Here is a 72,089-nt window from a genome sequence, read left to right as displayed (position 1 = left end):
ATCGATTACTTGTGCTACCAATTTGTCTAACAACAAAATCAAAAGAAATTATTTTTCAAGAACTTACGTATAATTTCGATGATAATTAACTATGTTAAATGTTCTTACCGGAGATCAGTCATGGGACGATCTGCTAGGCAAGATTGGTGAGCTGCCGGGTACGCTTGTTGTTTCAGAGTGGGGGTAGTACCTGCAAAAGAGACTCCGATGTTAAAGTTAGTATTTGTGGGTGTATGGGTCTCGTATAAGTAATGCACATACCTTTGTGTAAATTAGGGTTTTACTGGGTCTTGGGCCTGAGATCAGTTATAATCTGTTTAGATAGTGGGCCTTGTCCTGGCCGATGTTGCACAGCACGTGTCCGATGTCAATCTGCGCTGTGATGCCGAGCTTGAACTCGGCTTAGCGGTACGGATAGTACATTAAACAAAAGGAAATTTTTCAACAGGGAAAATGTTTTGCTACTTTCCTTTTTTTACAGAACTTTACCAATATATATATATATATATATATATATATATATATATATATTTATTTATTTATTTATTTATTTATGTATGTGAGGAGAGATCCACTTACTTCAATAGTAAATCTACTTAAACTTACTCTACTCAATAACTTATGTTCTAACAAAAATATTAACAGTCCAATCATTAAATTAAAAATTATTAATGCATGAATCAATTTTGTAAATTTTTAATTAGAAATTTAAAAATTATTTGATACTCAATTTCCTTAATTCAAATAAATGTATAAAATAGTTTTATGATTATTCATCAATTTGAATTGGTATAACAAAATATCAAATTTTTAAAAATTTTATAGACTTAATCTAAACATTAAAAGTTTTTAATTCAATGGTTGAATCCATCATCACTCTCTCTCTCTATATATATATATAATACAATTTCTATTATACTTCACTTCGTTATCAATAACATATAAGGTTTTTCGAAAATCTCAAATGAAACTTCATCAATATAAAGAGTTCAAGATATTGGATTGACTATCATATCAAAATAATGTTAGAATAATTTAATACATAAAAACTATTTTGATAATCTCATCAAATTTCTTCAAGCCTTAAATGGCTTCTAAGTATGCAATGCTAAATTGCAATAAAATCTATTTAATAAAAAGTCATTTATCTTTTAAATATGAACTTAATTTGACACACCAATTGCTAGTTAATATCAAATTGTTAAGAGTCCATATATAGAGGAATTGAAAGCATCAAGGTAAATCAAATAGAAATTAATAATTTGTCAAACTATACAAGCTTTTGAGGCAGGTGGTAATGCATGTAACTTTGACATAGCACGCCTTGCTTTCTTTGGCTTCAATGACTTCGCCATCTGAATTGTTATTGTCTTCAAGACCTTTGCATTCTTTATAATATACTTTATAAATTCCAACTCAATTTTGGAGCCACTATATTCTCCGAATTTAAACTTAGTAAGATGTGAGTACCAGTGTTGTTGGCTTTGTCCATTTTCTTTCACTTTCCTCACAAACCTGTTGTAGAATGTCACATTTATTACTTTTAAAAAAAATGTTTTAATAGGAGAAAGATTAAAAAAAGAGCTAATCACCAATACATTGCCAGTGTAAAGTTTTTTTTTATACTGACAATCAATCAGATTTTTTAAATTATTTTATTTTATTTTATTTTATTTTATTTTTATTTTATTAAATAAGCAACTGACATGACACTATTAAAAGATCTAATTGGTTGCTAATGTAAAAAAAATTTACACTGATAGTGTATAGGTGATTAACTCTTAAAAAAAAGAGTAGTTTACGTTTTTGATTCCCTTGTCACTTTTTTGTTTTAAAAATTGTGTTTGTAACAATTTTACACTATACATTAAGCCAGTGGTGTGACACCCTTACTACCCCAATACATATATAAATAAATCTTGTAATTAACTAAAGAATAAAATATTCAACAATGGTAAAAAGGGTTCACATAAAACCTTCATAAATAACCAAAATAATTAAAAATGAAATTTAGAAAGTAAAACTTGAGAGTTTACAAATTGTTTTCAAAATAGAAGGTATAACTCTAAATACATATAAAAATTTATCCTAGAATCCTCTGCCCCGATGTCACAATATCATAGCACACCCATAACTCAATGGTTGGCATTCTAGATGCCACTCAAAGCCGGATCTTCCTCACCTAAAACATCCACAAATTATACGGTGAGAAAAGAAAACATCTATATGGAAAGCACACAAGGAAAAACACAACATAATCCATCATAACTTCTTACTGAACGAAATATTCACAAGCATTTATATATATCATAATTTAACAATCATTCATCATCTTCACATCTCAATTACATCAATCCATCACAATCCACACAAATCTTACAATTAACACTATGCCAAGGCCATGCCACATCTGACACAAGTGATACGGGTTAATTGTCTCACTCATCCCACACCATGCCAGGGGCACGCTCGTCCTTGTAGCATCACTTACTCAAGGTTCGTCTCATCCCTGGTCATTAGTGTGAGGAACCACAATCACATTACAATCCACACAATCTCTTGCAATTAACCCTATGTCAAGGCTGCCATATGTGACATAAGTGATGCGTGTTAATTGACTCATTCATCCCACACCATGCCAGGGGCACGCTCGTCCTTGAAGCATCACTACTCAAGGTTCGTCTCATCCCTGGTCATTAGTGTGAGGTACCATAATCACAATCATAATCATATCCACACAACATTTCATCTCATATCTCAATTCCATATTACATGCACAACAGATAAGTCGAACAAAATAAGGGTTTACACACCCCTCAAGCAATTCACATCTAGATCATCAATTCTTATCAATTAATATAACAATAACATTCATAAATTAATAAAATAATCAATAGAATTATCAATTTAATATAATTTTAACATAAACGGTAAAACCCCCGATTATTCCAAAACCTAGCTCATAGGAACTTTTCTACAATTTCGTTCTCTCTCCTAGATCATCATTCTTACAAATTAAATATATATTTCTAATCCGCAACACATACAGAATCTAATGGGATCATCAATTTCTCAAACAGAAATAATCCAATTTTTCCAAAACCTAACTTATAGGCACTTTTCTATAATTTCGTTCTCTCTCCCAGAGCATCATTTTTACAAATAAAATATATATTCATAATCCTAAATTCATACAGAATCACATAAAACCAATAATTCTCCAAACAAAAATAATTATAAAATTACTCATAATCTTAAGGGCTCTTCCTCTACCCAATTCCTTCATGTAACTCTACATATAAATAATTCCCTTTTCCCCCGTACCTGGATAAACAGCAATTGAAACCAAAACAGAGATCTCTTGCTCTCCTCCTCTAAGTGCCCCTCAATCTGGATAAACAGCAGTTGAAACCAAAACAGAGATCTCTTGGTCTCCTCCTCTAAGTGCCCCTCAATCTTCAGAGAGTGTAGAAGGGAAAGAAGAGAATGTAGAAGAAAGAAGTCAGAACTGAAAGAAGTCAGAACTGAAAAAATATGATTTTAGGAGTGCCAGAGCACTCAATTTATAGGCATCAGGATTCGCGGAACGACCTGTTTCAAATCCGGAACGACCCGTTCTGAAATCTCAAGTCATGTGTAAAATTCACATCCAGAACGACTCGTTCTCAAACTAGAACGGCTCGTTCTGGGGTTTGCATTAAAACTCTCAACGGTCATATTTTAGAACGGCCCGTTCTGAAACCGGAACGACCCATTCTCAAATAAGTTTCAAAGGCCATTTCTGAAATCCGGAACGGTCCATTCCAGCTGGGAACGGCCCGTTCCCAACTAAGAATCATAGACAAATTTTTTATGGTTTGGAACGGCTCGTTCCGGGCTCCTAAAAGTAGGTCTATTTAGTAATTTGGAACGGCTAGTTCCAATTTTGGAACGGCCCGTTCCGGGCTACTAAACAACCTTAATTGGGCTCTTGGCCTAGTGAAAATTGGGCTGTTACAATTCTCCCCTCCTTTTAGAAATTTTGTCCCTGAAATTCACCTGAAAACAGAAATAGGTAGGCTCCTTGCATTTTGTTTCCTAATTCCCAAGCAACCTCCCTACCTTATTGATATGCAACTCTATCAATTTTTCCAAGGAATATCTATTATCAACAAGGATAAGGCAAGTATTTTGATGAGTCTATCCGCTATAACTCAAAAAGAATCAATTCTTTAAGCACCTCAGACAAACCTATAACTAAGGCCTATCCACACATTGTCTCGTTTCCAAAATGAGACGTCTAAAGGCTACAAAATTTCTAAAGACTTCGAGCATACTAAACACAAATACACAAATTACTCTATTACTCTCTTTTTCTAAGGCCACTACACTTCCGCTGCACTACTCTGATACATCCTCCTAAGGTCCTGATACATCTTAGTAGCTCCTAAATGAATGTTAAGAGTACTCTCATGTCTTTCCTCTAAGATCATCTTCCTAGATTCAGGATTACTAAGCACCCAAGTTTTATTCTTGAATTTCAAAACAACATCAACTCCTACTCGAAAAGGGTTATCCATACTCCTAGTAAACTTCTCCACTTGGTTCACCAAGAAAGGATCTAACTCCTGGTCTTCTTTAATCTCATATATTAAACTATTAGTCCTTTCCAACATACTCAATCCAATGCTCTTAAGGCTAATTTTACGCACCAAGCTTAAGTCTCTAAAACTCTTCAATCAAATCCAACCTTAAAATCATCAAAGACGATAAGGAATGGTCATCCTACTCAAGATATCTGCTACAATATCAGACCCTCTCCGAAGATCAAGCACCTAAGCGTAAGTTCACTAGGTATACATACCAGATCTCTAATTTCACCACTCCATCTACACCCAAGTCAAACTCTTATCCATCACCTTATCCTATCCTATAGCCTCATATCTTGTCACCAAAATGAATCAATTAATTATACGTCTCCAATTTCCTTCAACAATTCACTCGTTACTCAAGTTATACCTAGTTTCATACTACTCGGAGTAATCTCATAAGTCAAACTTAAATCTTTAATTTCAGCCAAAAAGATCCATCTCTCTAATCATAAGGAAAAAATAATGTAGAGGGTTCCTACTCAAAGCATCAACCATCACATTGACTTTATGCAAATAACAACTAAGATTGAAATCCTAGTCCACAAAAATTCCAACTATCTCTTTTGTCTCATATTCAAGTCCTTCGGGTCAAACAAAATTTGAGGCTCTAATGATCACTAAATACCTCCAGCTTAGAATCATATAGGTAGTGTCTCCTAATCTTAGTGTAAATATCATGATTGCTCACTCAATGTCATGGGTAAGGTAATTCCTCTCATGAATTTTCAATTGCTTAGAAACATAAGCTATTACCCTTCGTTCTTGTATCTACACTACCTCCAAATTCATCTTAGAAGCATCACTATATACCACATAAGACTTACTAAAATCTGGTAACATTATCCAATCTTTCCTTAAGAGTTTGAAACCTACTCTCACATTTATTATCCCATACAAAGGCAACTCTTTCCTAGTCAATCTAGTCAAATAGTAAGCAACCTAGAGAAGTAAGCGACGAAATGCTTTAGGGAGTTGAAAATAAGCATAGGTCCGGGGATCCTCGATATAGGTTAACCTTTCGAACTACTGTTGAATTCATGGGTAGGCAAAAGACAACTTAGTAAACTGAAACATCTTAGTAGCTAGAGGAAAAGAAAGCAAAAGCAATTCCTGTAGTAGAGGCGAGTGAAATGAGAGCAGCCTAAACCTCGAACTGCTATCTTAGAAATTTACTCAGTAAATCTCCTATAAATTATCCTAAGAAAACTCTTAACCTCACTAATTGACTTTTAGTAACTCCCACTTAAGCACAACTTCTACCTTAGGTAGATCTACGTTATACCTCCGCTAGAAATTACAGGGCCAAGAACACTCACCTCATACAATCAAAAATCACACTTAGATAACTAGCATAAAATTGTCTAGCATCCTCAACTCTAATTTGATGATATCACATCCTAAGGTCAATCTTACTAAACACACAAACACCCACTAATTGATATATAAGATCATCTATCCTCATATCAATATACATGCATATCAAATCATATTAAAACACCTAATTCAAACATTCATGTATATACTATACCTAATCAAGTACGAATCCATCATCGTTTACTCCATACAGCATGTACATGAACCAACTTTACCACATAGCATCATACAACCTTAAACTACCTCTCAATCTACATGAAAATACCTCAAAACATCATAACCAAATCAGTTTTTTTTTATCCTTGCATTGCCTAACGACTCAAAACATCATGACACCGTACATATCCCTTCAACAACTGGCAAGAAATGATACCTAGAGAGTTACACTCGTCCAATGATCTCAATCCTATCTCAAAAGAAAGATAAAAGAATAAGTTATAACTCTTATGAAGACATGAGATTCTGAATAGATCCTCTTCTCAGCTAACGATTCAAAAATCAGAACAGATATATTTAACGCTTACAACTAGCCTCTGATTACCAAAACAACTATAACTGGAGTTCTAAACCTTCATTTTACTTGATTTCAGTGCCATTGAAAAGATCACATCCAAGACTACAACTTTCATGAAGACCACAAAATCTAAATCTATCAATACAGTACTCCTACTGGCATAACAAAACTACAGCGAAAACATCTCCTACACTAGACAACAATAGTGCACTAACATCCAACAAAATACCTCAACCCTTCCAAACTTACTTCTTTCTACCTTAAACTCATAGCTTCCTAAACGAAAATAACTCACCTATTCCACAAAAGACTTAGAGCTAAAATAAAACCCTCATGCAACCTAACCCTTAACAAGATTAATATGCAAGCATCAAAACTTAAGGAAATCACCAACACTTTGATCTTTCATCAAGAACACTCAAAGCTCTAATGCTCGACACATAACCTCTTGGATTCAATCACTACAACTATATCTTTCAGAAACGCCACCAATCGTAAACTCTTAATATATTCGATAAGTCAATTTCTCACCCACATCCAAGGTTCCACTAGTTCTAGTTAGTTAGCAAGATACCTTGTCTTCTACCACCTATGCTCGCAACACGAGCGATGCCACCTAACCACTACTTCTTACATAAGCAAGAAGTACAAAAACAATTAAGAAATCATGAGAATAACAAAGAGCAATCAAAAATAGCATCATCAAGTTATATCATGTCTATCAGACAAATCCTGAGAACACAATGCACACAAATAAACAAACAACAACATAATCAATCATCACATTAGCACATCAATAAGTTCAACAATCAATTCATCACATTATTAATCTACCAAACAAGCATAGTATACTCATAACTCACGGCCGATTGTATCGACCTGCTCTGATACCACTAAATGTGACACCCTTACTACTCCAACACATATATAAATAAATCTTGTAATTAACTAAAGAATAAAATATTCAACAATGGTAAAAAAGGTTCACATAAAACCTTCATAAATAACCAAAATAATTAAAAATGAAATTTAGAAAGTAAAACTTGAGAGTTTACAAATTGTTTTCAAAATAGAAGGTATAACTCTAAATACATATAAAAATTTATCCTAGAATCCTCTGCCCCAATGTCACAATATCATAGCACACCCATAACTCAATGGTTGGCATTCTAGATGCCACTCAAAGCCGGATCTTCCTCACCTAAAACATCCACAAATTATACAGTGAGAAAAGAAAACATCTATATGGAAAGCACACAAGGAAAAACACAACATAATCCATCATAACTTCTTACTGAATAAAATATTCACAAGCATTTATATATATCATAATTTAACAATTATTCATCATCTTCACATCTCAATTACATCAATCCATCACAATCCACACAAATCTTACAACTAACACTATGCCAAGGCCACGCCACATCTGACACAAGTGATACGGGTTAATTGCCTCACTCATCCCACACCATGTCAGGGGCACGCTCGTCCTTTTAGCATCACTTACTCAAGGTTCGTCTCATCCTTGGTCATTAGTGTGAGGAACCACAATCACATTACAATCCACACAATCTCTTGCAATTAACCCTATGTCAGGGCTGCCATATGTGACATAAGTGATGCGTGTTAATTGACTCACTCATCCCACACCATGTTAGGGGCACGCTCGTCCTTGAAGCATCACTACTCAAGGTTCGTCTCATCCCTGGTCATTAGTGTGAGGTACCACAATCACAATCATAATCATATCCACACAACATCTCATCTCATATCTCAATTCCATATTACATGCACAACAGATAAGTCGAACAAAATAAGGGTTTACACACCCCTCAAGCAATTCACATCTAGATCATCAATTCTTATCAATTAATATAACAATAACATTCATAAATTAATAAAATAATTAATAGAATTATCAATTTAATATAATTTTAACATAAACGGTAAAACCCCCGATTATTCCAAAACCTAGCTCACAGGAACTTTTCTACAATTTCGTTCTCTCTCCCAGATCATCATTCTTACAAATTAAATATATATTTCTAATCCTCAACACATAGAATCTAATGGGATCATCAATTTCTCAAACAGAAATAATCCAATTTTTCCAAAACCTAACTTATAGGCACTTTTCTATAATTTCGTTCTCTCTCCCAGAGCATCATTTTTACAAATAAAATATATATTCATAATAAATTCATACAGAATCACATAAAACCAATAATTCTCCAACAGAAATAATTATAAAATTACTCATAATCTTAAGGGCTCTTCCTCTACCCAATTCCCTAATGTAACTCTACATATAAATAATTCCCTTTTCCCCCGTACCTGGATAAACAGCAATTGAAACCAAAACAGAGATCTCTTGCTCTCCTCCTCTAAGTGCCCTTCAATCTGGATAAACAACAGTTGAAACCAAAACAGAGATCTCTTGGCCTCCTCCTCTAAGTGCCCCTCAATCTTCAGAGAGTGTAAAAGGGAAAGAAGAGAATGTAGAAGAAAGAAGTCAGAACTGAAAAAATATGATTTTAGGAGTGCTAGAGCACTCAATTTATAGGCATCAGGATTCGCGGAACGGCCCGTTTCAAATCCGGAACGGCCCGTTCTGAAATCTCACATCATATTCACATCCAGAACGGCCCGTTCTCAAACTAGAATGGCCCATTCTGGGGTTTGCATTAAAACTCTCAATGGTCATATTTAGGAACGACCCGTTCCGAAACCGGAACGACCCGTTCTCAAATAAGGTTCAAAAGCCATTTCTGAAATTCGGAACGGCCTGTTCCAGCTGGGAACGGCCCGTTCCCAACTAAGAATCATAGAAAAATTTTATGGTTTGGAACGGCCTGTTCCAAATCCGGAACGGCCCGTTCCGGGCTCCCAAAAGTAGGTCTATTTAGTAATTTGGAACGGCTCGTTCCGTGCTACTAAACCACCTTAATTGGGCTATTGACTCAGTAAAAATTGGGCTGTTACAAGTGGCGTACCTTTTAAGGGATATATATATATATATATATATATATATATATATATATATATATATATATATATATATATATTCATTTTATGATTATTTTATAAAATAATTAGTGAATGATAATTTTTTTTTTGAATTTTATTATCATGCATGTTTATTTTGAATAGAGAAAATAATTTTTTTTTAATTTTTTAATTAATAAAAAATTTAATTTATATATAAAAAAATTAATTTGGTATCCCAAATTTTTTATTGATGTTCCGCCACTGCATTAAGCAATCAATTTCTAATTCAAAATAGAAAATATTTAGTGAGAGATATTCATAAAAAGTGTTGTAAAATAAATTATTTTTTCAAGTGTGTATTCAATTGATCTAGGAATACACCTTTTGAAATTAGAAGTATGCTCATGAACATAAATTTTCAAATGTTCCCAAAGAACGAATATTTTTAGGTGTGCTTAAAAGGCAACCAATTTTTAGAGAAAAAAAACTAATTTTAAAAAATAGAATACAAACACGACACTAGGCATGGCAATCTAACCCGCCCCCGTGGGTACCCGCCCCAATTTGGATGGGGAAAACCCGTGTTTATCGGGTTCAGGTTCAGGTTCGGGTTTTCCCTAATTGATAAAATCGGGGGCGAGGGCAAGGGCGGGGATGTTAATACCCACCCCGCCCCCGCCCCGCCCCGCTTAATAATATAATTAAAAAATTATTTATATATATATAAACCAAAAATATAAATATTTTTATGTAAAAATATTATTTTACTTTTCTTTTATTTTTTTTAAATTGTTCATATTTATTTAAAAGAAAAAAAGAAGAAAAAAAAAGGAGCGGGGGTGGGGCAGGGAAACTCGAACCCCGCTAGGGGCGGGAATGGGGACCCAGATTTTATTCTTGGCGAGTATTGGGGGCGGGGGAAGGGGCAGTTTAAATTTGCGGGGGCGGAGGCGGGAACGTAAAACCCACCTACGCCCCGCCCTGTTGTCATGCCTACACGACACCTAAATATCTAGAAAACAACAAATTTCAACCTCTAAAGTCAACAAACCTTGTGAATTTCAAGAAATTCAAGCTTGGGACATCTTGCAAGCGAAAATTGTGGTATAACAAAATAATAGTCAATTGCACTTAAAGAAAGCTTCAGATGAACCAAAGTGTGAAATTCAGGAAATCTAAAGCAAGCATCAACAAGAACCTACAAGTGGATGAGAATAACAAAAAAAATTGAATAATAGATCCCATTTTCTTTTTAAAGAATAACATATATAACAATGAAAATCTAAAAAAACAAATGTATTAATTGTAAGTGTGCTTGTGTGATGGGAGAAAAAGATTTGTAAAAATTAAGAACCTTACCTCTATTGAATAAGTAGACAAGCACAAAAATTTGGTTTGATGAATACCATTCAAAAACTTGGGCACATTCTTTTTCATGCCCATCAAAATATATGTCAACATGTGCTTGTTGTAGGTTAGGCAAGTTGTCAACCAAAGAGTCGCAAAGTTTAGTTTCTTGCACTTGAAGGTACTCAAGAGAAGGTGTAACTATCTGAACTCTTTTATCATGAGACTTAACATGTAACTTTTTCAATGATGGCACATAAATTTTAAAGGAGGTTGAATTATTAGACTTCACTTCCTCATAATAAAGTTCTTCAAGAATGGGACACCCAGACAAAAGTCTCATCATGGGTTCATCATCTATAAGGTAAAGTAGAGAGAGATGCAAAACCTTGAGTGAAGGAAGATGAAAAGATGAAACTTGGCTTAGATTAATTGTCAAGCCCAAAGATAACTTTAGAATAGAGATGGTTTTACAAGTGAAAAGTGTGTTGGGTAATGTAGCCTTTAAATAGTAGTAGCAAGAAAGATCCATCTCTTCAAGGTTTTAGGCAACGGCAGTTGAAACCATTGTGCTAATTAAGTCTAAGTTGGAGTGTTTGTTATACTTTGAGAGACAAAGCCTTTTGATGCATTTTCCTTTACGTTGAGCCAATATGCTTTCAAGAACAAAAGTAAAGGATATATTGAAGAAGCATGACCAATTGTCCTCAAAATCAAGAGTAGGGACAAATGTCCAAATTAATCTCCACCTGGTGGACAAAATACTAGTAGTAATAGCCTTTCTCATTTTGAGAAATGAAAGGATATGGCAAATGACATCATCAGGTAGATTGTTGATCCTATCAACTTGTTCTTTTGGCTTTGATTTTGTTGAAGTAGTCTTGCTTTTTGCCATTGCTTCTACACTGCCTCGCCATTTGGGACATAAAGAAATAAGGAGGTTTTTTAGAAATCCTTTGGCCATTTCTTCTGCATCCAATTTCCAACATCCAAATTCATTAAACATGATAATAAATATAACATTAAGAAAACATTATTTCCTATTAATAATTTAACGCTTAAATATGTCAAACATTTGTGTTGTGGGGTAATGTCAACAACATCAAAATGTCCAGTTACAATTTTACATATACAAGACATGTTCTTCTCATATCAAATTGAAAATATAACAATATCTTGGTTTATTTGGAAATTTTTTTCCAAAAAACACTTCTAAGAGAAGAAAATAAGAAGAAAAAATAACTTATGTTTATCCAAAAGCTTAATTCAACTTATACATAAACTAATTTGTAGAAATTCTCTCATTTTAATTTCTCCAAAATATTCTTTTTAACTTTCGCAAATGATGATAGCAAATTTTAGAGAAGCAATTGTCCTCAAAATCAAGTTTAGAGATGTGGAAAGTAATCTCCACCTAGTGGACAAAACACTGGCCGGTATATAATAATAGTGTCTTTTGTTGTACAAAATGATTGGATGACAAATTATAACATTAAATAGATTGATAACCCAATCAAAATATTCTTATGGCTTTGATTTTGTTGAAGGACTTTCTGGCACTACTTGTGCATCCTTTGGCCATTTGGGATATATATAGGAAGGGTTAATGAACGTAAAGAACATGAAGAAGAAACTCTGTTTGGCATTGTTAATATTCACTATTTTGTAATTTAGAGTAGAATTTTATGGATTTTTTTAATTGGAAAACCATTCAACAATTTATATAAGCCAAGAGGCAAAATTAAGAAAAACAAAAGATAATTGATTTAATATGATCATCAATATAACATGAAGAAAAAGATTTTTATTATTTCTATGATTAATGTATTTTAAAATATTTAATGATTACCTGTTACTTTGACTATAAGAAAAATTTGGACAATAACAATAAAAACATCATTTATTATTTTACATACATAACGTATCATGTGACACATGTATTTATTATTTTATATTGATTGAATTTAATAATATAATGTATAAGATGAAATATATAAGGAGTGATTGGTATAAAAAAAATGCCTACTTTGCTTTGCTTTCTACTTTTACCTTATTTGTGTTTTTTTTAAATGATTTGAGGAAATAATGAATAAAATTATTTTTTCCTGTATTCATTTTTATTTTTTTCATTTTCTTATGTTAACTTTTGGAACAAGAAATAACATAAAACAAAAACAAATGAAAATGTTTTCAAACTAGATAATCTTTCTTAATTTTAAGGGTGGGATAAAACTAGGCCAGATGCCTATCAAAGATCTATGGTGTAGATCATCTTATTGAGATAAATTTTGCCATGTCTTTTATAAATTCTAATTAATTAAAAGGTTGTGTTTTAGGTCTTGCAAAAGTATTTTATGTCTAAAAGGTTATGGCCAATAGTCTAAGCTAATGCCCATCAACTAAATAAATTATTTCAAGAATATTTATAAATCCTGTATTTAGTTAAAAATAGGTATCAAATGGATTGGCCTAGTTCGTCTTGCACAGACTAATGCTTGTAAGTAGGATGTCTTGCTCAATTCAAAATTCTTATGGGTCATTAAATGTGTGACTTGGCCTATTAGGTTGTTAGGTCGAGTCAAAGTGACCTATTTTAATTTATTTTATATATTTAAATTTTATAAACAAAAAAAATCAGGATAAATATGTGTAATAAACAAGATGGGTCTGTCATGATGGAACAAATTTGCACATTATTTTTCAGTTCACATTTTTTTGGAGTTCGACCTACTATTTACCCAGCCTACGCGAGTCGAGCATTTTTTTACCCTCTAGTTAAAAAGGTCATACAAATATTTTAGGATGGTAGTATTAATAAAAATAGCTTAAATTGACATGCTTTATATTATGCAAAATTTGAGGCATTTTGAATTGTTATTGACATGGATAAAATTATAGGGAGCCCAAAAGTGTAGAAAAAAAAAGAAAAAGAAAAATGTAACACCCTAAGTTTTTTAAAATTACTAAAAAAGATATTTTAATTAATTAAATAGATTTTATAAAATATTTTATACGCTTTCAAATATTTATGAATGTTTTTTATTTAATAAAGAAGATTTGCGAAATTATTTTGTTATAGAAAATATTTGTAGCAAATATGTGTTTTAATTATTCATGTAATTAAACGTATTTTGAAAAAATTTATATTTTAAGATATTTAATTATGTTTTTGTTTTAAAAAGAAATAAGAGAATGAGTTATTTTCTTATAATAAAAAGGGGTTTAAAGTGTAGACGGTTTACGCCTTTTGTTTTTCATTTTATGCTCTTCTTATGTGTGCTCTAAAGACGGGCGAATCAAAGACTGTTGTAGACTACCCCTGAAGATTCATGACTTGATAGTGTATTTAGAACACATTTTAATGCCAAATTATCCCAAATTAATGCATTGAAATATGTGTCCCAAATGCACTATAACACCTACATCTAGTGTTCATTAAGGTAAGTGGGAATGAGTAGTCTCGCTTTGGACATGAGATGTATGTTGGATAGAAAGATTTATCCTCGATCTATTATTTGGTCATGTATGTTGTAGGGATAAATCCTAATTCAGATTTATAAACTGTGAATTTGTGTTTAATCCTCTTCTTATGTGTTTTATTTGTGATCATTGAATTTATGTAATTAATTTCATGTAATTTGAATTGTTTGGAAATTTGGGAGTGCTTATAGTTTCTGTAGAATACCCTTGATTTATAAAGTAAGGTGAAGATTGATGATAATTATATGAATACACGAAACTAAGGTTATATTTGAGTAATTGATGGTATCATAGAGTAAATGGACTTCCAAGACCATGACTAAAATGGATCTTGGCTCATCTAAGCCTAATAAGCTCAATATTTTAGCTAGTTACACCTCTCCTAAACTACTAATTACTCCCTCAAAACAAAATCAATACAAGAACAAAAATCTTATACTACTTGACCTAAAATAGTATAACCCAAAGGAAATATTTACTAGGAAAATATACATAAAGAAAATAAAGTAAGCTACTAAGATAACCCAAAGCTCAACAAGAGCTTGAGCCTTCTTCCTTCAAGCTTAGTCCACTCCTCTTGGTTCCTTTAGGACTTGGCCCCTTCGCATGGTGTCATCACCTAATCTCAAGTCTATCTTACTAAAGTCACACACCCCAGCTAGTTGGTCAATAAGATCATTTATCGTTGGCAAAGGATATTTACTCTTAATAGTTACCTTATTAAGTTGATAGTAGTCTACACAATCTCATGCTCTTATCCTTTTTTCTTGAATAACAACATAGGTCCTCCCCAAGGTGATACATCCAACCTAACAAGTTGTTTCTCTTGAAGTTCTTCTATTTGTTTCTTATGCTCGACTAACTTCCTAAAGGACATCTTATAAGGTGGTTCTATAGATATATATGATGTACCAAACACTAAGTTTGTGGCTAACTCAGTCTCTCTCTCTGGTGATAAGCTAGATACACCTATAAGAAGCACTTTAGGAAGAACTTTAACCAAGGTAATCTCACTTAACTCATTTTTCCTCTCAAGTTTCAAATAAGCAAGTACCTTGTATATCTTATCATTTTCTTTTAGATATGAATTAACTTCATTAATAGAAATAAAATAGACATTCTTATTCTCACCAAAAGAAAATGACCTATCAAAGTAGTTTAACAGGACATGGTTGGAAGATAATCAATCCATGTCAAGAATTACATCTAGTTAACTCAGAGACAAACAAATCAAATCAACTAGAATTTCAACAAGAATTTGTAAAGGACATTAAAAACAGGCAATATAAATATAAACAAGACCACTAGTTGGAGTTACATGAATCAGATAATAAATTAGGAGAAGACAAATGATTGAATTTTGACAAACAAACAAATAACATGAAGGAATAAGTTGCACAAAAATCAAAGAGTACAACTAAAAGGTTGAACATCCCACAAACAAAGATTTTCCAACAGTCTCTAGTTGATTAGCATGAAGTATTGTCCACCATTACTCACATCTACGATAACAACATAAGCGATACCACCAACAACCACTATTTCTTACGTAAGCAAGAAGTATCAAAACAAACAAGCAAATAAAACAATCAAGGAAAACAACCATACTACAACACACAACCAAACACAAATCAGAGTGCACACAGAATATGCAGTCATGACAAAAAACACACGTGTTCGGTTTGAATCAAATAAGCTCTAATACCATTAACTATGATACCCTTTACCCCACATACTAGCATAAACATATAATTTAATAACTATAGACAAGAACTTCGGAAATATCTTTATTGAATAATGCAAATCCCTTAGGTAGAAGTATCACATATGAACGAAACTAAAACAATAAACAACACCAAGATCCAATAAAGTAATTACAAAGCAAAATCTAACATCAAGTCCTAACATAAAAAAAATCAACACAAATATAATCTTATCGCTTTGATATCACATCCCATCAAAACATAAGTCCGCACAAGGCTTGAGCCTTGTCTCCCACCTCATGATCCTCATGATGAACCTTTCCTACAAACATACACCAAAACGCCAACAAAGAGAAAATGGAGTAAAAAACATTCACTTTGGCTACCCGCGTAGGATATGAGAGTAGCCACACAACGCAAAGCATTCAATTTGATCCCACTATTTTTAAATGATTCAATTTGGTTTTTTAATTTTTAAAACTAGTTTAATGTTACCCTTCTATCAGAATTGCCACTAATAATATTAATAAAACCAAACAAAAGAACAACATTAAATATTTTTAATCAACTTTTATGTATTATAACCTCTATATTGTGTGAGAGTGCTTTTAAGGAGTTTTTCTTTGACAGAGAGTTCTAAAAATTCTTTTAAACTTCTTATGTAATTTAATTTTTATTTATCATAATTATTTAGCAATTAAATTTTATTTTATTTTAAATAAATTATCAATAAACACAAATATTATTATACTACAATATAAATTATTGATCATAAATTTAAAATATAATTTATATGTTTAAAATATTTATTTATACAAATTTAAAATATAATTATATATTAAAACAATATTTATTTATATATATAATTCCTTATAAATTTTAATTACAAATAATAAATATTTATACATAAGTTAAAATACTAATTATATATAATATATATTTAACAGGAAAAAATTTATATGCTGGAATACTATTTATTATTATTATTATTATTTTTATTTATAAAAATAACCATACCCTCCAACTATAATATACCAAACTGTACCTGATGAATGTCACAAGAGAATGGCTTCATTTGTTTCTGCCGAATGTATCCTTCCTAATCATCGGTCTGGGCTTGGATTTGTGCATGGCCGAGACCGTTCTCTTCGTGTCACTAACATCTCACAACTTCAAAATGCTCCTAAAAGCCCAAGGTCTTTCTCCTTTTTGCTTTCTGTGAAAGGTTATATTCCTAAATCTTTTTACTGTCTTTATGATTGGTGATAAACTTAACCAAGTGTCCAGTTTTTGAAGTTTTGTTTGAAATACAAAATTTCAGGATGCTTTATCTGTTAATCGTGCTTATTTCTGTTTTTTGCATTCAACCTGTTTTGGTGTCTGAACAATTCTCTGCATTCCGTTGTTAGCTTCAGAAAGTAAGCCACATGTCGCTGTTAAGAGCAAGGGTCGATCATCTTTTTCACAAACAGCTGCTGTGAGGCATATGACAGGTTCTGTTACCAGAACCCACGGACTTCGTTTTGCTGTGGTATGTACCCGTGCAATTCACGGGGATAAAATGCAGAAAAAATTATCTATTAAATTTAAAGAATGAAATTGTGTATAATATTTAAATTAGTTAGAGTCCGTCTAATAGTGAAGGTGGGGTAATATGCACAAAATTCTAGTTTCAAATCTTGTTGCGGTCATTTAAATTTCCATTAATAAAAGAAAATTGGTTTAAATAGTTCAATTGCATAGAAAAAGAGTAGGCAGGGTAGAGATTCATTGGAGGGATGTGAAGATAAGGACTAAGGAGGACTTGGAAACCTCAGGGATGGGTCATGAGTTTAAAGAATCAGTTGGGGCTTTAATTGGCTGAACTATTTATGATAAGTTCCAAAAAACATTGGGTCTGGTAGCCCGGTAAAACTAACAAAACAAGGTAGAAATTGATAGGAGGAGAAAGGCCTTGGCATTAGACTTAGGGTTTGATTTTCACCACCCATTAAGATAGAGCATTATGTTTCCAATTCCATAATTCAAACATCTGATCACCCATTGAAAAGAAAGCACTAGTGAATAGTAATGTCTAATGGACCTGCAATAATTTATCCTACAAGAAATCAAAATGGGATACAAAACCCTCGACCATAACCCATGACAGGAAAATAGAAAATGTATTATATGCCAAAATGCTAAGATGTTGCTGCTTCTGTGCCATTCTTCAAAAACTTTTTTCTCTCACCCATATAGGAGTGGTTCCTCTTATAAGTTATGGGAGGTCTTGGCCCTGTGAATTTTTTTTTAAACCTGATAGCTTTCATGCATTTATCATTTTTACCCCTTGAAGATGGTTCTCCTTAACTATTATACTTATAGCAGTCTAGCTCTGAGAATGCACCTATATATATTATGGAAGGAACTGTTTTGATACTTTTTCTTGGCACAATTTCTGACAACTTTTCAGTATTAACGTGTGAGCATGTAGGTGATTGGACTTACGAGTCAATATAAGATCAGGAATGAGTGTTTTACATGGAAAGTAGCAATAGAACCTATTGAGGATGGGACAATATAATCTTGCCTGAGGTTGTTTAATCATGTGAGAAGAACCATACAAGCATGTGAGAAGAACCATACAAGCACCAGTAATAAGATTTGATCATATGGAGGATAGCATAATGATTAGAGGAAGAGGGAGACCAAGTAAAACTCAAACCATTAAAAGGGACTTGCATCTAAATGGCCTTTATGCAGACTTGGTTTATGACTGAACACAATAGCGTTATCCATGCGTACCTTGTAGGGAAAAGTTTGTATTGTTGTGTTGTATTAAAAAAATGAAATTCATTAGGTAGGACTGAGAGAGAGAAAATACATAAAAAAATAAGAAAATCAGGAAGAACATATCAAGTGAGATGAGCGCACCTGTCTCTATGCATTTGACAAACAATTCCCTCTAAAATACTCACCAGTCTTAGCACCCAAGGATCACTAAAAGCTAAGACCAAATTAGTCTAGAGAAGTACATTACTCCATCAATTGCCACTTTGCTCCTCCCAAAACCTCTAAAATGATTTATTAGAAATTAGTCCAAATGTTTGAACATTCCCCACAAAATACTAAAAGATCTGTACTATATATATTTGCTAATGGCACACCATGAACATTTGAAGAGCTTGGTGTTGCCTGCAAACTTATAATAAATCATTTGTATTAATCCTATTAAACACAATAGGCCCAATGAAAGGCTTCCCCTTGGATTGCAAGAATAATGTTTTCTTTTGGAGAATGAATGATGAACTCCAAGAGTCTAGTACCCAAACCCTATTGTCCACAATTGAAAGAGGTGATTTTATTAATTGTGTCGCACAAATTACATTCTTATTTTTCCCTATTATAGAGATACACATGCCCTAAATAAGGAAACTATAAAAATAAGGAAATAAGGAAAGATTACATAATAAAATCAAATTCCCTAAAATACCCTTTTGTTTACAACACTCCCCTTCAAGTTGGAAAATGAGTATTAATCATTCCCAACTTGCCTATAAGCTCTTGAATCCACTAGTAGGAAGTCCCTTTATAATTACATTTGCCACTTGGAGTCCTGTAGAGACATGAGCTGTAACAATAAGAACATTATCTAACTTCTCTTTAATGAAGTGCATGTCTATTTCAATATGTTTAGTCTTGTCATGTTGAACAGGATCATGAGCAATACTAGTGGATGACTTGTTGTCACAAAACAATTTCATAGGTATGTCTCTTTTAATCCTAAGGTCATTAAGAATAATCTTCATCCATAGCCCTTCACAAATGTCCTATGCCAAGGCTCAAAACTTAGCTTCTACACTAGAATGAGCAACTACATTTTGTTTCTTTCTCTCCCAAATCACCAAATTTCCCCCATGAACATATAGTATCTAAAAATAGATCTCCAATCTGTGACTGACCTTGAATAATCTGCATCAATATAAATATCCAAAGGCATGATGCCTCCTCTTCTGAATAGTAACACCTTCCTTGGACATGACTTCAAGTATTGAAGGATCTTATTAACTACTTGCAATGCCTTTCTTGAAGGTCAAGTATGAATTGACCGGCTACACTTACAACACAGGTAATGTTAGTGTGTGATAGATAAATTAGCTTCCTTACCAGATTTTGATAATGAGTCTTTTCTATTAGAAGACTTTCTTCGCTTCCAATCTTGTGATTTTGTTCAATTAGAATTCCTAAGGTCCTGCATCCCAACCTCCCTATTTCATTAAGAAGACCAAGGAAATGCTTCCTTTGAGAGATAAATATGCCTTTCCTGAACTTAGCAATTTCAATTCCCAAAAATACTTTAGCTTCCCCAAGTCATCCATTTCAAATTTTGTTGCCAACTTCTTCTTCTGGTCAATTTTTTTGCTTCATTGTCACCTACAATGATCGTTTCATCTACATAGGCTAAAAGAATCGTGAGATTTCCACTAGCGGAGTGCTTTATGAACAAACTATGATCACTTTGGCTTGTTTGTATCCCAAGGAAATCATTGTGTGAGTGAATCTTCCAAACCTTGCTCGTGGAGATTTCTCGAGTCCATACAAGGCTTTTCTTTTACACTACATACTTTGTTTTCTCCATCTGAAGCTCCAAATACTAAGGAAATTTCCATGTAAACTTATAAATCTCCATGCAAAAAGACATTTTTTTTTTACATCAAATTGTTATAAATCCCATCCAAAATGAGTTGCCAGGGGAAAGTCTAACTCGTACTATATTCATCTTTGCCACCGACACAAATGTCTCCTTATAGTCTATCCCATAAATTTAGTTGTATCCCTTTGCTACCAATCATTCTTTGTACCTATCTACATCAACTTTGTGCTTCATTGTAAATATCCATCTTCACCTTACAACCTTGCCTTTGGGTTTGTCTATAATCTCCCATGTTGAGATTTTCACCGTTGCCTTCATCTGAACTTTCATGGCTAGAATCTAGTGCTCATCTGTCATAACTTCATTGATTGGAGTTAGGACATCTATTGAATCAATGGAAACAATGAAACTTTGATGCTAAGTAAACACATGGTCAATACAGACTTATTGTGAAATATGATATTTAACACATGATCTTTTCCTTTCCTCAAAGCAATAAGAATATCATTAACGCTTACCTTCGAAGAATTGCCTTCAGAAACACTCACCTTTGGGTTAGACGATTTCTCTTACTGTGGGACCAAAGTGAAATTCTCCCTCCTTCGATATTTTTTGCCCAAAAATATATCTTCATCTTCTTTTTCTACTTCATTATGGACTTCTTCTTCTCCTTCGTTATGGATATCCTATAGAGACAAGAATGGTCATAACGCTAAACAAGACTCGTCTTCAGCTTATAAAGAGGATTGACAAAAAAAGATTCATTTTCATGAAAGATAACATCCATGATATCGAAAAAACATGAATTTCAGAGTGATAATGTTTGTACCCTCCCTTTTTATTTGATGGGTAACCAAAACTAACTCATTTGATTGCCCTCAAATCTAATTTACCTCAGTAAGGACAATGGGAATGGACTTAAGCTACATAACCGAAATCATGACAATTTAAACTTGACCTTAGAAGAGAAAAAGAAGGAACAAGTGAATGTAAGGATTCAATAGGGTTTGCATTATTTAGGACATGACTAGGTAACCAATTAATAAAATATGTGATAATTAGAACAACTTCTCCTTAGAAAGTGTTGGGAACAAACATTTGGAAGAGTAGAGCTTTAGTGACCTTTAGGAGATAACAATTTTTTCTTTTTGCAATCCTACTTTGTTTGGGGCCGAGGGTATTAACACATGTCAATTCATGTATAGTGCCATTTTAAATTTAGACAACTCATGATTTATATATTTAGTGCCATTATCATACCTAATTCTTTTTATGGACTTACGAAATTGATTTTGAACAAGATGAAAGAAATTAATAAATGTATGACCAATCTTGGATTTATTTTTAATAAGATATGTCCATGTTACTTATGTACAGTCGTCGACAAAGGTCACAAACCATTTGGCACTAGAGACAAATTCCTCAACAAGTCACCACACATCAAAGTGTATTAAGTCAAATGGAAAGACACTTTTATTACCAATAAACGAATCAACAAAAAAATAAGGATTTAAGAAGGCTAAATGGAGGATGTTTAAGTCTAATATGTTGAAGCCATATTTGAGAGTTTGCCCAAGTATTAGTCTTTGCATATTGGCTTGAGGTTGACTCTGTCTTCTTGTCATTAGTCTTCTTTTGCTCCAAGATGTACAACTCACCTTGCTTTTTAGCAATTAAAATAGGCTTACTCTTGGCCAGATCATGAAAGGAACAATGGGAATGGAAAAATGTTACTGAGCAATTCTAGTTTGTAGTGAGCTTTTGTAAATAAATAAGACCATTAGCCAATTTTAGGACATGTAAGACATTATGTAATAAAAGAGTGGGCTCCAGTTGAATGTTGTCGAAACCAACAATAGGCACATTATCTCCATTAGCAATAGTAATTAATTGTTTGATGTTTGCTTTGGAATATGAGGCAAAGAGTGAAGGAAAGGGAGTCATGTGATATGTTACTTCGAAATCAAGAATCCAAACATTTGAGAAATAGGGTCAAAAGTGAAGGAACTCCAATCCTTCATGAACAATGTACATGAATCAGAAGGCTTACTAATATTGACAAATTTGCGGAATCACAAAACACAAGAGGAATAGAGAACTCAAATATAAAACAAGCAACATGGATCTAGATGACACTACCCCTTGGGATAGGTTAGGGGGTCGTTGACAAACTTGTCTGGGTGGTTGCCGAGATGGGTGAATGGCCTACATAGGTTGGAAAAAAGACCAATCTATGGTAATGCTTGAGGAGGAGCCTAGCTCTGCGACTTAACGTCATTATGATCGTTGGAAAAGGGCGCTCCTTCCTACTCACAACCAATTCCAAAGGTGGTGGCTACATCGATGGTGGGGAGGGTGGCAACAACTTTTTTTTATGGAAAGGCAGCGAAAGTAGAGCTCCCAAGATCAGGAGCTTTGATATCAAGTTGAAAGAGATGATTTTATTAATTTGTGTCACAAATTACATTCGTATTTTTTCCTATTATAGAGATTCACTTGTCCCTAAATAAGGAAATAATGAAAATAAGGAAAATAGGGAAAGATTGCATAATAAAATCAAATCTCCTAAAATAATCCATTTTTACAACATCCACTAATGAAATTGATAAAATAGTGAAACACTATGGTGAATTCCATTTCTAAAGCTTCTTCGTGATTGATTAAGGTTCTAACAGTAACAAAAATTCGAAGAAGTTGAAGAATGGAAGGTTTAAATTTGATGGTGTTGCAGAGTACAAACACTAGAGATGAAGATTGGAAATAGAGAAATAATGTAGTAGTCAATCATGAGGAAGTTATGATATTTTGCTTCAAGATTTTGCATTTTTTTTCTACCTAGTACTAGCAGTCAATCAAACTGGATTGTAATTGTGAAATTTTCTTAGTAGTTTATGTTTATTTGCTCACTTTTATTTGGTCTAATTTTAGGTTGTTGCAAGATTTAATGAAATTGTTACCAAACCCCTGTTGGAGGGAGCTTTGGGTACTTTCAAGAATTATTCAGTTCAAGATGAGGACATTGATGTAAGTAACTTGTCTCATAAATTCTTGGCATATTGATTATTTATAATATCACAATGTTGCTTTTGTAATTTGGTTAGTATCAATGACTTTAGTATTTATCTTTTTCTGATGGTTTTGCAATGAGTCTCCTCTAATTGTCCTCTTTGAAAATTTATTGTTTTTCTCAATTATTTTGTTCCATAAAACATTCAGTTTTATTGAAATATATGAATTAATGCAAACTTATGCATGCTTTTCATAGTAGAGGCTACAACCTAAAATGCATGGATATGACATAGGACAGGGATATAATATGACACGAAAATGAGAACTCGACAAATTTTAAACATTATACACAAGATATACAAAATATAACATTAAAGTAATACATAAATTTTATATTAAATGAGACAATCAGTGTTTTAAAAATGAGCAAAAGTCATAGTAGACAAAATAAATTCATACCATTTATCCAACTTGTGATGTTCTCATTTGAATTGTGTAATAGTTTAAATAATTAAGGTAAAATGTTTGAAATGTCTGACATAGATACATGATTAACCCAAGTAAAACATGACAACTATTATTTTGAAGTGTTAATATTGTGATTAAAAGGAAAGGAAGATGTTGAAGTGGAATATGTGGTTTTGGCTTTTCACATAAGAAGAAAATCGCCTAAAGTTATGGAAGTCGTGATTGTAATAGACTAGGTTCATAGTTTTAGGTTTTGGTTGGTTGGGTAGGTTAGAGTTAAGTAAAGGTAATCCTCTAATGTTAATGGTTTCTAAATCAAGAACTAAAATTAAAATGAACAAGTTTTTTATAAAGAAAACAACCAAGTCGAAGTTTGGAGTTTGAGAAAAGTTTTTAAAGGTTTCAGAACAAATTTTCTGAAATAATTGATTACCAAAATAGAGTAAGCGATTACATGAGTACATGATTTTTTCATAAGTCTAAAATGTAATTGACTACATGAACGAAGTAATTGGTTAAATGGTTTTCTATTTAACCCAATCATTCAAATAAGGGTAGCTTTTTTCTTGGTACAGATAGGAAAGATTACAAAGATGATCACAATGGAGATCTAACCCAAGTCCCCATGCTTCTACTACCCCAACCCCTTCCCCTCGACAATTAGACTAACCCTAATGGTGTGATTACATAAAAGAGTTGGTGTTTTATGAAAATGTTTATAAATGTGTCAAGTTTTCCAACATTGGAACAAGTTGAATATGTAATCGATTACAAAAATTTTGTAATCTTAAAATTACGAAATGTTCTATTTTTATCGATTACACAACAATGTAATTGATTACGATACACATATTTTTAGTACTTGAAAATTACAACTATGATTAATGTAATCGATTACATGATCAATTTAATTGATTACATCAATGATATATTTTTTCTATATAAATCCAAACACCTTTCATTTTCAACACGAGTTCATAAACGTTTAGAAACACATGAAAGAGTTTTTAGAGAGAAAAATACATTTTCATCTTGAGAGTACAAGAAAGGAAACACGTGACAATCAACTTTTGAAAAAGTGTGAATTCATCATGGAAATGGTTTAGGGTTTACGATCAAAGGGAAAACTTCACTTTTAGGTTAATTCGTTCCTTTGCATTTTCTTTTAGGGAATCAGGTAGATTTCATGTTTTTAGGATCTTGAGTACCATGTAACAAGAGTGTATCTCAAGATAAGGTTTAGTGAGTCTACAAGGGTTCTCTAATTAGAAGTTTAAGCCAAAGGTTTCTATTGGGGTTATAGAAATACCTAACTCGGGGTGTGATTGGCTTACTTGGTCTATAATTACATTCTTGCATATAGTGGATGACCTGTAGTTTGGGTTGATTACGGAAGACTAGATGTAGCTTCGAAGAAAGTGAACCAGTATAGATTCTTGTGTGAATCTTTCTATCTCTCCTCTCCATTATCTTTTTATATCTCATTATTGCTTTCGAATTCTTGAAAACTTATGGTCTAAAACTGAATAGATTGATCTTTCTTAGTTGAATAAGTCATAATCATTTTAAAAGATCAAGATAGAGCATGTTTGGAAACAAGCTTATAAGGTCTATTAAGAGCTTTTGTACTGGAAAACACTTTTTATTTTCAGCAGAGTAGCTCTTAAAAGCACTTATAAACCGTATCCAATTCCAAACAGACTCTTAATCTTTTCAAGAATCAGATTTCAAGTGAATATATTCTAATTTGAAAATTGTGGGAAAATTTTCCACTGTGCATTTAAGATTTTTAAACACAAATTCAACCTGCTTCTTGGTGAGCCTAGCTTTTAACAGTTCATGCTTTCCATGGCTAAAACAAAATGGCTGGCAGTCATTTGATTTTTTGAAAACATTTACCAATTTTTATCTTAACAATTCTTTTCATTTATTTTATATTTTTATGTGTTGGCTTGGTGTGTTACTCATAGAATTCTGCATCCATTGGTCATGATTTTTGACAAAAAAATTATGTGCCATTGTTTTCACTCACAAAATGTTCAATAATGTATGACTTGGAGAAGACTTGCCTTGTTCTGAATTTTCATATCATTTATTTACGGAGTTGAATATTGACAGAAACTTGTTGCTTTCTCTTCTCCCTTAGGTTGTGTGGGTACCTGGTAGTTTTGAAATTGGAGTTGTTGCAGCAAGATTAGGAAAATCAGGAAAATATCATGCAATCCTATGCATAGGAGCTGTGGTATGATAAATCTTGACAAATAGATGAAATTGTTTTATAATATTTTTATGATTAATGAAAACCCTTTATCCATATTTTTTTAACTTAATTTGAGCTTCTACTGTGACCAATCTTGTTAACAGATACGAGGGGACACAACCCATTATGATGCAGTCGCTAATTCAGCAGCATCAGGAGTGCTTTCAGCCGGTCTACATTCAGGTGGTATTTTGTTAATCTCGATTATGATATCCAGATATGAGCAACTCTGTTTTCTGGGAAATGAAATATGCATGCAACTTTGGATGAAAACTTGTTTTTGTATAATCTAGATTCATGGCTGAGAAGAAACTCTTAAAATGTTATAATTATTTAATAAATAATATTTTTTTTCCTTCTTAAATCAGTAGCACATTTCACAAATTAACTTTAACATTGGTATTGACTGAATAAAATACTGAAACTGTTTGTTTCCTCTAAAGCTTGCAATATAAGAGTGCACCTGATTTTTATTTTCTTTTGGTTTTGATTAGGGATAATTATTGCTATTGTCTGTATTTGTTATCCGTTTTCGTTTTTTTTCTTCATATATTTCCAATTTTCCATCAACTTTGAAAATTGAAGCATTTGAGATGCCTTTCAGGTGTTCCATGCATATTTGGTGTCCTTACATGTGATAATATGGATCAGGTAAGTATTTTATGTTAAAGTTATGAAATTTATTCTATGCAGATGAGATTTATGATTACTTTGATTTTTATTTTTTGTTTTTGGATATGTGCAGGCTCTAAATCGAGCTGGTGGAAAATCTGGGAATAAGGGTGCTGAGGCAGCATTGACTGCTGTAAGTTGATAACCTGATATTATGAAGTAATTATGCAATAATCATTTAAAAATGGTTAAACCCTCACATTGGTCCCTGAAAGTGTCAAGCATTGACTGACCAGTCCCTTGAAAGTGATAAATTAAAAAAATACGATTAAAACCTGATTCCTTTGTTCTCGTTAGTCTTTGGGTGGATGTCACTTAAGTAACTCTATTAGCTGAGCTAATGTGGCGTTAAGTGCCACACCAGATGGTACTGTTCTTCCTATGATTTTTTGGGATACATGTTGATGACACCATGATTTTTGCACTAACAGTTGCTGTGACAATTTATCCACAACCCATTTTCTAGTTGCTTTTGATCCTAATCAACCTACAACAAGTATGTTCAGAAACAAAAGTCTTGATTTGGTAGCTACATTTAAGCTCATTCCATGCACAATATATTTGCCACCTATAGTCATTTTGATAACACTTAGTTCTTACACTTTGTCTGTCAGTTTTGATCCATTTACATTCCTCCTATTTTGTATGGTGTATTCCTTTTAAGGCTTTCTCAAAACTATCAACAGTATCAAACTCATTCCAAGTTCTTAATAAGCATTCTCAAATTTGGAACCTTCAGGGAATTGAGAAAAAACTGGTTTTTGTTTGTAACTTCCTTCATCATCTGTACTAATTGGAGTCCTCAGCTGTAATGAAAGATAGCCACCATCATTATAGCTTTCATCCTTATTAGTCTTAGAATGTGGGTTATGGGCCTAACTGAACCTTACAAAACTGGCTTGTAAAATAAAGGTTGTTTTTCACTTATATACTCTTTAATTACTTTATCTCTCTAGTCAATGTGGAACTTAGATTTTTCCCAATACACTCCCTTACGTTTAATATTATTGGACTTGGTACGTGAATAAATGATGAGTAGTCCTTTTTAATGATCTAGGATAGGCGGAACTTGGGTTTTTCGTAATACGCCTTCCTACGCCCAACACTATTGAGCTTGGTGTGTGTATCAATGTCTATATAGCTTTTATACCATCTTAGAATGTAGTTATAAGCCTAACTCAATCCTACAAATCAGCTTGTAAGGTGAGGGTTGTCTCCCATTTATATACTTTTTAATTATCTTATCTTTAGTCAGTATGGGACTTAGGCTTTTCCCCATAATTGGGAACCACAAACTTATTGTTGGTCCTTTCAACCCTTCCAAAACCTACATTCTTGGATATATAGAATAATACCTCAGGTTCAGGTACATCAGCTACAAGTTCCTCAAGAGGTACCTTGTGTGCAAGTTCATCAAAAAGTACCTCAGCTGCATGTTCCTTAGTAAGTACTGTAGGTTCCTCAACTGTTTGTTCCTCAGATGATGCACCAACCTCATCAGCAGGTTTCTCTTCATCTGCAGGTTCCTCTTCTTGTGCAGGTTCCTTAGCAGGTTCTTCATCACTAGGTACAACTAAAATTTATGGATCAGAATATACTAATATGTCTTTATTCTTGATGCTCGAAGCACATTGGCAAAGGTCTCTGATGTCTTTGTTAGTGGCAACTTATCATTCAAAGATTCCCCAGATAGTAAGAAAGCTATCTTCCTAGGACTGTTGTAATCTTTATACCATTCCATCATATCAAACAACATGTAAATGCACACAAAATCCTCATCAATTCCTTAAAAAAAAAACACCTCACCATCTTCATACAAAACATTTTCATCATCATCCACTTGAAATTTACCCCCATTGTGCAAAATAATATTTACCCCTATCAGAGAGCCCACATGCAGATGAATTTGGAACAAATAAAGGATGAGGAGAAATTGTGTATGCACAAGCAAAAGAGTTTCAAACAAACCACATCTAAGTAGTTATGCTGGATTTATTGCTTCGTAAGTTGGTAGGTGAAATCAGAATGGGGTAACGGAAAACTTCTCATTCAATGGAAAAGCAATAGAGGTGTTGCTTTGGATGCAACGGACATTTAGAAGATAATGGGGTTCAACTCAAAGTGGAAAAAAATTATCAAACAAGCAAGTGCAGCATTTGACAGGAAGTGAATGCCCATTTGGACAGATAACTGGCAAACCAAACATGCTCTATACAATTCATTTAACTCTCCATGTAAAAAAAAAAAAAACCATTATTGTTGTCTAGTTGTAAGATGATCCAATTGTTAATGGAAGCAAGGGCCAACAAACTCTAGCCATTGTAAGCTTTGCCTCTGGGCTAAAAGTATCAAAGTAATCTATGCATTCTGTTTGAGTATATCCTTTTGCCACCAACCTCGTCTTATATCTTTCAATTGCACCATCTTATTTTCTTTTAATTTTATAAGCCCATTTATTGGCTATGAGGTTCACTCTCTGGGGAACATCATGATCCATGTTTTATTGGCTTCAAGGGCTTTCAGCTCAGCAGCCATAGCATCCACCCAACAGGGATATTTGCTGCCTCATGGTAAGATTTAGGTTCAATGTTAACAGAGATAGATATAGAAGAGACCTTGTGCTTTGGGGAAAGGAAAGAGTATGATACGTGATTAATTAGAGATGGGATAAAGAACTTTGGGTTGGATGGTCATTTGATAGCAGAGATATTCTGCTAAATGGGAAGGAGATCATTTTGGTCTAGTGGATCTTCTAGGTGGCTCAAAGGAAGGAGGTAAAATCAGTTCAATGATAGTTGGGAATCACCAACAGATGCAGTAGGTTCAGGATTGGATAAAGGTGAGTGAGGTGGCTGAACAGAAACAGGTTATATGAGTAAAGGTACTATCGAGTGGAACAACAGAAAATTAATTCATGGAACTGTACATATTGTGAAACAAAGATTTCCCTTGAATGAATGTCATAAAGAGTGAATCTTTTCATGCCAGCCTTGTGGCCAAGAAAGACACTTTGTTGTTCTTGGATCAAATTTGGATCTATGTGCAGTGTTAGTTGATGCATAACACGGACCCAAAAGCTCGTAGATTCTCAATATTGGGCGATGAATTATGCAGCAATTGGAAAGGGGATTGATCACTAAGTAGCTTAGATGGAACACTATGTATTAAGAACACTGCATGAAGCACAACATAGCTCAATAAGTACTTGGGGAGACTGGATTGCATCATTAAGGCACGAAACACATTTAAAATGTATTGGTGCTTCCTCTCTACTTGACCATTTTGGTGTGCGGTCTCAACACTGCTTGTTTGACGAAGGATGTCTTTTGAATGCTAAAAGGTGACCATTGGCAAACTCAAACCATTATCATTCATAAGAATCCTAACGGTCTTAACTCTCAACATTGGGCTCAAACTGTTTTTCTATGATATAAATAAATCTCTGCAAATGTGATTGGGTCTCATACTTTCCATTCATCATAATTATCCAAGTAAACACTCTGATCAAAATGGTCAAAAAATACCTATATCCATGTATTGAAGCAGTTGAGAAAGGCCCCCAAATATATTCTCGTAACAATTCAAAACAATTAAGTGCTTTACTATTAAAGAAAAAGGATTTGTTCCTTGTCTAGCCAAGTGGCGCAAATGTCACAAGCATCATCTTTATCTAATTGAATAGAAGGTACTTGTTTACATAATTTTGACATATGATCTTGAGACACATGTCCTAACCTTAAATGCCATAAGGCAGTCTTTGACCAACAATTAAAAATTGAAAACGAAAGGGACACTACTAAGTATTAACATTAACATTAGTAACAATCTTGCTGTCAACTAATTGCTGCCCAGCTGGAACATTAGATAGTATAAGCCCTTTTGAAGAATCCTGAATTGTAGAAGATCCATCAGAGAATTCAAATAGACATTGTAATGAGGTTGCAAGCTTTGAGGTTGAGAGTGATAACAGATTGAAGGTAAACTCATGTATTTAAATGAGTGTATCTAAAAATTTAATGCTGCCACTGCCAGAAATTTCTGACATCACTGTATTTCTATTAGGCAATTTGACATGCACAGGAGTAATTTTATGGAATAAATGGAACCATGATTTACAAGAACCGACATGATCAATGGCACCGGAATCTACAATCCATAAAACTGTCACATTGTTAAGAAAAATACATTGAATACCTACATTAGTAGCTGCAGAAGACTGAAATCTTTCTTGTCCTCCAAACTCACTTGTTTGATACTACACATCTCCTGGTGCTCCCGAGTCTCTGTTAATGGCCTTTTGACATCCTTCAAAAGGCCTAGCAAAGCTTTGTACTCATCTGGAGTAAAATTGGGAATAGCCAATGACTTCTCTGCTGGTAACTCATCCTGTTGACAAGACTGAACTTCACTAGTGACATTATTGATTGAGTTTCCTCCTTTATACTTTGAACCAGGAGGGAAATCATGTTTCTGGTAACAAGTTTCTACTGTCTCCTGGCTTTTCACACTAGGTGCATATCTTGATGTTGTAATTGGATTTTCCTTTTTCATTAAATTTCTTTCCATCCATCTTATTCACCATAACCCAAACATCTTTAGGAGTTGTTAAACCATGCCGTCTTTCATGTTGTATTACCACTGGTCTATAATTCTCATGTTCTTCCCAGAAAACTTTCTGTTCTGTAAAATAATCTTTTAAAGAGAGTGAATTCTGTTTAAAAGAGTAAAGCTCTTGTTGAAGTTCGGCAATCCCCACCAGATCTCCCTGAGAAAACCGCTCTTTCAGCAATTCATCACCCATGAGTGTACTATATTGCTGTGTCTCTCCCACCTCCCACGCATCAAAGCTGGGATCAAATCTCCCCAGAACTCCAATACTCCGGTCTAGAAAGCGATACTTATTCTTTGAGACCAAGGCTCTCTTCATTGAGCCCAAGCATGGTAGTTGTTAGTTTGTTACTATTCAGTGGCAAAGGAACAAGGATAGCTGCTGGGTTCACCCCAGGGTTTACATAATATGGAGATGCAGGATTTTCCGATGGATTAGTGAAGTGTGGTAGCCGATCATTTGAAACAGAACCCTCATTTGAACTAGAGTTGTTGCTCTGCATTGTTAACGATGGAAGAAGAGGAATTAAAGAAAAGACCAAATGAGAGAATATTGCTATTATTCTATCTCAGTGTATGAAATGTGAGGTAAATATATTACAGCAGAATTAGTAGGCATCGGACTAAAATCCTGAATTACTCGTAAAAAATTCTTAAAATATTGTAACATGAATTAGTCGAGCTACAAGTTTATTGTCACTTACCCTTTATGGTTGATATCATGAAATGTCAATTACTGATTTGTATTGCTCGCATGTACATTTTGCTAAGTTGGTTAAATAAATGTTTTATGTACTTTAGTTATTTGTGGTACAGATTGAGATGGCATCTTTGTTCGAGCACCATCTGAAGTAGTCAGTATTTTAGCCAATCTTATAGAGCTTTTGTTGGAACGGCATCTATTCCCGATTTTCATCTCCAGACTGCTTTGGTTGGAACGGCATGCTATTCCAGATTTTCATCTCCAGACTGCTTTTGTTGTAATTCAAAATATATTCTTATATGTTCTCAAACTATTAAGGCTGTGTTTTGATATTTAATGGTAGGTGGAATAGATGGAATGAAATGGAATAAAATAAAATAAAAAAATATCATTCTATTGTCCAGATATTTTATAATGGAGCAAAGTAAGTTTCCATTCTATTATTTCATTATTATAACCAATTATAATAAGTATAAATATTTTTATATTACCCTTATCACCAATAAATATGTTTGTATCTATACATAAAGATTATTCAAAACAATGTCAGACTCGACAATTATAAATAATAATATACATGACACAAAATGAATGCGCCATGACAGTGTAACACGTTTGAGATCCTTGCTTAATGCTTACCTTGTGCATAAGGTTCATGATGGTAAGAACTAGCAAGACATAAGTTTCATGAGCCAGGTTCTAATCCTGCTGTCACAAAATTCTCACGACCATGACCATGCCAAAGAACCAAGTCCAAAACATTGTCTTGACTTGTGGGACAGACATGTTTCTCTGAAACTTGGTCAGAATATATTAACCCTATCAGTGCAGAAGTTTGATAGTGATTTAGAAGTAGGCAAGGCACGTGGTAGTTTCTGTTTAGAAGAAGCACATAGAACTCCCTCGGAAATTAACTGATTTTGTTTGCAGGTTATGAAGAGTGAAGATGCAACGTAAATTGATTCTTTCCAAATGAAGGAAACATAATTTAGAAGATAAAGTATACTTATATTTGTTGATAAAAAACAATTAGTTAAAATCTGTAGCCTTTTTATGCTTTAGAAAATAAAGTATAATTATATTCCTTGATTAAAAAATTAATAATTTTAACAATTTCACTTTCACCTGTACGTGCCTTAATTACTAGTTCAATTATTATTTTTTCAGTTCATTGCTATCATTACATTTTATCTCCCATAGGGCATCATCTCATTTCTAGAGAATGTTTGGCAAGTATTTTAAGTTATTTTCTAACTTTATTTTAGCTGAAAAATATGTTTGACTATATTAATAATGTTTGATATACAAATGTAGTTTATAGGGTTTTGTAAGATGCTAATTCAAGTGGTATTTTAATTTCTAATTTTTATATTTTATTCAAATTTTACACTTAAAATGTTTGTTAAATTTATTTTCTACTCCTTTTTACCTAAAATAAAATTTTATTATTCTTTATTAGGTTTCTATTTTCAGTCATCTGCACATCGGATGTTGTATTATATTATTTAAATTATTTTAAATTTTAATATTATATTTCAAGACATTGGTAATAGATTAAAATGACAATACTAATAAACATTGATATTTAAAAGTACAAAACCATATTGTCATATTAATCAATATATATCAACAACATGTAACATGTTTGATATACTTACTTGGGTGTACCTCAGTAGTTTTACCCTTCTTCAACTTCACTCCTAACTCTTGTCGATAAGTAGTTGGTCTATGGAGTACAAGTCATTGTCCCTAACCTCCCTATGCTTTCGATTGTATATCTTTGGTCTTAGCCTTTTGAATAGATAAAATCAAAGATTGAATTTCAATTACATGAATTATTTAATATTGTAATTGAATACATATTCACATTTTTATATCCGAGTCAAATTGTATCTGACTTGTTAACCCTTTAAAATTGTTTCAGTAACATAAATAAATAAATAACTCTTTCAAATTGTTAAGAGTAACTACTTTATGATTGTCAACATCAAGAAACTTTAACCGTTATATGGAGTTAGAATTATGATTAATCGACCGAATAAGGGTATTTTTTAAAACGAAAAGAATTTCTTAAAAATATAGACTGAATTTCATTTTTAATCCATATAGTATTATAATTATGTAATTTTGCTTCTTAAAACTTTAATTGATCAATTTTAATCCTTTATATATTATAATTGAGTATTTCGATTTATCATATTTGAATCTCTCAATAAATATAGTAATTATAAAATTTGACCTATTTTAGCTACATATATATTATAATTTTTTTAAAATATTAAATGATATATATTTATTATGACTAAAATTACTAATATATGTAATTTAAATAGTTAAAAATTTATATAATTATAATACTTGAAAGAGGAAAATCACACAATTACAGTACTTTAAGAACTAAAATTGTTCGATTAAAAATTAAGAGATAAATTGCACAACTATAATATTTGTTAAAATAAAACTACTTAATTAAAATTTAATAGATTAAAATCGTACAACTATTATATTTGAGAATAAAAAATTGAATTTGATATGGAATCTTTATTGACATGTTAACACAAATTTTATCAAATAGATGGACAACTTTTAGGTTACATAAATTTTATCATTTCTTCTGTTATATATATAAAGAAAGGGTTAATCCCTTTTGGTTCCCTAAAAATTCATAATGAAAAATGGCATGTGTAGAAATATGTTAAGTTCATGAAACTATACAAACTCAAAGGATAGTGTTCCCTATATGGTATTTTTATGTCAAAATAGTGTTCGTGTTTAGGGTTTTGGGTTTAGTGGTCTTGAATTATTTAATTTTTAATTTGGGAAAAATTAAGCAGCCCAATTTTTATTTCATGATTGTCTACTTCATTTCCTCGTACTATCTTTAAACTCAATCAAATGAAAGAGTATCAATAAGAAAAAATATTAACAAAATTGATAACGCCATAAATTTTATTTAACATATTTTTAAGGTAAAATTCATACACAAGAAGATGAAATCCTTCATTGCTCTCACTCACATTGGGTGATTGCATCTCATAACTTGGTTACTCAATTTGGGGGTGCATGAGTATGATGAGTATTATCATTAAAATAAGGTCTTGTGCATTGACAAAAGGTATCGATACATTTGCAACCACATGCAGCAGCACAAGGACGTAATTGGCATGATTCGTCTGAAGAACAATGGAGATGTACAATGGGTCCCCTTGCTTCTAATTTCACGCACATATCTGCATACACAAATAATACATTGCCATAAAAACAGTTTTTGAAAATAACATGGTTCATATGAAAATCACTCAATAATAACTCAAATAAGAAGATGAAAATAGGGCAACATTTCTAACCTGATGCAATGATGAAGAAAGTCAATAACAATGCTAGTGGGACAACTGATTTCCTTGTAGTGTCCATCTTAATAACTTCTTGTAGGAACGTCTTCTTCAATAGAATATATATACATACAGGGAAGAACTTCTTCCTTAAAATAAACTGTTATTATAAAATAAACTGTGTTATTAAAAATAATTGAAATCAACCAAATATAGCAAAATAATTAATATCTTAATAATTTGTAAAGACGTTTTAGATCCTATACCTTAATAATTTATAAAACTTTTATAATGTAAATGATTACAAATAACTATTAGATATCTATTTTTGAATATTATTAATTAAAAAAATGACTTTATTTTTAATATTTAGACAGAATCATCAAATTTAATTAGAATTAATTATTTTAAAAAAATATTTTGAAAGAAACAACTAAATTAAAATAAACAAAATCTATATCATTAATCAAATTAGATTTTTAAAATATAATTTTTAAATAAAATTATTCTCTTAAAGTATGTTTTTAAAAATTATTGAACAGTTATGTAAAATATTTATATTAATTGTAAATATTTGACAGAAAGAAAATTGACTTAAAAATTCACGTTATGAACAATTTTATAATACAAGTAATTTAATTTGTGAATAAAATATAACATATTAACAAAAAAAACAACTAATTTAAAAATTTTTACAAAAAAAAAATATTAATTTAAGCATATTTCTTTTAAAATTTACGTAAAAAAACTAAAAATATTTTAATGTGTATACAAAACGAACAACTTCTATAATATTTTTTTCTCCTAAAATTCCCTACCTAAATATTCAACATATATATAATATAGAATGAAAACTAAAACTATTATTATATAATTACACATCAATATAGGAAACTCTAAAAACATCATAAAAGATTATTATTATATAATTAGTCCTTAGTATAAAAAACCGTAACAACATCATAAAGATTAATTATTACAGTTTTAAAGTAATATATTATGAATAAAAAATTACATAATTTGAATTAAAATCAGTTATTGCATTAAAGTTAATGTAAATATTTGTATTAATTATGACAAAAAAAATTTGATTAAAAATAATGTTATGGACAATTTTAAAATACAAGTAATTTAAATCATGAAAATAATTTATGACAAATTCACATTTCATATTATGAACAATTTTAATATAAAACTAATTTAAAACTTTAAAAAAATAAAAAATATTAATTCAAAACATATTTCTATCAAAATTCACATAAAAAGTTATCAAAAAATAAATGTAATGGCATAATGAAACTTAATTATAAATAGTTTTAAAACAAATATAATTAATAAAAACACAAAAACAAAAAATTTACATATGTGGAGATTTTCATTTCTTTTGATATATATAGAGAGAAAATTCAAACAACATCGATGTAACTTTTACTAAGTCTTACATCGCTCAATAACTTTATATTAAATGTGAATTTTATAAATTCAACTGTTAGATTGAAAGCTTTTTACTCTTAGATCATATATACAAATTTTTATATATTAATCTGAGATGATTTGATACTTCATTGTTATAAAATAAAATTGACGTAATATATATATTTCAAAATATAATAAAATATGAAAACTTTGATTACTTTCAAGTTGTTGTTCAATTTTAACAAAATTTGATATAAATTCAACGATTGGATTTACAAAATTCACATTTAATATAAAGTTATTGAGCGATATAATATTCAGTAAAAGTTACACCGGTATCGTTTAAACCCTCCTAATATATATATATATATATATATATATATATATATATATATATATATAGGAGAAATCTGTTTACACTAGAAGTAAGTCTACCTAGACTTACTTCGTTTAATAACTCATGTTCTATATTAAATTTCAACGATCCAACCGTTGAATTTAAAATTCTTAATGCATAAATCAAATCTGCAAATTTTTAGAAAATTTAAAAATTATTTGATACTTCATTTCGTTAATTCAAATTGACGGATAATCATAAAATTATTTTATATATAGATTTGAATTAATGAAACGAAGTATCAAATGGTTTTCAAATTTTTAAAAAATTTGTAGATTTGATCTATGCATTAAGAACTTTAAATTCAATGGTTAGATTGTTAAAATTTGATATAAAACATGAGTTATTGAACGGAATAAGTTTAAGTAGACTTATGGATCTCTTCTCATATATATATATATATATATATATATATATATATATATATATATATTTCATTAGCAAACACAATTTATTTTAACCTTTCATTCCTTTTTTTGTCAAAAAAAAACTTTTCGTGCTTTTTTGTTCACACTCTAATATAATGTATAATTGTATTTTACTTGCTCTTTTTTTTTCTTTATTTTTCTATCTAACATCGTAGATATCACACTTTATATCTCACTGCCATAAATAAAAAGTATTATAATGTGTTTCAAAGTTTAGGGATTATGGTATTTACTTTTCAGATTAGTTTTTTCTTTTGAACTGTTCTCACAAGTTATTCATTAAATGTTGAAAATCGCTTATTTTTGTCACATAATGATGAAGATGATGATGATATAGATCGAAGGAAAGAACTTCTTCCTTAAAAAATTCCCTTCAAAAACTCCTATATTTTCTATGTATAAATGATATTATAAAATAAATTGATATTAAAAATAATAAAAATCAAATAAATATATAAAAATAATTAATACCTTCATAACTAATAAAGAGGTTTTAGGTTCTACTTTAATAATTAATAACTATTTTATAATGTAAATGATTACAAATAATTATTAGATATCCATTTAAATATTATTGCTTCAAAAAATAAATTTATATTTTTTAATATTTAAATAAAATCAACAAAATTAAAAGAATAAAAAATTAATAATTATTAATCTTTATTAATTTTTTGTTCAATATTATTAATAATTACTAATTATTTTTCTTCCAAAATTATTCTTATATATATATATATATATATATATATATATATATATACACACACAAATATCTCCTATGAAAATCAATTATCAATCAAACTTTTATAGTTTTTCTCAAACAAATATAATTGTTATACATTATAAATATTATTTCCACAAAATAAACCAAAAGAATTAGATAAAAATAAATATATATATTTTTATGTAAAAATGAAGCTATTTTTTTAAAAATATTTCAATAGATTTGACTAAATTAAAAGAATCAGAATATATATTAATATTTCTTGTTAATAAATATTTTATAGTATAAAAATCATTACTATAGATTTATGTTAAATTAAAAATTAATTGGGAAATAAATGAATAAATTGAATAAAAATAAATATAAATTTCATGTCAATAAATAAAAGAATAACTATTTTTCAAAAAAATATTTTGAGAGAAACAACTAAATTAAAATAATCGAAATCTGCATCCTTTTAATCAAATTAGGATCCTAAATATATTTTTAATATCAAATTATTCTCTTAAAGTATATTTTCAAGAAAATATTATAAAAAATCATGTAAAATTTTATATTAATTGTAAGTATTTGACAGAAACAAATTGGCCAAAGAATTCATGTTATGGACAATTTTATAATACAAGTAATTTAGTTTGGGAATAAAACAAAATATTAATTAAAAATACAACTAATATAAAATTTTATACAAAAAATACAAAATATTAATTTTAATATATTTCCTTCAAATTTTATGTAAAAGAAATAAAAATATTTTGAAGTATATAAAGCAAACAACTTTTGCGATTTTTTTTCTCCTATAATCCTCCACCAAAACATTCAATATATTATATAGAGTTAAAATTAAAATCATTATTGTAATGCTTACCTAATTAGTATGTTTTATTTCAAAAGCAACTATTTTAGGATGGGAGGATATTGTGATGTAAATTATGCTAGTTATATAGAGTGAAAAGAAAAAGTACAATTGGAAGATATTGTTTTCTAGATCTTTGTCTGAATTCTTAGGAAAGCAAAAAACATAACTCCATCGAGCTCTCTATGACAGAAGCTTAATACATCTCAATTTCTAATTGTTGCTCATAGCTACTATATGAGTGAAGTATCAATTTAAAGACTATTCTAGTATTGAGCAAAATATACTTACGTTTTGTGATAATGTTAGTGTCAGTATTACTACAAAAAAAGTCAATTTAGCCACCGAATTTCGCGACCGATTTTTGTTGTTACTAATAGAGACATAATTAGCTATCGAATCTGATTTGGTTGCAATTTTTATTTAGGGACTGAATTAGCGACTGAATGTTCTCAGTGACAATTTAGCAGTCGCTAATTCAGTCGCTATTCAATTTGTAAATTGCATATTCTTTAACGACCGAATAGCCACTGAATTGTATGCACATTTGTGACCGAGTTTGTCTTCGGTGGCTAAATTAGCGACGAAACAAATTCGGTCGCTAAAAATAATAAAAAATATTATTATTTATAATAATGTTAGCGACCAAATTAAAATCAGTCGCTAAATGTAAATTTTTAAAAAAATTTAAGAATATTTTTTATAAAAGAAAACAAATATAAAAATATAATATTGTTTTTATAATGATAAAAAAATTAATGATAAGAAATAAAAATTATGACCTTCCCAATAATTGTTTTTTAAATAATATAAATTTTATAATTAAAATAGATAATATATCATGAAAAATGTATTTCTCTTTTATCATACTTAATATTTTATTTTATTAGATAATATGAAAACACATAATTTATTGTGCTTTCCAATTTTGTTAAGGTAAATAAATTTCTTTTTGTAAATCTTATTTTATTTTAATTATTATTTTAAAATTAGACTTAAACATCTAGTTCAATTTTTAATCTTTTGATTTAATACTGGATTTCTTTTGATTGTAAAACATAGTAAATAAAATCTAAAATCTGTAACAGTTTCTTAACTATAAATATTTAATTAATTTTAATATATACTAAATTTAATATAAGAATATTTATTATGGTTTTAGTTATGATTTTTTATAATCTTTTAATTTAATACTGGATTTCTTTTGATTATAAAACATAATAAATAAAATCTAAAATTTGTAATAATTTCTTAAATACAAATATTTAATTAATTTTAATATATACTAAAATTAATATCATAATATTTATTATGATTTTAGTTATGATTTTTTATAATCTTTTGAGTTAATACTGGATTTCTTTTGATTATAAAACATAATAAATAAAATCTAAAATTTGTAATAGTTTCTTAAATACAAATATTTAATTAATTTTAGTATATACTAAAATTAATATCATAATATTTATTATGATTTTAGTTATGATTTTTCATAATCTTTTGATTTAGGGGGTGTATTGGATTAGGATTTTAAAAGACTTTGCAGGATTTTCATGACTTTTAAGACTTTCTAGGATTCTGCAAGACTTTAAATCAGGATTTTAATATATTTTGCAAGACTTTTAAAAAAGAACTTTAATGGATTTTATGGAACTTTGTGGATTTTGTAGAATTTTCGTGGATTTTTGACATTTGATAAGATATCAATTTTTTTTTCATACATTCAAATTTAAAAAGAGTCAAAGACTAAAATAATAAAAAATAACAATGTCTAGATAAACAATAATAATAATAATAATAATAATAATAATAATTCTCATATCCTCTTAAATAGCATCCACCCACCTATCTATAATTATACTTGTAATATCCCAAATTTTCTACTAATATAATAGTTATTATTATTATTTTTATATTTATGGACATTATTTTCTTATAATTATTTTAATTAAGTAAATGAGATTTAGTAAATATTTTGAATTTTAATAGCCCAAAATAGGTCGTTCCCAAACTGGAACAGGTCGTTCCAAATTACTAAAATGACCTATAACCCTAGTTGGGAGCGAGCCATTCTGGTTTAATAACGGGTCATTCTGGATATGAATTTTACACATGATGAATGAGTCCAGAAAGGGCCGTTCCAAATTTGAAACAGGCCATTCTGGCCACTCCTGGTGTCTATAAATAGCACGCTCTGGCACTCCCAAAAGCACATTTTTCACTTCTGACTTCTTGTCCTTCTACACTCTTTGAAGACCGAGGGGAACCCGAGGAGGAGACCAACCAGATCCTGCTTTAGTTTTAGCTACTGCTTATCGAGGTACGGGGGAAAAAGAGCGATTTATGTGTAGAGTTACATGAGGGAATGGGTGAAGAAGAGTTTCTGTGGAATTTCTAATAATTTTATAATTGTTTCTGTTTGGAGAATTATTAGTATCATGAGATTCTGTATGTGTTTAGGATTATAAATATATGCAAATAATTTGTAAAAATGATGATCTAGGAGAGAGAACGAAATCGTAAAAAAGTGCCTGTGAGCTAGGTTTTGGAAAAATTAGGGGCTTTAATATTTGATTTAAGATTCTATTAAATTGGTGATTCAATCAGGTTTTATATTAATTTATAAATGTTATTGTTGTATTATTTGGTAAAAATTGATGATCTAGATGTGGATTCATGAGGAATTGCTTGAGGGGTATGTGAACCACTATTTTGTGTGGACTTATCTATTTTGTGTATGTGATGTGGAATTGAGTTATGGAATATGGGGTGATGTCTTGGAACAAATGTAAACATTATATCTATCGTTTTAGAATTGAATTGACAACATGATGTGGCGAATGGTATGTTATGACTTAATTGTTCAATTAATTATGATGTGAGTTTGTTGACATGAAATGAGATGTTGTGTGTAATGTGAATGTGATGTGATTGTGATTCCTCACACCTATGTCAGGGGTGGCATGACGTTAGGCAAGAGATGCTACAAGGGTGGCGTGACCTTGGCATAGTGTGGGATGTGTGAAGTAATTAACACTTATGTCAGGGGTGGCACGACCTTGGGCAATAGATGCTACAGAGGTGGCGTGACCTTGGCATAGTATTAATTGCAAGATTTGTGATGATTATGAATGAAATGTGATTGTGGTTCCTCACACTTATGTTGGGGGTGGCACGACCTTGGGCAAGAGATGTTACAGGGGTGGCGTGACCTTGGCATAGTGTGAGATGTGTGATTCCTCACACTTATGTCAAGGGTGGCGCGACTTTGTGCAAGAGATGCTACAGGGGTGGCGTGACCTTGGCATAATGTTAATTGCAAGATTTGCAATGGATTGGCGTGATTGTGAATTGTGATGTGAAGATGATGCATGATTGATAGAATTAGGATATATAGAAATGCTTGTAAATATTTCATTAAGTAATGAGTTATAATGAGATTATGTGGTGGCTTTTTCTTGTGTGTTTTACATATAGATGTTCTCTTTTCTCACCATACAATTTGTGGATGTTTTAGGTGAGGAAGATCCGGCTATGAGTGGCATCTAGAATACCAACAGTTGAATTGTGGGTGTGCTATGATATTGTGACATCGGGGCAGAGGATTTCTAAGACATGGATTTTTATATGTAGTTGGACTTGTACTTATTATTTTAAAAACAATTTGTAAACTCTTATGTTTTATTTTCCAATTTTTATTTCCAATTATTTTGGATATTGAAGAACATTTATGAATTTTTTTATGTGAACCCTTTTACCAATGTTGAAAAATTTATTTCCTTAGTTTATTTACATTATTACAATATATGTGTTTGGGTAGTAAGGGTGTCACATTTAGTGGTATCAGAGTAGGTCGATCCAATCGACCGTGAGTTATGAGTCGCTATGCTTGTTTGGTAGATGAATGATGGAATGAATTGATTGTGGAACTTATTGATATGCTAGTGTGATGATTGATTATGTTTGTTATTTATTTAATTATAGTATAATTTTTAACTTTTCTGTGGATCATAAGAGTAATGGTAGGAGGTAGGAATGATCGTGCAATCGCTGATGCTCTACAAGCGATGGCTTAGGATCTCGGTACTTTGAACCAACGACCATAGGTAGATTGGCTAGAAAGATTCTAGCAAAAGAATTCGCCAAGCTTCCATAGGGGTTATAATCCTAATGGAGCTGCTGACTGGATTTTTGAGGTTGAAAAGATATTCCAAGCTTTGGGATGTCCTTTGGCGCAGAAGGTGACTTTGGCTGCCTTCATGCTTTCTAGAGATGTTGAGGTTGTTAGAAAAGAATGGCTCAATCCAAGAGGGGGGTGAATTGGATTCTATGACACTTAAAAAATTTATCATAGTTTTAAGGATCTTTATTTCAAATTTAACTTTTCTAATATGAATTATCAAAGAAGTTTCTTGAAAGACTTGCCAATGGGAATGAGTCCTATATGCTTTCTTGATTAATCTTGATTAAGTCCAGTTTTAAGAACAACCAATATGCAATACTTTGATTCAGTTTAAAGCAATGTTAAGCATACAACCATATTAATCAAGATCACTAAGATTTTGCTCAATGTAAGAGATAAGGGTGAGAGAAGAATGCACAAGTATTTTATCCTGGTTCAGCCACTCCACATGTGACCTACATCCATTCCTCAATCATAACATGATCAAGATTTGTTCCACTATCTCAATGAGGAAGTTTTACAAGCATACCACACATGCATGTACTCCTACATTCAAGATAACCACTTTCTTGCCCCCAAGAATGCACTTCTTGTAGAAACCCACTATAAGAATTCCTTTCTACTTGAGACACCTACTCAAGATTTCCCTTACACTTTACACAAAGAATTAAAGGAACGAATTCACCTGGAAGCTGAACAAGTTAGACTGTGGATTCCAAAAGAAAATCTTAATCTTTCTTTCCTAAGAATGTAGTGATGATGATGATCTTTTTCAAAGCATTTCACAAAATGTTTTTCTTCTTGGTATCACAAAGAAAACACTCCAAGAAGGTCACAAAGACTCAACAATATCATTTTTTCTCTCTTTTGTTTTCAATTCATCTCACTTCTTAAGTTTCAAAGTGTGAAAGCTATTTATAAAGTTTTCAGATCCAGATAATCGATTATTTTAAAGGATAATTGATTATTTTATTCTTCATGATTTATGAAAACCACTCAAGAACAGAATAATCGATTATTTTGCAGGATAATCGAGTATTCTAGAGAGTACTTCCTGGAATAATCAATTATTTCACAGATAATCGATTATTATAGCAAGGCTCGTTTCACCTGTTGTTGGAATAATCAATTACACTTAATGATAATCGATTATTTTGAGTTAGCTTTCAAAAACTCAATTTTATACTTCAAAAATCTTTTCAAGTATTTTAAATCATCATCACTCTCACTCTCAATCAATTTAGATTAAGATTAACTCATGCACAAAGCATACATATGCAAAATAAGCTAATCAAAATAATACAACACATAAGAACTTATAAGCTACTCCTATTACACATCATGATATTCATATCTTCTTCTTGACTGGTTTGTGTCCTTGGTCAGCTTCAACTCCCAGAATCCATCCTTTGTTATCATCAAAACTCTCATACTCCAGGGCCAAGTTGATTTACTACTCCATGAATGTCAACAGGGGTCTGGTGGCAAGGTGCTTTGCAGAGAATGTTTGTTGTAGGTACCCATGTGAACTTGGAGAATTTCAAGCATTTATTCATGGAGAAATACTTTCCACGAGATGTGAGGCATAGGAAGCAAGTGGAATTCCTTGAGTTGAAGCAAGAAGAGGATTCTGTGGCTGAGTGTGTGACTAAGTTTAAAGACCTTGTTAGATTCTGTCCCATGTATGATGGTGTGGGTAATGAAGAGGACAAGTGTGTGAAGTTTGTGAGTGGTCTTCACCTTGAGATCAAACAAGTTTTCAATTATCAAGGGATCACTCAATTTCAGGAACTGGTAAACAAGTGTCATGTCTATCATGAGGACAACTGTGCTAGAGTAACTCATTATAAAAGTGAAGGACCCATGAAGAATCATAATAAGTTTGGTTCATCTAGTAAGGGTAAACCTTACACCAAGTTTGTTGGGGATTCGAGTTCTAAAGTGAATAACCAAGGTTTTGTGCAACAAAAGAGCCAAGCTCCAATAGCTAGCCAAACTTATAGAGGAGGGAGTGTGGGTTCTATTCCACGCAACAACTGCTTCAACTGTGGGAAGCCAGGTCATAGGGCATATGAGTGTCGGGTGCCAAGAGTATTAACATGTTTCAATTGTCAAGAGAAAGGACAAAAAGCTCCTGAATGCCCCAAGAACAAGAAAGGCATAACAGAATTTGGAGGGAGCGCTAGCAAACTTAGGGTAACAGGAAGGGTGTTTGCCTTGAGTGGTGCTGAAGCTACTCAGTCCAAAGACTTAATCCAGGGTATGTGTTTCATCAATGGAACTCCTCTAATTGTTTTGTATGACTCTGGTGCGACTCACTCTTTCATATCACATGCGTGTGTGTCCAAGTTAAAATTACATGTTTCTTCCTTGTCTTTTGAATTAATAGTAGAGACACTAACTAGTGGTTCAATTTCTACTTTTGATGTCTGTTTAAAGTGTCCTTTGAGTATTGATGGTAGAAATTTCATGGTTGACTTAATTTGTTTGCCCTTAAGTCAACTAGATGTTATTCTGGGTATGGACTGGTTATCTTCCAATAATGTCCTTTTGAATTGTGCTGATAAATCTATTATTTTTGGTGAGCCTGTTGAAAAAGTGAGTAAGGACTATTTGACTGCCAACCAAGTTAAGGTATCTTTGCAAGAGGATGCCCAAGTGTACATGTTGTTAGCTTCTTTAAATTCTGAGAGTAATGTTTTGGTGAATGAATTGCCTGTTGTGTGTGACTTTTCAGATGTCTTCTCTGATATTTCTAGCTTACCACCTAAAAGAGAAGTAGAGTTTTCCATAGACTTAGTACCAGGAACATGACCTATTTCTATTGCACCTTATAGGATGTCACCCGCAGAGTTAGTGGAGCTTAAGAAGCAAATAGAGGACTTGTTGGAGAAGGGGTTTGTGAGGCTTAGTGTATCACCTTGGGGAGCGCTCGTACTCTTAGTTAAGAAGAAGGATGGTAGCATGAGATTGTGTGTAGATTACCGCCAATTAAATAAGGTAACCATTAAGAATAAGTATCCATTTTTAAGCCAGAAGAAAAAACTCCAAACAAGGTTTTGAGTGAGACAAATATAATACATGTTGTTATCTCTAACGAGTGTTTTAGTGTTTCAGAAAAACATAAGATCAGGTAAAATGAAGAATAAGACAAAAGCACGTCAAGCACAATCTAAGGCGAAACATAAAGACTGAGACGCAAGATGGTCAACGACCAAAAAGAAACTCCAGAAGAAATGAAAAGTATGACCATATATATAAGCTGACCAGGTGAAAGGAAAAGTTAATACGTTAATAACAAATGCTTAGACAAAGGTTGAAGTTTGAGCTACATATAAGACTACCAGACGCAGACGAAAAATTGTCACGCAATCACTTGAGGAATCAAGCCTCAAAGAATAATTTGAATATCGTCCACACTCACAGGAGAACACACGAAGTCATCTGAATTGTAAGAAGAAAAGAGGAAAGGAGAAAATCAAGTGCAGAACTAGAAGCATGCAGGTGTTAGAAGAAATACATTACTTTTTTAGACAAGGACAAAACTTCACAGCTCTGAGACCAAAAAAGGACAAAAAGGTTCCTAGGTCTTTGCTAAACTTAGACACTACTGCTACCAAGACAAAAAACACGTCACCCAAGGTCTATCACAGGAAGCAACATTTAATGCAAGAATCTGAGCATTAAATGAGAAGATCAAACTGGTCGTGAACGACTACATCTGCTTCAACGAACACTTGTAACGGGCAGATTTCACAAGACTATATATAGGTCTCAACATCAAACCTTAAAAAACGCTGGCTATTTGGCCCAAAAGGGTGCAAGCGTGAAGAAATAGTGATACCCAACCCATGATGCAACAAAATCAGAGACAAGGCGTATAGAGTAAAAAGTACATTAATGTGTTTGTCTTAGTGAACTACGAAATTTCAAATATGTACATCTTAGCATCAAACCGTAGTGAGTGTAGAAACATATGTATCTTCTCCTTGAGAGTAACCCAAACACTCAAACCAAACTTGTCTAGCCAATATTGTAGAGCCTGAAGAGGCTAGGAAAAGAATACTTGTAAAGCTTAGAGGGGCTTGTCAAATAATACTCACTACGAGCCTGAAGAGGCTGATTAAAGAATACTAGCGCTGGTGAATGAAGCTGGTGGGCCAGGAGTGGTTGAAAATACTTGGGCTAGGAGTGGTTCTAACCTGGGTGGTTCATAATACTCACTGCTAGCTAAAAGTGGCTGATAAGAATATACTAGCACTGGTGAGTGAAGCTGGCGGGCCAGGAGTGGTCGAGAATACTTGGGGAACCAAAAGTGGTTTAAGAATACTAGTGCTGGTGAGTGAAGCTGGTGGGCCAGGAGTGGTCGAGAAGACCTGGAGAACCAGAAGTGGTTTAAGAATACTAGCGTTGGTTAGTGAAGCCGACAGGCTAGGAGTGGTCAAGAATACTTGGAGAACCAGAAGTGGTTTAAGAATACTAACGTTGGTGAGTGAAGCCGACGGGCCAAGAGTGGTCAAGAATACTTAGGTCCAGGAGTGGACGATAATACTCAATGCTAGCCTGAAGAGGCTGATAAGAATATACTAGCGTTGATGAGTGAAGTCAACGGCCAAAAATGGTCGATAATACTTGTGTATTAAATTGCATATCTAGTGGAACCCTTCAGTTGAAGGAGACTAGACGTAGCTCAGTTGAGCGAACTAGTATAAAATGGTTATATTGTTTTATTTATATTTCAAACAGAAACTCTTTTTAATTGATAAATCATATTAAAATCTTTGTCTACTATCTACTCCTCATTAAAACCATTTTTCAGACAGAAACGCAAATTTTGTTTAACAAACATATTATACTGAAAAGTTTTATCTACTGCTTATCCTTAAATGAAATGATCTTGAAAAGGAAAATGCAAGAACTTTAATTATCATTATAAACCATTTTCCTAGTAGATGATAAAATCTTTCAGACGCAGTGACCTTGTCTTAACCAAATTCTGCCTAACCGTTTGATATTCGAAAGTGCATTGGATGAAGTATATTATTCTTGCGAAAATGATTTCAAAATTTCTTCATACACACACACATATTCAATCTCCCCTTCTATCTGTCTTTCCGCTAACTTCATCTATTTCCTAGGATAGATGACCTTATGGACCAGTTGGTGGGTGCTAGTGTATTTAGTAAAATTGACCTTAGATCGGGGGTACCATCAGATTAGAGTTAAGGATGAGGATATAACCAAGAAAACATTTAGGTATCAGTATGGACATTATGAGTATCTAGTAATGCCTTTTGGTGTGACGAATGCTCCAGCAATTTTTATGGATTACATGAATCGAATTTTTCATCCGTACTTGGATAAATTTGTAGTTGTCTTCATAGACAACATACTAGTTTATTCCAAGACTAGAGAAGAGCATAAGGAACACTTAAAGGTAGTACTTCAAACTCTCAAGGAGAGACAACTTTATGCCAAGTTGTCTAAGTGTGGATTTTGGCTAGATGAGGTGAGTTTCTTAGGACATGTGATTTCCAGTGGGGGTATAGCAATAGATCCATCTAAACTTGAGGCGGTGCTTAAGTGGGAGGCACCCAAGTCAGTTAGTGAAGTTAGGAGCTTCCTTGGATTGGCTGGGTACTACAGAAGATTCGTAGAGGGATTCTCTAAGTTAGCATTACCCTTGACAAGTTTAATTAGGAAGGGAGTTGTGTTTGTGTGGGATAGTAAATGTGAGAATAGTTTCCAAGCCCTTAAGGAGAAGTTAACTAGTGCACCTATTTTAGTGTTGCCTGACCTTAGTAAGACTTTTGTGGTTTATTATGACGCTTCTAAGATGGGTTTGGGTAGAGTGTTAATGCAAGAAGGAAAAGTGGTAGCTTATGCATCTAGACAATTGAAAATACATGAGAAGAATTACCCCACCCATGATCTTGAATTAGCAGTTGTGGTATTCACACTTAAGATTTGGAGACATTATTTGTATGGTTCAAAATCTGAGGTGTTTAGTGATCATAAGAGTCTTAGGTATTTATTTGACCAAAATGAATTAAATATGAGGCAGAGGAGATGGTTAGAGTTCTTTAAGGACTATGATTTTGATCTTAGTTATCATCCGAGAAAAGCCAATGTGGTGGCTGATGCTTTAAGTAGGAAATCTTTGCATTTTTCTTCTCTTATGATAAGGGAGTTGGACCTTTTGGCTCAATTTAGAGACCTGAGTTTGACTTGTGAGGTGACCCCTAGTAGTGTGAGACTAGGTATGACTCGAGTGACTAGTGATTTGTTGAGGAAAATTGGAAAAGCACAGTTAGTGAATTCATTCTTAGTGGCTAGACGTGATGCTATAGGACAAGGTATTGAAGGAGAATTTACTTTGGGTGTAGATGAAGTGTTAAGATTAGAGACTGAGTGTGTGTGCCTAGTGACCCTACACTTAGACGTTTGATCTTAGAAGAAGGTCATAGGAGCAAGCTTAGTTTCCACCCAGGAGCAACTAAGATGTATCAAGACATTAGGAAGGTATTTTGGTGGCCTAGGATGAAGAAAGACATAGCTGAATTTGTGAGTGCTTGTTTAGTGTGTCAGAAGGCTAAGATAGAGCATTAGAAACCTTCAAGACTACTTTAGCCTTTGAGTATACCCGAGTGGAAGTGGGATAACATTTCTATATGGACTTTGTAGTTGCTTTGCCTAGGATTGTGAGAGGGCATGATTCCATTTGGGTTATAGTTGATAGGTTGACTAAGAGTGCACATTTCTTATCTATTAACATTAGGTATTCTCTAGAGAGATTGGCTAGACTATATATTGATGAGATTGTGAGATTGCATGGGATACCATCAAAGCATAGTGTCAGACAGAGACCCTAAATTCACCTCTAGGTTTTGGGAGAGCCTACAATGAGCTTTAGGGACCCAACTTAGACTTAGTTTAGCTTACCACCCTCAAACTGACGGTCAGACTGAGAGGACTATCCAATCCTTAGAGGACTTGCTTAGAGCCTGTGTGTTGGAGCAAGGAAGTAGTTGTGATAGTCTTTTATCTTTAATAGAGTTTACCTATAATAATAGTTACCACTCTAGTATAGGTATGGCACCTTAGGAAGCCTTGTATGGTAGGAGGTGTAGGACCCCTTTGTGTTGGTGTGAGCCGGGTGATAATGTTATCTTTTTAGGACCTGAGATTGTGTAACAAACCACTGATAAGGTTAAGATGATACAAGAGAGGATGAGGGCAACTCAGAGTAGACAAAAAAGTTATGCTGATAGAGGAAAGACTTGGAATTTCAAGAAGGTGACCATGTGTCCTTGAAAGTCACTCCGTGGACTGGGGTTGGCAGGGCATTGAAATCCAGAAAACTTACTCCTTGATTTATTGGTCCTTTCCAAATTCTGAAAAGAGTTGGTAGCATTGCCTACCAAATTTCTTTGCCTCCTAATCTGTCAAATCTTCATGATGTTTTCCACATCTCCCAACTTCAGAAATACATCCATGATCCTTCGCATGTGATCGAGTCGGATCATCTTGAGGTTAAGGAGAACTTGACAATGGAAACTACTTCGGTGAGAGTCGAGGACCGAATGCTGAAGCAACTTAGAGGTAAGGAAATTCCTTTGGTGAAGGTAATTTAGGGAGGAGCTACACCTGAAAGTGCTACTTTGGAGTTAGAGGAGAAGATGAAAGCATCATATACGTTTTTATTTGTTTAAGGTAATTTCAGGGACAAAATTTCTAAAAGGAGGGGAGAATTATAACATCCCGAATTTTTTACTAATATAATAGTTATTATTATTATTTTTATATTTATGGATATTATTTTCTTATAACTATTTTAATTAAGTAAATAAGTTTTAGTAAATATTTTAAATTTTAGTAGCCTAGAACGGGTCGTTCACAAATTGGAACGAGCCGTTCCAAACTACTAAAATGACCTATAATCCTAGTTGGGAACGGCCTGTTCTGGTTCAAGAATGGGCCGTTCCAAACATGCCCATTATGGGTTAAAATACAACCCCAGAACGGGTCGTTTTGGTTTAAGAATGGGTCGTTCTGGATGTGAATTTTACACATGACGAACGAGTCTAGAACGGGCTGTTCTAGATTCGAAACGGGCCGTTCTAGCCACTCCTGATGTTTATAAATAACACGCTCTAGCACTTCCAAAAGCATATTTTTCACTTCTGACTTCTTTTCCTTCTACACTCTCTGAAGACCGAAGGGAACCCAGAGGAGGAGACCAACTAGATTCTGCTTTAGTTTCAGCTACTGCTTATCGAGGTATGGGGGAAAATGGGAGATTTATGTGTAGAGTTACATGAGGGATGGGTGGAGAAGAGTTCCTATGGAATTTTTAATAATTTTATAATTGTTTCTGTTTGGAGAATTATTGGTATCATGAGATTCTGTATGTGTTTAGGATTATAAATATATGTAAACAATTTGTAAAAATGATGATCTGGGAGAGAGAATGAAATCGTAGAAAAGTGCCTGTGAGCTAGGTTTTGAAAAAATTGGGGGTTTTAATATTTGATGTAAGATTTTATTAAATTAGTGATTCAATCGGGTTTTATATTAATTTATAAATGTTATTTTTATATTATTTGGTAAAAATTGATGATCTAGATGTGGATTCATGAGGAATTGCTTGAGGGGTATGTGAAACACTATTTTGTGTGGGCTTATCTATTTTGTGTATGTGATGTGGAATTGAGTTATGGAATATGGGGTGATGTCTTGACACAAATGTATACATTATATCTACCGTTTTAGTATTGAATTGACAACATGATGTGGCGAATGGTATGTTGTGACTTAATTGTTCAATTAATTATGATGTGAGTATGTTGACATAAAATGAGATGTTGTGTGTAATGTGAATGTGATGTGATTGTGATTCCTCACACTTATGTCAGGGGTGGCACGACCTTGGGTAAGAGATGCTACAGGGGTGGCGTGACCTTGACATAGTATTAATTGCAAGATTTGTGATGATTATGAATGAAATGTGATTGTGGTTCCTCACACTTATGTCGGGGGTGGCACGACCTTGGGCAATAGATGCTACAAGAAAAATTATTATTATCTACGGAATATTATCTATGGAATTTTTTTCCTAGATAATGTTTAGTTATCTACGGAATATTATCTACGGAATTTTTTCCGTAGATAATTTTTAGTTATCTACGGAATATTACCTACGAAATTATTTCCGTAGATAATATTTAGTTATCTACGAAAATTTCCGTACATAACTTATCTACGGATTTTTTCGTAGATAATTTATCTACGAAAATTTCTGTAGATAACTTCACCTATAGATAAATTTCGTAGGTAAAACATTTTATTTGAAATATCAATTAACATATTTTATTATCGTTTCATTTTACTTTATTGTAAAATAATTAAAATATTTAATTTAGCATCATTAAAAAAATAATCATTATAAGATTTAATTTTTTTAAATTTAATTATTTATTATAATACTTTTAGTCACCGTATTGACAAAAAAATATATTTTAGATTAAAATATATTTTAAAATTTTAGTTCATTCATTATAATATTTTAAAATAAATATTTTTAAAAATTGTTATTAGATAAGTTATTTACGAAAATTTTCGTAGATAAGTTATGTACGGAAATTTTTCCGTAGATAAGTTATCTACGAAAATTTCCATAGATAACTTTACCGGTAGATAAATTCCGTAGGTAATACATTTTATTTGAAACATCAATTAACATATTTTATTATATTTTCATTTTAATTTATTGTAAAATAATTAGAATATTTAATTTAGCATAATTAAAAAAATAATCATTATAATATTTAATTTTTTAATTTAATTATTTATTATAATACTTTTAGTCACTGTATTGACCAAAAAATATATTTTAGATTAAAATATATTTTAAAATTATTTTTTATTAAAATATAATTTAAAATTTTAGTTAATTCATTATAATATTTTAAAATAAATATTATTAAAAATTGTCATTAGATAAGTTATCTACGAAAATTTCTGTAGATAAGTTATCTATGGAAATTTTCATAGATAACTTATCTATGGATTTTTCTGTAGATAAGTTATCTACGAAAATATCCGTAGGTAACTTATCTACGGATTATTTCTGTAGATAAGTTATATACGAAAATTTTTGTAGATAACTTCACCCATAAATAAATTTCTTAGGTTACAATTTATTTGAAACATCAATTAACATATTTTATTATCTTTTCTTTTTAATTTATTGTAAAATAATTAGAATATTTAATTTAGCATCATTAAAAAATAATCATTATAAGATTTAATTTTTTTAATTTTATTATTTATCATAATACTTTTAGTTATCGTATTGACCAAAAAATATATTTTTGATTAAAATATATTTTAAAATTATTTATGATTAAAATATATTTTAAAATTTTATTTAATTCATTATAATATTTTAAAATAAATACTATTAAAAATTGTCATCTTAAATATTTTATTTTTATAAATTAATTGATGATAAAGAAAATAACATACTAATATATGGTTTTAAATTTGATATAAAAATATTAGGATATAATTAGATAAGATTTTAAATTAGTATTTTATTAATGATTGATAATTAGAAAATAAAACAAGAATAAATACATTTTTTGAATTTTATATCTTAGGTTGAAGATGAATAAATATATTAATTTAATTAATAATTTATTTAAAATGTTAAAATTTAATTTATAAGATAATATTTTAAAAGAGAAGGGTTATAATAATATCAATGTAACTTTTATTAAATGTGAATTTTATAAATTCAACCGTTAGATTAAAAGTTTTCTACTCTTAGCTCATATATACAAAATTTTATATTAATTTAAGATGATTTGATACTTCATTCTTGTAAAATAAAATTGACGTAATATATACATTTCAAAATATACTAAAATATGAACACTTTGATTACCTTCAAGTTGTTGTTCAATTTTAACAAAATTTGATATAAACATATAAAGTGATATGAACTTTAAATCTAACGGTTGAATTTACAAAATTCACATTTAATATAACATTATTGAGCGGTGTAATACTTAGTAAAAGTTACACTAGTGTTATTTCAGCCCTTATCATTTTAAAATATATAAATTATTATTTAAACTTTTAAATTTATAATAATTAATTTAAATTGTATCATAATATTAATTTTAAATAGAAATAAGTAGATTTTTAATTATACAAGTAAGTATATATATAAATAAATATTAATTAAATATAATATAATAATTATTATTATTGGTAATATAATTATTATATATATTTTTATATTTTTATAGCGGTCTGGACATACCAAAATGAGAGGGATCCAAAAATAGTATAAGTATGAGATTGTACTTAAATGAATTAATTTGTACTACTTATACTGATAACATGCATTAGCTTTTCTGTAGCCTATCTCATCAGAACTCCACAGTTAAGCGTGCTTGACCTAGAGTAGTATAGGGATGGGTGACATTCTGGGAAGTTTCCCAAAAAATGTGCAATAAGGACAAAACATGTTGAAAAGTGAAGTGTAATGAAATAACATCCTTTAGAGGCCAAATACGAGGGTTATTACATTAATAAATTTATTAAAATTAAATAAAAATTTCCTGAAAGTTATCTACGGATAAAATCTGTAGATAACAACTTTCGTGAGTTATCTACGGAAAATTCCGTAGATAACATTATCTACGGAAAATTTCGTAGATAATGTTTCGTAGATAACGTTATCTACGGAAAATTCCATAGATAACGTTATCTACGACCATATTATCTACGGATTTTTTTCCGTAGATAATCCATAGATAATTGACACTTATCTACGGATTTTTCCATAGATAATCTTGATTTTTCTTGTAGTGACGTGACCTTGGCATAGTGTGGGATGTGTGATTCCTCACACTTATGTCAGGGGTAGCACGACCTTGGGCAAGAGATGCTACAGGAGTGGCGTGACCTTGGCATAGTGTTAATTGCAAGATTTGTTATGGATTGGTGTGATTGTGAACTGTGATGTGAAGATGATGCATGATTGATAAAATTAGGATATATAGAAATGCTTGTAAATATTTCATTGAGTTATAATGAGATTATGTGGTGGCGTTTCCTTGTATGTTTTACATATAGATGTTCTCTTTTCTCACCATACAATTTGTGGATGTTTTAGGTGACGAAGATCTGGCTATGAGTGACATCTAGAATGCCAACAGTTGAATTGTGAGTGTGCTATGATATTGTGACATTAGGGTAGAGGATTTTTAGGACATCGATTTTTATATGTAGTTGGACTTGTACTTATTATTTTAAAAACAATTTGTAAACTCTTATGTTTTATTTTCCAATTTTTATTTCCAATTATTTTGGATATTGAAGAACATTTATGAAGGTTTTTATGTGAACCCTTTTACCAATATTGAAAAATTTATTTCCTTAGTTTATTTACATTATTGCAATATATGTATTGGGGTAGTAAGGGTGTCTCAAATACTAGTCCTCCAAGCATTAGCGTCTTCTCGCTCTTGCTCTTGATTTTAAACAATAAGCTCAAAAGTATGATCTTCATTAACCGGTAATGTTTAAGGTGAAGGATCAAATACCTTGGCCATTATAAAAAAAATGTAAAATAGAAATATAGAAACATAAGATATTTTTTATATAAAAAATCAGTATAGTTGATACGGAGAAAATATGTATATATATATATATATATTAGTATTTTAGTTATATATTATATGGTAATTTTTTAACAATATTTGTAAATATAAATTATTCTAACAAATATTTTAACAATATTTCATTTTTTTTAAAATAAGTTAATGGAGGCATAAATCTTAAACCCTAAAAAATTAGATACTGCAATGTCTTATATTAATTTCCTTTCTTTAAAATATAAAAAAAATCATAATTTGACAATATAAAAATTAAAAAAAAAAATTCATAGTAAAATAAAATAAAATAATTGTTGAGTCAAAAAGGAGGAGGGATAAAAGTAACAAACTCAAGAAAAGGAGAAAGATCGCAGTTTTTATGCTGAGAGGGTTTTTCCCCTAACTAATATCCATTTTCATCTCATTCTACTAACAAAAACCCTAACTCAAATTCATCTTATACATACATATATATATATATATATATATATATATATATATATATATATAAACATTTATAGTAAAAAAAATAAAATAATTGTTGAGTCAAAAAGGAGGAGGGATAAAAGTAACAAACTCAAGGAAAGGAGAAAAATCGCAGTTTTTATGCTAAGAGAATTTTTTCCCTAACTAAGATTCATTTTCATCTCATTCTACTCACAAAAACCCTAACTCAAATTCATCTTATACATACATACACACACACACACACACACACACACAAACACACACACACACACACACACACACACACACACACACACACACATATATATATATATATATTGTAGAGATCATGATATCAATTTCATCTTTTAATTTTCCCTTTTCTTGAGTGTGTTATAAAAAAAATTACCACCTAAAAGTTGAAGTTTCAAGTGTTTTGTTGTGTTATATAAAGGAAAAAATTAAACTAAATTGAATAAAATAGAGCAAGTCAATTAAAGAGAACGAAGAGAAAAATAGAGCAAGTTAATGACACTGTCATTTACATATCGGAGTTTCACAAAATAGGGGAATAAAATGGGAACAATACTACAGTATTATATATGAGCAACGAACAATAGTGTAGTATTATTAGCAAAGAAAAAATGGAGAAGACAGAAGCATAAAAAAAAGATAAAAAATTCACTTGGAAATTCTTGAAGCACTTGAAAAGTCACTTCAAACAATCATCCAAAATTTGATGGGTTTGGATGAGATTGTTTTATGAATTCGGTATTTATAGATAGCACTAGAAAATCCTTCAAAATTCATCTAACATAACAATCTTTTAAAATCCTTATATTTTTTTAATAACAATGGATTTTTTTCAAGTTGTAAAAAATCTCAAATGAATACCACTGGATTGTTTTTAAGTGACATAAAATCTTGATTGAATACCAACAGACTTTTTTACTCAAAAAATGTCTTTTAAGATCCTATGAAATTTTAAACCAATACACCCCCTTAATACTGGATTTCTTTTGATTGTAAAACATAATAAATAAAATCTGAAATTTGTAACAGTTTCTTAAATACAAATATTTAATTAATTTTAGTATATACTAAATTTAATATCAAAATATTTATTATTATTTTAGTTATGATTTTTTTTATAATCTTTTGATTTAGGGGGGTGTATTGGTTTAGGATTTCGTAGGATTTTAAAAGACTTTTTTTGAGTAAAAAAATCCATTGGTATTCAATCAGGATTTTATGTCACTTAAAAATAATCCAGTGGTATTCAATCAGGATTTTCAAGATTTTTTAAAGAGTCCATTAAAATCCATTGGTATTCATTTGAGATTTTTTACAACTTAAAAACAATCCATTGGTATTCAAAAATATAAGGATTTTAAAGGATTGTTGTGTGAGAGGGATTTTGAAGGACTTTCTAGTGTTATCTATAAATACCAAATTCATAAAACAATCCCATCCAAACCCATCGGATTTCGAAGGATTGTTTGAAGTGACTTTTCAAGTGAGTTTTTTATCTTTTTTTTCTATGCTCCTATCTTCTCCATTTTTTCTTTGCTAATAATACTGCACTATTGTTCATTGCTCATATATAATATTGTAATATTGTTCTCATCTCATTCTCCTATTTTGTGAAACTCTGATATATAAATGATAGTGTCATTGATTTGTTCTATTTTTCTGTTCGTTCTCTTTAATTGACTTGCTTTATTTTATTCTATGTAGTTGAATTTGTTCCTTTATATAACACAAAAAAAATGCTTAAAATTTTAACTTTTAAGTGGTAATTTTTTTTATAACACACATCAAGAAAAGAAAAAAGTGAAAGATGAAATTGATATTATAATCTCTACAATATATATATATATATATATATATATATATATATATATAAAAGATGAATTTGTTAGGGTTTCTGTGAGTAAAATGAGATGAAAATTGATCTTAATTGGGGGAAGAACCCTCTTAGCATAAAAATTGCGATTTATCTTCTTCCCTTAAGTTTGTTACTCTTATTCTCCTCCTTTTATGACTCAACAATTATTTTATTTTTTTTACTATGAATTTTTCTTTTTCTTTTTATATTGTGAAATTAGGACTTTTTTATATTTTAAAAGAGAAAATTAACATAAAACGTTGCAGTATCTAATTTTTTAGGGTTTAGAATTTATGTCTTCATTAGCTTATTTTTTAAAAGAGGAAATATTGTTAAAATATTTGTTAGAATAATTTATATTTATAAATATCGTTAAAAATTATCATATAATATATAACTAAAATAATATATATATATATATATATATATATTCCTTATATCTAAATGCTTATTCTTTAAATAATAATAATAATTATTATTATTATTATTATTATTATTATACTAATATTATATATATTGCATATGTAATTAGGTAACTATTTTTTTGGTGGATTGTGGATTTCCTAATCGACGCCAATTTTTAGCTCCATTTCGAGGTGTAAGGTATCATCTACAAGATTTTGCAGGTCAGGGTAATCACCCTGAAAATGAGAAAGAATTGTTCAATCTTTGTCATGCGTCTTTAAGGAATGTGATCGAGAAAATATTTGGTATTTTTAAATCAAGGTTCACAATTTTTAAGTCAGCATCTCCATTTTTATTTAAGACACGAGTAGAACTTGTGTTAGTATGTGTAACACTACATAATTTTCTACGTAAAGAATGTCGTTCTGATGAATTTCCAATTGAAGCGGTGGATGAACCTTCATCTTCAACGTTACCAATTAATGAAGATCATACTTTTGAACCTATTATTCAAATCCAGGAACAAGAGCGAAAATACGCTAATGCTTGGAGGATTAGTATAGATATGGATATGTGAGTGAATGCTATTTAAGAAGACAAGATATTATGGAGAATTATTATTATTATTATTATTAATTCTCTAGACATTATTTTTTTTTATTATTTTTGTCTTTGACTCTTTAAATTTGAATGTATGAATTTTTTTTTGAAATCTTATCAAATGTCAAAAATCCATGAAAATTCTACAAAATCCCACAGAATCCATTAAAATCCTGATTTAAAAGTCTTGCAGAATCCATTAAAATCCTGATTTTAAGTCTTGTAGAATCCTGCAAAATCTTAAAAGTCATGAAAATCCTGCAAAATCTTTTAAAATCCGTAGGATTTTTTTTAACTAAAAAAGTCCTTTAAAATCCTAATCCAATACACCCCCCTTAATACTGGATTTCTTTTGATTATAAAACATGTTAAATAAAATCTAAAATCTATAACAGTTTCTTAAATACAAATATTTAATTAATTTTAATATATAATAAACTTAATATCATAATATTTATTATGATTTTATTTATGATTTTTTATAATCTTTTAATTTAATATTATATTTCTTTTGATTATAAAACATAGTAAATAAAATCTAAAATTCGTACCAATTTCCTAAATAAAAATATTTAATTAATTTTAATATATACTAAATTTAATATCAGAATATTTATTATAATTTAATATAAAATGATTCTAATAGCAGAATATTCATTATAAATATTAATATACAAAATATGAAATAGTTCTAATTGCAAAATATTTATGTGAAATTTTAATATTTTTCTATTATAACAAATTTTAAAACTAATTGTGCATTTTTTGGTCCAAGACATGTTTTTAGTTATTAATAATGAATATGTTTTAATATATCTTTATTAATTATATAAAATACTTTTTTTACAATGATCATTGTAATCCCCCGAATTTTTCTACTAATACTACGAATAATTATTATTTATTTTTTTATTTATGAAGATTATTTCCTTATAATTATTTTAATTAATTAAATGGGTTTGATTGAATTTTTAAAGGTTTTTAATAATAATCATTTATGAAAATTATTTTTTATAATATTATTAATTATGATATTTTGTTATAATTATTATTTGAAGAAAATCATGTTTTAAATTGTATTGATATTTTATTTTAATTTGATATATATATATATATATATATATATATATATATATATATATATATCTTATTTATTTATTTATTAATTAGTAATTCTGGATTTTCATAGTCACGGAACGGGCCGTTCCACTTTGGGGATGGTCCATTCCAACTCGAGCATGCATGGGTAAAATTTCAACCCAGAACGGGCCGTTCTACTTTGGGAACGGGCCGTTCCGGATGTGGTTTTAAAGAAAAAAGTATTGACTCAGAACGGGCTGTTCCGATTTTGGAACGGGTCGTTCTGGGAGAGACTTTTGTACATGTTCTATGTGCCCAGAACGGCCCGTTCCGAATTCGGAACGGGCCGTTCTGGCCAAATCCTGATTCCTATAAATGTGTTCCGGCACTCTAGAAAAACACATTTTTTCACTTTTAACCTTTTTCTTCTACACTTTCTGGAGACCAAGGGGAACCCGGAGGAGGAGATCCTGCTTCAGTTTCAACCCCTGTTTATCGAGGTAAGAGAGGGAGTGAGAAACCTCGCTCTGGGTGTGGGATTGTATGCTAGATAGTGGGATTGACCCTCAATCCTGTGTTTGTTGTATGTCATATTTTTCTTGTATGTTCCAATTACTTAATTAATATGCATGTATGAATAGAAACTTTGTTTAGGCTATGATTGTGGAATTTGGTGCTCCTATGGGTTCCTACGGGAAACCCTAAGGGAGTGCATTGGTGCTTGTATGATTAAATTAATTGTTATAATAATTATATACGTGAATTGTCTTATTTTAAATGTTTATTGCATAAATTGGAACGCTCTATGGGTTCTTGAGAGAACCCTATGAGCAGCAGGCAAAATAGGAATATTTCTGTTTTACCTTCTAATTGTTCTGTTGTACTCCTTGCTGTATAAGATGTATAAATGTGTATTTAATTATGCAAATAGATGAGTTTTAATACGGAATAAAGTGCTCTATGAAGATTGTGAATGAAATGTGATGATGAAATGTGATGATGCGATATGACCATGGGAAATGGTAATGTGATATGAGAATGTCTAGAGTCTTGATTGACATGCATCATTTGCATAAATGTTTAAAGGGTATGATATGGAATACACCGCTCCCCTAGTGTAAAAGCTTTGGGGATTAGTCATTGGGGATAGCTCGGTTTGGAAGTCCCAGTCTCGCCCATTGTGTGCATGGGATGTATCTTGTGCGGCTTAGCTATCTCGACGAGACTCTGGTAGTATATCCTTCTAGTGAGAGTGCGCAGAGGGTGTGACCCGGCATGTACTCCTAGACTACTCTTCATGTATTGCTAGCGACAATATGGCATGTAATGTTTTACTGGCGCCAGATGCATGATAATATGTAGTCCGTGTCCATGCATGTGCATTCTTATTATTAAATGATGATAAATTACTATTTGTATGACTTGGATGATTGGATGAACTATTGTTGTTGATTGATCTATGAGGTAATTGTATTTCTTGTGTTTGACTATCCGGTATGCGTTCCTACACCGTGAGCCAGAGTTAGATGTTTCTCACTCCCTTCTTTTATGTTGTTTCTCTTGTTTGATATACATGAGACCATCAGCAGCATGAGACTGAGGATGTGGACGATGGAGATTAGGCTTCTATGTGAGATTTTGCTCTAATAGGACATGTGACATCGGGACAGATAGAATTAGAATATGATGTTGTTTATGTTTCATTAAAGTATATATTTTGGAAAATTCAAATTTTATTCTGTAATTTTATTTGCTATTTGGATTAAGTACATGAATGTGAATTCTCTACTCACATGATTATTGGAATTGTCGTTTCAATTTTAAATATTTTTTTTATCCAATAAGATATTTCTTTTTATTATTATTATTATATATATATATATATATATATATATATATATATGTTGGGGTAGAGGGTGTCATATTAAGTGGTATCAGAGCCTAGTTGATCCAATCGACCGTGTGTGTTATGTGCTTATCACGACTCTGTTGTGTACTCTAACTATGTCTTGTTTGTTGTGTACTATGATGATGTTTTGCTTTGATGATGATGATGTTCTTCTTGTATTGATATTGTTGAGTTTGATATTGTTAAGTTATTTTGTAATTAGAGGAATGATAGTCATGATAGTGTTAGCTAATACCATTATGACCGCTCTTCTTCTTTCTTATGATTGCTTATTTGTTTGATACTTCTTGCTTACATAAGAAGTAGTGGTTGAGTGATATCGCTTGTGTTGCAAGCATATGTGCAAGTAGTGGTAGACGAGATATTGTGCTTATATTGTAGGAACTATTGAGGCCTTAGATTTGGGTAAGACATTGATTTTTTTTATTATTTTTTTTAGTGTATTAAGAGTTTACGATTGGTAGAATTTTTGAAAGTTATAGTTGTAGCGATTGAATCCAAGGATGATGTATGTTGAGAATTGGAGTTTTGGTATTCTTAAGGAAAGATTGAAGTGTTGATGATTTCTAGAGTTTGATGGTTGCATGTTGACCTTTTATAGTTTAGGTAGCATGTAAATTTTATTTTCTAAGCCTTTTGTACTGAATATGTGAGTTGTTTTGGTTTAGGATTGTAGTGGAAAGCTTGAATATGAAGTTGAGGTGTGAGTTTGGAAGGGTTGAGGTATTTTTGTGGGCTTAGATATATTGATATACTATTGTTGTTCGGTGTAGGGGATATTTTCGCTGTAGTTTTGTTGTGCCAGTATGAGTACCATATTGACAGATTTAGATTTTATGATCTTCATAAAAGTCGTAGCCTTGGACGTTATCTTTCCAATGGAACTGAAATCAGGTAAAACGGAGGTCTAGAACTCCAGTTATAGCTACTTTGGTGATCAAAGCTCTAGCTGCAAGCGCTGAATATATCTGCTGCGGTTTTTGAAATTTTTAGCTAAGAAGATGATCTTTTTAGAATCTTATGTCTTCATAGGAGTTGTAGCTTATTCTCTTAGCTTTCTTTTGAGATAGGTTTGAGATCATTTGGATGAGTATAAATCTCTAGGTATCATTTTCTTTGATCATTGTTAAAGGGATATGTATGGTGTGTCATGATATTTTTGAATCGTTAGGCAATGCAAGGATAAGAATTGATTTTGTTAAGATGTTTTGGGGTGTTTTCATGTGAACTGAGAGGTTGTTTAAGGTTGTATGATGCTATGTGGTAAGGGTTGTTCATGTACATGCTTATGGATGGTATATTTGAAGGTTTAAAGTAGGTATTCTAATATGATTTAATATGCATGTATGTTGATATGTGGATAGATGACCTTAGGGATCAATTGGTGAATGTCGTGTGGTTAGTGAGATTGATCTTAGGGTGTGATATGATCATATTGTAGTTGAGGGTGGAGATATATCCAAGATGGTTGTATGTTAAGTTATCTAAGTATTACTATTTTATTTTATTTTATTATTTTTTTTATTGTATGAGATAAGTTTTCTAGTTTCTGTAAATTCCAGTTGAGGTAAACATGGATCTGTCTCAGGTAGAAGTTGTGTTTAAGTGGGGAGATATCTAAGTCAGTTAGTGAGGATAAGAGTTTTATGAGGTTAACTTATTATTATTGGAGATTTATTGAAGGAATTTCTAAGATAGCATTGCCCTTAACTACATTCACTAGGAGGAGTATTGTCTTTATGTGGGATAGTAAGTATGAGAGTAGTTCCAACTCTTAAGGCAAGATTGACTAGTGTTAATATTATTGGATTTTAGTAAGCCATTTGTGGTATATAGTAGTACTTATATGATGAATTTGGATGCATTGTTGATGCAAGAAGGAAAGGTAGTAGCTTATGTTTCTAGGCAATTGAAAATTCATGAGAGGAACTACCTTATCTATGAGTTAGTCGTTATGATATTACATTAAGATTTGGAGACACTACTTATATGATTCTAAGCTTGAGGTATTTAGCGATTATTAGAGTCTTAAATATTTTTTGATCAAAGGAGATAGTTGGAATTTCTTAAGGACTAGGCTTTTAATCTCAGTTGCTATCTAGGTAAAGGCAATGTGGTGACAGATGCCTTGAGTAGGATGATCTTTCATCTATCGTTTTGATGATTTAAAGGTTAAATTTGATTGAAGAGTTTAGAGATTTAAGCTTGATTTGTGAGCTTACCCTTAGAAGCATTGAATTAAGTATGTTGAAGGTGACTAGTGAATTAATGGATGAGATTAGAGGAGCCTAAGAGTTAGATCCTTTCTTAGTGAACCAAGTGGAGAGGATTGGTAAGGGTATAGATAGCCCTTTTCGAGTGGAAGTTGATGGTGTTTTGTGGTTTCAAGATAAAATCTATGTGTCTAATAATCCTGAATTAAGGAAGATGGTCTTAGAAGAAGGCAATGAGAGTACTCTTAGTATTCACTTAGGAGCTATTAGATGGATTAGGACCTTAGGAGGATGTATGAGAGTGGCATAGCGGAAGCGTGGTGGTCTAAGGTGAAGAGAGGAGTAGAGGAAGTTGTGGACTCGTGTGTAGTATTCCAAAAGTCTAAGGTGGAACATTAGAAAGTTTAATGCATGAGACATATCCATTTTTTATTTGCTTTAGGTAATTTCGGGGACGAAATTTTTAAAAGGAGGGGAGAATTGTAACACCCCGAATTTTTCTACTAATACTATGAATAATTATTATTTATTTTTGTATTTATGAAGATTATTTCCTTATAATTATTTTGATTAATTAAATGGGTTTAATTGAATTTTTAAAGGTTTTTAATAATAATCATTTATGAAAATTATTTTTTATAATATTATTAATTATGATATTTTGTTATAATTATTATTTGAAGAAAATAATGTTTTTAAATTGTATTGATATTTTATTTTAATTTGATATATATATATATATATATATATATGTTATTTATTTATTTATTAATTAGTAATTCTGGATTTTCATAGTCCCGGAATGGGTTGTTCCACTTTGGGAACGGGCCGGGGAACGGGCCATTCCAACTCGAGCATGCATGGGTAAAATTTCAACCCAGAACGGGTCGTTCTACTTTGGGAACGTGCCGTTCCGGATGTGATTTTAAAGAAAAAAGTATTGACTCAGAACAGGCCGTTTTAGTTTTGGAACGGGCTATTATGGGAGAGGCTTTTGTACATGTTCTATGTGCCCAGAACGGGCTGTTCCGAATTCGGAACGGACCGTTCTGGCCAAATCCTGATGCCTATAAATGCGTTCCAGCACTCCAGAAAAACGCATTTTTTCACTTTTAACCTTTTTCTTCTACACTTTCTGGAGACCAAGGGGAACCCGGAGGAGGAGATCCTGCTTCAGTTTTAACCCCTGTTTATCGATGTAAGGGGGGAGTGAGAAACCTCACTCTGGGTGTGGGATTGTATGCTGGGTAGTGGGATTGACCCTCAATCTTGTGTTTGTTGTATGTCATATTTTTCTTGTATGTTCCAATTACTTAATTAATATGCGTGTATGAATAGAAACTTTGTTTAGGCTATGATTGTGGAATTTGGTGCTCCTATGGGTTCCTACAGGAAACCCTAAGGGAGTGCATTGGTACTTGTGTTGCCACCGGCCCGAAACAGGCTTTCGGCATTCGCGAAGGATGGTTGGACTCTTTTATTTGTTTAAAAATATGGATTGCTAGAATGACTTATTCTCAAACTGAAACCTTGTCAAATGAGCAATTTTATTAAAAGGCTCACCAATCCATGTTAATCCCAAGCGGGACCCTCCATGGATTAGCGGTTTTCATAAAAAGGAAGGGTTCATGGAGTCGCCACCAATGTTTTACTCAAAACATTGGAAAAAGAAGTTTAAGGCAATCGATTCAAAAATCGACTTCGGCCATGACAACCAGAGTCGGGTAAGGGAGTCGGTTACGCGTGGGGAAGGTGTTAGCACCCCACAGCGCCCCTTTCGGGTTCCCTATGACAGATTATTTCTAAAAATAATAGTGCAAAATTACTAAATTACCCCTATTTATTCTAAACAATTATAACTTAACTATCTACATGATGACAGTTAAATATACACACAGAAAGCAGTAAAAGGAAGGTCTTAAGAAGAAACCTTTGAAGCGTGCTTTTATATTCAAGTAAAACTGGGAAGCTTTTTGGCGTTCCCTCGCTCTACAAGCCCGCTCGCTCCCTCCTAGAAAATTTTAACTATGGAAATCCGGAGGATTTCCCTTCGACTCAGTTCGAGACTCAAGCAAAAAGCTCAGAACTCGAGAACTTTGTCGGATCAACTCTCCGAGTGATTTCTAGGCAGAGCACTGCTCAAAAAAACCCAGAATACTCAAGAAGAGGGTTAAAACTCAGTGTAAAAGTGTCAAATGACGTCCAAATGACGTCTTATTTATAGGGAACAGGCGCAATACGGGCCCTGGAGTCAATACGGTCCGTATTGAAGTTTTGAACTACAATACGGCCGTATTGAGTTCAGTGCGGCTGTATTGAAGTTCAGAAACTTCAATACGGCCGTATTGAGTTCAGTGCGGCTGTATTGAAGTTCAGAAACTTCAATACGGCCGTATTGAGTTCAGTGCGGCTGTATTGAAGTTCAGAAACTTCAATACGGCCGTATTGAGTTCAGTGCGGCCGTATTGTAGTTCAAAATGTTCAATACGGCCGTACTGAACTTTTGGGAGGCCGTATTGGGCTTTATTCCCTCCACTTCCTTATTTTGAGCTATTATAAGACCTCTAGACCTACAGAGAATCCTCCTAGGGTCTTCCATGAGTCCTCCTGGCTGACTTTCCTTCAGTCTTCAAGAGTCTTCAAGCTTTATTTTCGACCCGGACAATTTTAGGGGTCTACAGCTGCCCCCCCTTTACTTAGTCAAACGGCCTTTTGGTGTACCGTTTGATAAGTAAAGGAGTTGACCCAATTGTCCGGGGAATAAGCCATCCTTCCGACTTGTAGTGTCTTCAGGTGGGAAAATTGTTGAGTAGCCTCTCCAGGTTGAGTTTGCCCTCTCCAGGGTGAGTATTAGTCGTCGCCTCTCCAGGCTCATTGCATACCTCGGTGCTCTCGACAACTGGGTAGCTGAGTACCGCCTCTCCAGGCTTGTGCATACCTCGGTGCTCTCGACAACTGGGTAGCTGAGTATTGCCTCTCCAGGCTTGTGCATACCTCGGTGCTCTCGACAACTGGGTAGCTGAGTACCGCCTCTCCAGGCTTGTGCATACCTCGATGCTCTCGACAACTGGGTAGCTGAGTATTGCCTCTTAGGCTTGTGCATACCTCGGTGCTCTCGACAACTGGGTAGCTGAGTACCGCCTCTCCAGGCTTGTGCATACCTCGGTGCTCTCGACAACTGGGTAGCTAAGTATTGCCTCTTAGGCTTGTGCATACCTCGGTGCTCTCGACAACTGGGTAGCTGAGTACCGCCTCTCCAGGCTTGTGCATACCTCGGTGCTCTCGACAACTGGGTAGCTGAGTACCGCCTCTCCAGGCTTGTGCATACCTCGGTGCTCTCGACAACTGGGTAGCTGAGTAGCGCCTCTCCAGGCTTGTGCATACCTCGGTGCTCTCGACAACTGGGTAGCTGAGTACCGCCTCTCCAGGCTTGTGCATACCTCGGTGCTCTCGACAACTGGGTAGCTGAGTATTGCCTCTTAGGCTTTGAGATGATTTTGTCTCCACAGTCCACTATGCTGCTTCGACGTTTTTTCTGATTTTGTGCCACTGAGGGCTGGATAACGCAGGGATCCGTCTAGGGGATGTGCAGTCATTCATAGGTTCTTGTGTCCCAACTTTCCTTTGCATAGTTGGTGCCCATTGAGGAATTTCTGTTTCCCTGGGGTGTAGACACGAAGATGCTCTTTCTGAGATGAGCGGTGCCTTATGATTGGCTGACGTCCTTTCGACGTTGGTGGAGTATCCCGTTTATCCTTATTCGGGTGACTCTTTTGATTTTCTGATTCTGTGCCACTGAGGGCTGGATAACGCAGGGATCCGTCTAGGGGATGTGCAGTCATTCATAGGTTCTTGTGCCCCAACTTGCATTTGCATAGTTGGTACCCATGGGGAATTTCTGACTCCTTGGGGTGTAGACACAGATGCTCTTCTTGAATTGAGCGATGCCTTATGTTTGGCTGACGTCCTTTGACGTTGGTGGAGTATCCCGGTTATCCTTATTCGGGTAACTCTTTTTTGATTTTTTTGATTTTTGTTGCCTCTGTGTAGGCTGTTATCCGCTGGGGGATTTTGTCGTTGATTTTGATTAGCCTCTTCTGTTAGGCATATCATCTTGATGTTCAATGATTGGCTGAAAAGCCAAATTCTGCTTGGGGAATTGTTATTGATCTTTTGGATTTTTGCTTTTTGTAGGAATGCCTCTGTGTAGGCGACTGGGGATTTGAAGTTCTTATGTATCCCAGAGTATTATTTAGAAAGCCTCTTCAGGCTTAGCTTCACTCTTCGTTTGAGTTGGAAAGCTATCTTCCACTGAGGAAGTTTAGGTCCTTTGATTTGGATATTTTGTTTGGATCATGCTTCCGTTGGGGAATTTCGATGATCTGGTTTGGATAGCTTTCTCTGGGAAATTTGGTCCAAGAGTGAAAGCTAAAATATCTCTGGGGAGTATTATTTTGGCAAGCCTCTCCAGGCTCAGTTATTCTGTGGGAGTATTATTTCGGCAAGCCTCTCCAGGCTCAATTATTCTGAGAGAGTATTATTTCAGCGAGCCTCTCCAGGCTCAGTTATTCTGAGAGAGTATTATTTCGGCAAGCCTCTCCAGGCTCAATTATTCTGTATGATGAATTGGTTTTTTGTTCAGCCCGAGAATGCAAGCTGAGATGTCTTTTGGAGAGTATTATTTTGGCAAGCCTCTCCAGGCTCAGTTATTCTGTATAATTTGTTGGATTTTCTGTATTTTGCCTTTTTGTTGATTTTGGCTTTTTCTCTGTTTTTGCCTTTTTTGTTGATTTTGGCTTTTTCTGTGTTTTTGCCTTTTTTGTTGATTTCGGCTTTTTCTGTATTTTTTGTTGATTTTGGCTTTTTCTGTATTTTTGCCTTTTTTGTTGGTTTTGGCTTTTTCTGTACAGAAATGTCTCTGGGGAGTATTATTTTGGCAAGCCTCTTCAGGCTCAGTTATTCTGAGAGAGTATTATTTCGGCGAGCCTCTCCAGGCTCAATTATTCTGAGAGAGTATTATTTCGGCAAGCCTCCCCAGGCTCAGTTATTCTGAGAGTATTATTTCGGCAAGCCTCTCCAGGTTCAGTTATTCTGTACAAACTGAGGAGTATTGTTTGTATCCTTGCCTTTTTTCGTTTTCGGCTTTTGTTGACTGCTGTCATACACAAGCAATTTTCTATTTTTTCTATTTTATGCAATTGCCTCATGATGAGGTCTTTGAATGTGCAATTAATGTGCGTGATGCACAAAATGCAAGTTTAATTATTTTATTAATTTGTTTTTTTTTTAGAAAAAATGAATGGCTCCCCCTATCCTCTTCTTCTTGGAGGAATTTTTGTCATCGACGTGAGGGAGGATTTCTGTTATTGCCAATACAGCCGTTATTCATTTCAGTATGCCCGTATTGAATTGAAAATTTGTTCATAACCCTAATTTTGGTACGGGCGTACTGAACATGATACGGGCGTATTGTTTTTCTGAAATTTATATTTTTTTTTTCAATAAACAGAGAATAAGTGATCTTCCATTACACCTATCATCTGTATGCATGTATGCAGTATGATGCACCTAATTCTATTTGATTCACTTTTCAAAAGAATTAACCGATGCGTTTCTCTGTTTGGATTTTTGCCATTCCTCTAGACGGGCTGTGCGCTGCCGATTTCTGTAACCGAGGAATGATGCGTGTTATATTGAGATTTGGTGTCATCAACCAAATGATCCTTCCCTTCCTTTAAAAGATATGTCAACCCTCCTATTGACCACTATATCTCCATGTTTCCACTAGATTATCCTAAAATCGTTTGGGACAAGAGAGAAAAGAAAGGAAAGGTATATTCTTTTTTGAAAGTTTGTGTTTTAGAGGGGATTTATTTTTATTTTGAAAAATTGTTTTTGTAAGAATGGCTGGCCAAGGTAGGCTTATTGTGTTTAGGTTTGTTTGATTAAACACTTATGAAGTTAAGAAAATCTTTGTTTATTGACGTTGTGATTTTGACAACTTAGATAGCTTTCCTTTGAACCCTTCTTTTTGAATTCGGTTCATGGTACCATCATGGATTTATTTTCGCTTTTTGATTGTCCTTATTTTTGCCTAAAACACCCTTTTGTGGCGTTTTAGCGGACTTTTGTTTTTGTTCATTTTTGCAACCCTAACTTTTGCCTAGGTCACCCTTTCGTGGGATTCTTAGCGGGTCTTTTGCTCTTATTTTTGTGCAGCCCCCTTTTTGGGTTTCCTGCCGAGCTTTCTTTTATTTTAAAAGATTTCTTTTTATCCATGGTGGCACTTGTCGAGGCCAAGGAAAGGTGCTCTAAGTTGTCACGCACACTTCCACATGAAAAAAGATGCGGGTTTATTTTTATTAAGACGATTTTAACCTCATTTATGTTTATTCAAACAGGGTTAAATAATGCGGTCTAGAATTTTATTGTAAGCAAGAAAAGAAGCAATAAGAAATAATGAAGAATGATTTTATTATAATCATAGTGGAAACATGTGCCCTATCGAGGCTCGGGGGTCGGGCTGTCCCCGAGGAGTAATCTCTAATAGTCATCAGGTTTACACATCCCTATCGGAAGGAGGAGAGCACTTGATGACGACGACCGGCCTCGATGCTTGTGAACCGGCCTTCCTAAAGATCTGGCTTAAAGAACGTCGAGAAGGATCTTGGTTCCTCTTCGTCCTTTGATCTTTATTAGGGTTGTATCCTAACCCTTGTTTCCCGGATTATCCTTGATAACGGGTAGCTCGGGAATTCCTTGGGAATCCTTGCCAAGTCCTTATCCAGGCAAGTATCCATTCTTGGTGAGCATATGGGCTACCTTCTTCATTTCTCGGGGAAACGTTTCAACATTGGTAATTTCCAATGCTTGGAAGGCGGTTTCTAGAGCTTCCTCCGCTGCATCCACGTAAGGTATGGCGGATGGCTTGCTGATGAGTATGTCATCTTCAGCTTGTACAGTCACCAGTTTGTCACCCACTATGAACTTGACTTTCTGGTGGAGCGTAGAAGGAATAGCTCTTGCATCATGAATCCAAGGTCGGCCGAGGAGACAGCTGTATGCAGGAGTAATGTCCATCACTTGGAATTCGACATTAAAGATAGTGGGTCCAATTTGGATTGGAAGATTGATCTCTCCCACCACTTCT

At 32.2% G+C, this 72,089-nt stretch overlaps 2 protein-coding genes and 1 long non-coding RNA gene across 6 annotated transcripts; 1 reads left to right on the top strand and 2 right to left on the bottom strand.

Annotated features, from left to right (window-relative positions):
* Positions 1 to 9,731: 9,731 nt before the first annotated feature.
* On the bottom strand, positions 9,732 to 11,824 carry LOC109791977 (FBD-associated F-box protein At5g60610). Its single transcript, XM_083064701.1, has 2 exons — positions 11,463 to 11,824; positions 9,732 to 11,402 (listed from the first exon to the last, which is right to left on the bottom strand). Exons 1-2 carry the CDS (start codon positions 11,819 to 11,821, stop codon positions 10,793 to 10,795), a joined length of 969 nt encoding a protein of 322 aa, XP_082920827.1. The 5' UTR covers positions 11,822 to 11,824; the 3' UTR covers positions 9,732 to 10,792.
* A 5,252-nt stretch (positions 11,825 to 17,076) lies between these two features.
* On the top strand, positions 17,077 to 32,800 carry LOC109791976 (6,7-dimethyl-8-ribityllumazine synthase, chloroplastic). Of its 4 annotated transcripts, none has more exons than XM_029270012.2 (8): positions 17,077 to 17,265; positions 17,450 to 17,571; positions 23,602 to 23,697; positions 26,297 to 26,392; positions 26,515 to 26,593; positions 27,015 to 27,061; positions 27,156 to 27,215; positions 32,492 to 32,800. In XM_029270012.2, exons 1-8 carry the CDS (start codon positions 17,106 to 17,108, stop codon positions 32,543 to 32,545), a joined length of 714 nt encoding a protein of 237 aa, XP_029125845.1. In that variant the 5' UTR covers positions 17,077 to 17,105; the 3' UTR covers positions 32,546 to 32,800. The 4 variants fall into 4 exon arrangements, with proteins under 4 accessions (XP_029125845.1, XP_029125846.1, XP_020206936.1 ...); XM_029270013.2 differs by having other exon boundaries at positions 17,078 to 17,265; positions 17,456 to 17,571; XM_020351347.3 differs by having other exon boundaries at positions 17,078 to 17,265; positions 32,507 to 32,800.
* Positions 32,801 to 35,315: 2,515 nt separating this feature from the next.
* On the bottom strand, positions 35,316 to 36,424 carry LOC114915378 (uncharacterized). The gene is made up of 2 exons (XR_003803353.2): positions 35,741 to 36,424; positions 35,316 to 35,623 (listed from the first exon to the last, which is right to left on the bottom strand). It is a non-coding gene; the product is annotated as an uncharacterized LOC114915378 (long non-coding RNA).
* Between the last annotated feature and the right edge of the window lie 35,665 nt (positions 36,425 to 72,089).

The sequence above is a fragment of the Cajanus cajan genome, chromosome 10, assembly GCF_000230855.2.
Source record: "Cajanus cajan strain Asha chromosome 10, NIPB_CcT2T_4, whole genome shotgun sequence".
In the NCBI taxonomy this organism is placed as follows: Eukaryota; Viridiplantae; Streptophyta; class Magnoliopsida; order Fabales; family Fabaceae; genus Cajanus; species Cajanus cajan.
This window is presented reverse-complemented; position numbering and strand designations above follow the sequence as displayed.

Excerpts from the sequence above, each read along its gene's own strand:
- LOC109791977 (XM_083064701.1), bottom strand. The coding sequence starts at position 11,821 with ATGGCCAAAGGATTTCTAAAAAACCTCCTTATTTCTTTATGTCCCAAA. Across the intron at positions 11,403-11,462 it reads AAAAGGCTTTGTCTCTCAAA|AAACCTTGAAGAGATGGATC; the intron begins GTATAACAAACA and ends TGCCGTTGCCTA.
- LOC109791976 (XM_029270012.2), top strand. The coding sequence starts at position 17,106 with ATGGCTTCATTTGTTTCTGCCGAATGTATCCTTCCTAATCATCGGTCT. Across the intron at positions 17,572-23,601 it reads ACGGACTTCGTTTTGCTGTG|GTTGTTGCAAGATTTAATGA; the intron begins GTATGTACCCGT and ends GTCTAATTTTAG. Across the intron at positions 26,594-27,014 it reads TTCAGCCGGTCTACATTCAG|GTGTTCCATGCATATTTGGT; the intron begins GTGGTATTTTGT and ends GATGCCTTTCAG.